Raw genomic sequence first — 72,089 nt, forward strand, 5'->3', positions numbered from 1 at the left:
ATTGTATGACTCAGAGCTGGAAAGGACCTTCAACTCACTCATTTTATAAATTAAGAAACTGAGGGGCAGAGGATTGAAAGACTAAAATTCCTATTAAGCTATATTGTAAGAACAACATAGTAGGAATCAATGAACAAGTATTTATCAACACCTACTATGTGCAAGGCATGGTGCTAGGTGCTGGGGTTACAGGGGCAAAAGCAAAACAGTCCCTGCCCCAGAGGAGATTATGTTCTATCCAGTGACACACACACAGTTATACAACATGTGAAAAATTGAGGGAGAGGTGATTGGACCTATCATTTCAGAGGGGTAGAGAATTGCTAGTGAGGAAATGGCCTGTAATAATGCTCCCCTCTGCAACTTACAGGTTGCTCATTATAAGTAATAATCATTTTTAATAATAACAGGCATTTAGATACATTTTAAAGTTTACAGAACATTTTCTATGAATTATCTCATTTGAGCCTCACAGCAACCTATGAGGCAGAGATGATAGGGCTTTTTATCTCTATCTTACAGCTGAGGACTAAGGCCAAGAGAGGTTGGATGACTGGAGAAGGTCACAAAGTTAGTAGGTGTCAGACTTCAGATCCAGGGCTTCATTATCCAAACTCTACCCACTACTACCTTTCCCATTCAGTTATATGGTGTTTTATAGTAATGAAATTCATTTAAAGGAAACAGCTAGTGGCTCCTTTGATCCTTGTAGCAACCCTGCAAGATAGGCAAAGGGATCAGGTATTATTATCCCTATTTTATATATGACAAAACTGAAGCTTGGTGGGGTTGGATTACTGGTTCGAAGCCACATAACTAGAAGGAACCTAGGTCCTCTGAGTCTGCCAGCTTAGGACATTGGTTAGCACTATACGTGTATGCCATCCCTACTGTACTTAATAAAACCTTTCCTTTCTATGGATTTTAAAGTTGACAAAGTCACTCCACAAATACTATTTCATAATTTACAATCTAGCCATCTCTTCTCCCACCACCTAATGAAAGGAAGTACTGAAGATAATTTTCAAGTAGCTTACCCTAGCAAGGGCATTCTACCTTATAAATTTCTGGATAGAAAACAGAATATGATTCATGGCTAAGTAGGCAAATCTGTCACTATTCAAGACTCCATTGTTCCTTAAAGATACAGTAACAGTATCTCTAATGTTGCTGCTACATGTGAAGGACAATTGGATAATAAGAACGCACCATGGTCTTTTGGTACTCAGGTGGATCTATAGTACGTGATCTCATTGAAGTAGGCATTCTCTCTTCCGGGTTAGCTCACAACCCCTCCATGCCTTCTCATTCTTTGTGATTCTTATCCACCAAATCTTCCCAAGAACCCTCCACAAAGGATCCATCCATAAAGGATCCACCCGATAAACTGGAGCTCTTTCTCTCTTTACCAGGGACACACTCAAGGCATCTACACGTTGCCTTTCTTTCTTGGTCCATGACTGTACCCCTTTCTTTTCCTGGCATTCATGTCCTTGATAACATATTTTATTCAATTTTCCATAATGAATCATAACTAACAGCCTGATACTACCTGCTTATATACCCCCTTAATCCCAATGCATCCATTCATTGCCGTTTTGGACGTTTCAAATTCAGATTTTTTTTAAAGATTGTGGCATTCTTTTATGCACAACCATAAGGCATTATTAGGAGAATGTTAGCATTTAAAAGATGAGCTTTTATAAAAATGAGCAGTTGGAGACTTTAGAAAGCATAGTTCAGTGCCTTAAAATTTGATCTAGCCCAGTCTCCACATAGGCAGAGAGCAAATAAAGTGCCAGAATTGATATTAGGAAGACCTGAGTTCAAATTCTGCCTCAGGCACTTACTAACTATGGCAAGTCATTTTACTTCTCTCGGCCTCGGTTTCCTCAACCATAAAAGGAAGGTAGTAATAGCGCTCACCCCCAAGGGTTGTTGCGAGGATCAAATGAAATAACACTTTTAAAGCACTTCCTATATACTGAAGCACTATAACTGCTAAGTATTATTGCTATTGTTTAGAAGGACCTAGGAGCTCCTCTTATCGGCCCCCCCATTTTGCAGCTGAAGAAACTGAGGGCCTGAGAAATACCACAGATGGCAGCATAGCCGCTGCTCACACTCTTCCTTCTCCTCTGAAGTGTTTTCCAAATGAACAGCGCCTCTCTGCTCAGCCAGGAGGTCATACGTTTCTCCATGGAGAGGTTTCGAGGCTTTTTCTACCTCCTTTTTGTGGTGACTGTTTTCTATCAATTAATGATCTCTTTAAAATGATGCTAGAGTCACATTCTTTACTTTTGTCCATTTTCCACATTTTGGAGTTGACAAAGTGTTTAGTCGATTTATGTCATAACTTCTGTCACAAAGGTATTTTCTTCTCACATAGTCTCTTAACCACTTTGGCATTTATTTTGACCTTTGTTCTAACCAACAGATTCTGGGACATCACCCAAACAGCTGACTGGTTAATGCTGCTTCTCCCCACCCTAGAAAATTGCAGTTACTCCAGGTGCCAACAGATGAATGCCTGAATGTTCTCTGGCATCATCCAATATGGAACGCCCCCAAATATTACAGAAAAATGATCTCCTTTCTCAGCCACCTCTGACCATAGAGAGAGAAGGATAGAGCCCAGTTCACCCATTTACTGGTCACCTTTCTCTAGCAGTTTGTAGGGATCAGGTACTATACAGCCTTGTAGAAGAGATTTGCAGACTCCAAAAGGTGAAGTTCTTTGACCATCTTCACTCTCAAGTTAATTACCCAGTACTTCTGCCTCCCATGTTTGAAGCTCCCCTTAAGGCTTATTATCAAACACAGCCCTGAAGTCATCGCTTCACGTATGGTTGGTTTGTTAGTCAGCCAGGCTGAACGTTATTCCAGCTTACATGTAAAATTTCCTCGGGAATTTAAGGAAGGCTGTCGTTTTGATTGCCCAAAGATGGAAATAAGTTAGCAAGAGTTTTGGCTCTGAAGTCCAACTCTCCTCACTAAAAAAAGACCACTGACCTCTGCCCCTTCTGAAATAGCTTACATGCCAAGTAAGTGACTCACCGGACTCCATTATAAAATCGAGTTCTTGACAGCTAGTTCCACATATCTCAGAAGGGCCAGAGTGTTCTCTAGCAGCTTTCCCCACAACTGTACCCTCCCAGCTGGCAAACTCTCCTCCTTAGAGCAAATGAAAGGAGGGAGCGTGGAAATCTGGTTAGATGAAGGAAGGTCCAGGCAGAATGCTAACAATTCAGCAGGTACTAGCCGGCCAAGAGTCCTCTTCAATTGTCCGGAGAAGCTGCCTGCATGTGTGTCTCCCTTAATTAGAAGGCGAGCTTCTCAAGTGCAGGGATTTGTCTTGCTTTCATATTCTTATCCCCAGACTTCACTTAGTACAGTGTTGTGCACAGAGTAGGCGCTTAATAAATGCTTTTTCATTCATTCATTCAGCTTTTTGATCCATCTGTATGAGCATTCTCTCCACCAAGGTAGCTAACAATCCTGCAGAGCCTTACTAAAACTCATTGGGATCCTGGATAGAAAGCTGAAAGGAACGGGAAAGGTGGCTAGTCCCAACTCCTCCTTTGCAGATGAGGACCCAGAGAGGGTAAATCACCTGCCTGAGGTCAGATGGACAGCAAGTGTCAGAGGCAGGATTTGAACCCAAGTCTTCTGGCTCCAGAGCCAGTGGTCTTCCACTGAACCATACCACCTCTATCAATGGCTATGGACCCCCCAAAAAATTACCTGGTTTAGCGTAGGGGGTAGAAGGGTGCGCCACTATTCAGTTAATGAGAGTCCTCTCCAAATTTAGCTAAGCTGGTCCTAAAACACACACACACACACACACACACACACACACACAGAGTCCATAACAGGGCCCTTGTGACATCACCAAGAGCCCAGAGGCATCTCTACACAACCATGGAGCTTCACTTTAGTGAGGAGCTGGCATTCTAGTTTAATTTTATTTTGCATCTAAATAGATGAACACCCTTCTCATAAGGAAAGAATTCAGAAAAATCCTAGTTGCTGTTCAGGCTCCCTTGAACTGGACTCATTTCACCTTCTTGAAACTCAGTTTCTTAATCTGTAAAATGGGTGCATACCTGCACAACTTACCTTACAGGCTTGTCATGAGAATCAATGAGAGAAGGTAGGTATGATCCTTCGGAACCTACGAAGTGCTATACAAATGTCAACTAGATTTATTTTGATTCTATTTCTTCCATAGCCCCATATTTGTCACTTATTGGCCAATATTCTTATACTAAGCCTCTGCGTTCAGTAAGGCTGGTCCTTAGATGGAGCACGCAGCTCACCATAGGGCTAATATTCTAGCCTAGAAAAGAATCTTCTAGAGCTTGTGGTCCACTGACACAGCCTTTGAGAACCCCGACAGACAATTATGATGATGACAAGACCAAGAACAATAACACCTGGTATCATGCTTATTTTTCTTATCGATCAGTAAACATTTAGTAAGTGCCTACCACGCCCCAGGCGCTGTGCTAAGTGCTGGGGGGACAAAAAGGGGCAAAAGACAATCCCTGTCCCCAAGGACCTCACACTCCAATGGGCTCACTTATAGCATTTTGGCTTTTATTCAGTAATTCCTAACCAATCCAGCATCACCTAACCCACTGGGAATGAGGCTGAAAGTCTGCTGGTGAAGGGACTTTTATGAAAGAGAAATTGAGGAGGAAAGGCAGGTGTCCACCGGAAACCTTGAGAGCCCACTCGTGCTGCCCCAGAGATCCTGAATGCTTCAAATAACATTGAATACATTTTGTGTTCTCCTCACCAGAATAGCAGCGAGCATCGCTGAGATGTAGAGCTCCCTTTGTCATTTTTCAATCAGCTGCAGGGTGCCCAGCAGAATCCAGCCTTTTGTCACTGGCTCTTCTCTTCAATCTAGCAATAAACAAGCATTTCTTGAATGCACACCGTGTTTGCTACGCTGAATGAATGCAATCAATCCCTCCTGACTTGAAGGCAACAGTGTTATGTAAATGATAGAGAGCCGGGGACTTGGAATCAGGAGTACCTGGGTTCCGATCTTGTGTCTCACATGTGCTAATCTGTGTGACCATGAGCAAGCCATCTACTCTCTTCCTCATCTGTAAAATCAGGTAAAAATTCCTGTGGCCTCTCTCTCGCAAAGGGGTTCTTGAACTCAAATGAGATAATGTATGTAAACTTGAAAGGGTATCTACACAGCAGTTATTATCATTAAGTCACACTGCAAAGGGAAGGGAATAAACTTTCGTTAAGCACCTACTGTATGCCAGGCACTGTGCTAAATACTTTACAAATATTACCTCACTTGACCCTCACAACAACCCTAGGAGGTAAGAATTGTCATTATACCCATTTTACAGGTGTGATTAAGTGACTTGGCCCTGGGTCACACAGCTACTAAGTGTATGAGGCAGGACTCGAATGCAGGTCTCCCTGACTCCAGCCCCTGGACTCCATCTACTGCCCTGCCCAGCTGCCTACTGCAGAGGTGTTACTGGGGAAATAGAGGTGGAGAAGAGTGATTCAAGCATGTTCTGCTTGGCCCCAGAACCTGAGTTCTTGGACCTCTTTTGAGCTGTAGACCCCTTTGGCTGTCTGGACTCCTCAAAAGAATACATAAAAAATGCAGATAGGATTACAAAGGAACCTAATTATACTGAAATGTAGCTACCAAAATGTTTTTCAAAAGAAAAAAAATAGTTCAGGGAGCCCAGTTTAAGAACCTCTGCCCCAGAGGACAGAAATAGGAGCAGTGAGTGCAAAGGTGGGGACTGAGGCTTGATGTGAGGAGAAACTCCTGTGCAGCTGAGTTCAAAGCCCAGTTTTGCTGCTTACTGGCTGTGTGACTTTGACAAGTCCACTGAAATGCTCAGACTTTCATTTCTTTCTTTCCAAATATTAGAGTTAAACTTAATGACTTCTGAGGTCCCTTCCAGCTCTTGATCAATGAATGACCTAAGAGGGCAGATCCTTCTGCAGTTCAGGTCTCTGTCTGTCTCTCTGTCTCTGTCTCTCTCTGTCTGTCTCTCTGTCTGTCTCTCTCTCTCTCTCTCTCTCTCTGTGTGTATGTATCTGTGTCTCTGTCTCTTTGTCTCTCTCTGTCTCTCTGTCTCTCTGTCTCTCTGTCTCTGTCTCTCTGTCTCTCTCTCTGTCTCTCTCTCTCTCTCTCTCTCTCTCTCTCTCTCTCTCTCTCACTCTCTCTCTCTCCTGGTGCTGTCCTTGTTCTGGGAGCAAATAACTTGCACCTCTGGTCTATTTGTTTTGCTGGCATGTTCTAATTAATCCCTGGGAACTCCGGAGGTTAACGTGTGACACTGGGACTGGAGGAGATAGGTGACTTCTCACAGTAGCCACAGCTGGGTGTTAGCAGAGGCTTTTTTCCAAAACCTTGAGAACTCAGAAGTGTTATCCTATATTCATCCAATCACCAAGGGGCTCAGGTTCCATTATCACCTCTGCAGGGGGTTCACCTTGTGACTCTGAATTACCCTTCTTTTTCCCAGCTCTCCCATGGAGAGGTATTTTAATTAGAAGTTTGCACAAGGGAAAGAAACTAAGGCAGATATGATCAGGGGATGTAATAAGGTCAGTAAGAGACTTTGAAGGCTACCCACCTTCCTGGACATTGGAGCCTCTTTTGCCTTAGTTCCCTTGGACTCCCTGTCTGGCCACAAGAACCAGCTCCCAAGCCCTTCTCCTACTCTGGGCTTCACCCCATTTTTAGTACTTGTCTTATGAAGCTGTCGACATATATAAGACACCTCAGCATATAAACGTCCAAACTTGAGAAGTGTAATCATGGCAGCTCATATTTATATGGTGCTTTTCTTAGGGTAACTATGAGGTCTTACACTTAAACCCAGTGTAAATAGGTAATTGGTTCCAGCCCAGTGGAAGTATGCAGTATGAATCTGAATAATGCACCCACTTGACCATTCATGCGAATAGGGCCCCAGCTGTATCTTTATTCCCAGGCAAATAGAAATGCTTTGTAGATAGTTGGACTCTGAGGGCCTGGGGATGTGAAGAAGCCTGGAGATGAACATTTTGGGGGGTGGGGTGATAATGCAGCTCCAGGAGTGAACGAGCTTGCCATGAGAGAGAACCAGATAAAGGACAGGTCCTTAATACCTACTCAGAAGGCATCAGAACCATCAATTATACAGAGAGGAAGCAGTTGGGAAAGCAGAAATAGTGTGGGGTTTCTAAGCCAAAATGGTAGATCTGATGCAGAAGGATGGGCTGGTTGCTTCTGTCCAGTTGGTCAGAGAAGTCAGAAGCCTGGACAAAGGCCATGGGTCTGAGCTATTAGGTCACCAGTGACTTTGGAGAGAAGAGTTGCCATAGGACGAAAGTCAAATTGTAAAAGGTTGAGAAGACAGTGGAGATAGAGTTGAGTCAAGCATTTATTAAGCATTTACTATGCACCAGGCACTGTGCTAAGCTCTGGGGGATACAAAGAAAAAGGCAAAAAATGTTCCTGCCCTCCAGGAGCTCCCGATCTAATGGGGCTACAATATTCATAGAACTACATACAAATAAAATGCATGCAGGATAAATTCGAGGTAACCCCAGGGGGAAGGCATTAAGCATCAAGGGGAATTGGAAGGACCTCTTGCAGAAGGTAGGATTAGCTGAGGACTGGAGGAAGCCTGGGAAGACTGAATGTGGAGATAAGGAGGAATAGAGTTTCAGGCAGCATGGGGGAGAGACAGTGAAGACTCCCAGAACTGGGAGATGGAGGGGATGCATGAGGTACAGCCAGAGACCAGTGTCACTGAGTCACAGAGTACCTGGAGGGGAGTAAGGTATGAGAAGACAGGAATGCCAGGAAGGGACCAGGTTGTGACAGGCTTTAAGAAGGAGACAGCATTTTCAAAAAAATCTAGTGGTGAAAGGGAGAAGGGAAGTTTGAGGTTAGCTAGATGGGAGAAGGGAGAGCAGGAGAAGGCTTTATTGGCATTCCAGGGGAGCTGGGAATGTTTGTAGCCAGATAAGGAGTTGGGAGAAAGGAAAAACTAAAAACATATTAAATCCCCTTCCTCACAGTTACTTCTGACATTAATTGAGATAACATCTACAGAGATGTCCAGGTCCAATGAATATAGACTCAGCCTTAAAGCCAGAGGGACTTGGATTCAAATTCTACCCCTTGTCACATTCCAGCTGTACAATCGGCTGTGTGACTATGGCAAGTCTCTAGCATTATAAACTGCAAGTGAATGAAATTCCGAGCACAAACACAATCACAGATGCAAACAAGCAAAGCATGAGGTCAAAGAGATTAGAAAAAGAAGAGATCTCAAAGGTTATTTCCTCCAATTCTATCATTTTACAGATGGGTAAACTGAGGCCCACAAGATTAGACTTACCTAAGGTCTCACAAGCATTTAGGTAGGTTTCTGTTTTCTACTAGGAGACTTAGACTTATGGCTCACTTAACAGAACAGAATTTAGTAGGTGGTAGGAAGCAAGAAGGAGTTGACTGGGCAGGGGGAGGGGTGTAACATGAGATGCCAATGTCTAAGCTTCAGGGCCAATGATTTACTTTTAAAGGCATTCTTTGGCCACTGTCCTAGGAGGGAAAGTGCTTGTAAGGAAAGGAATGTCAGTGGACAGAGAAGAGATGGCGAAGCACAGATTCACCCGTGCATTTCTTCCTTCCTTCAGCAAGTATTTGTGGGATGCCCTGAGATGAGCAGAACTGGGGTTGAGGCAGAGGGAGGATTCAGAAGTCGCCGTTTCCTTCCTAGGGCTCTGTACCTTCCCATATACAGGAGCAAGATGTGTAGGCTTGAAATGATTAAAGAAAAATATTAGAGAATAAGACCAGAGATTTTAACTGGAAGGGACCCTGGAGGAGAGACCCAAGGCACCAAGATGGGATCCATCCCCTCCTCCCAACCTCCCTATTGTAGGGCTTCTTGACCTGGGGTCTGGTGATCTTGTGGTTGTCAGTGTTTGTCATTTTCATCGTTATTTCATCACCTTTGTAACCTGACGTACTCTATTTTAGCATTAAAAACATTATTTTGAGAAGGGTTTGCTACACTGCCAGAGGGTTCTAAAACACCCAGAAAAGAATGAGAAGCCCCATTCTAAATAATACTATTTTTGTCTTTCTTTGTATACGGGAGTTGACGTGCTTGATAACCTCGTCTAACTCCTTTGATTTGCAGGCGAGGTCTTTGGGCCTCAGAGAAGTTGAGTGACTTGCCCAAGGTCACACAGCTAATTCCCTCCAGGTCTCTGGACTCCAGAGCCAAGGCTTTTTCTGCTGAACCACAATGTATGCAATAGAGGGAAGAGCTGAATAGAATTAAATACCAAAAGCTATTTAATAACTCACCAGGGCTATTAGGCAACCAAGAAGGGAGGAGTCAAGGCTGGAGGACTCAATATGAAGGGTTCCGGGGGACAGTGTTGTTCTCTGGAGAGAATGCTCAATTTAAAGCCAGGGGATCTAAGTGTGAATTCCAACTCTCAACTCTGTCATTTACTGCCTCAGCGACAACTTGGGCAAATCACCTGATTTCTCAAGGCGTTGCCTTCCTCACCTATAAAAACAAGTGGTTGGACTCATTGACCTCTAAGGTTCCTCTTAGCTCTAGCTCGATGAGATCTATCCAGAGAGTACAGCAAGGGGGTGGGTAAGGGGCGAGAGGGAGAGTCTGGCCAGGGATGTTGGTGCTGAACTCCCCGGTGACTTCATCAAAACCTCTTTACTTCTTAAAGGCTAACATAGAATTGCTTTTAATCTGCCCCCTTTCAGTAGGCCAGCCTTACACTGAAGGATCAGCAGAATTTTTGTTTAAACACATTCAGGCTTTAATCCCTGCCTATTTGAAGGTAAATGAAGCTGTCAAACTTTAACTGGGGTTGTCGGTGGAGTGGGAGGGAAGTGGGGAGGGGAGAGGGAGAGAGACAGAGACAGAGAGACAAAGAGAATAGGAGAGAGACAGAGAAAGAGAGAAACAGAGAGAGACAGAGAGACAGAGAGAGAGAGAAAGTATAGGATCCAAGAGTCTCAAACTGAAAGGGCCTGCTGCCTGCCTTAGTCACAAGATATGTCCCTATGACCCTAACCTCTGGACCAGCCAAAGGGAGCCCTTAATCTATACTTCTCCCACCATCGGATGCCAGACAGAACGTGTCTGAAGAGTCAGGGCCCTATACATCTCACTACTTTCCATGGGAAAGAACATTTTTACTTTCTTACCTGACCATTAAGAAGGAGGGGGACTGAGCTTCTGAATGGCTCATAGGACCATAGGTCTGGTGTTAGAAGGGACCTCAGAGGCCATCTAATCCAACCCTCTCCTTTTACAAATGGGGAAACTGAGGACCTGGGAAGTCAAATGATTTAATTAGCTTCCATTGGGGAAAATAAAATGTAAGTTGTTTGAAGGCCAGGAATGTCTCTTCATTGTGCCCTTGGTTCCTAACATAGTGGGTGCATAATAGAAAGCGCTTTGTAAATGCTTGAATGAATGCTATGCTATGAAAATTTTAAAAATGTAAATCTGAATATGCCAGAAGTTGAGAAAACAGCATGTGTGGGGAAAATGTATGGGACATCCAGATGGCACGATGGATAGAGTTCTGAGCTTGTAGTCAGGAAGGCTCATCCTCCTAAGTTCAAATCCAGCCTCAGACATTTACCAGCTGTGTGACCCTGGGCAAGTCATTTAACCCTGTCTGCCTCAGTTTCCTCACCTATAAAAGGAGCTGGAGAACGAAATGGTGAACCACTCCAGTATCTTTGCCAAGAAAAGCCCAAATGGGGTCACAACGAGTTTGAACTGACTGAACAACAACATGGGGAAAACTGAGACACTGGGGTTAGGTATCTTTTTTTGAAAAGACTGGCAGGAGAGTGATGGAGTAGTAGTTAGGTGGGAGGACCAAGAGGAGGACTTATAAGGAGTAGGAAAACCTGATAAGGCTGTTTTTTCCTAATTTCGGAGAAGGCTGCCATCCCCATGAAACAGTGTTATGCTGGGTAGAGCAACTCAGATGTAAAAATGGTCCCCATCCTTTGGAAGTGAAGCAGAAGACCTGAGTTCAAATCCCAGCTCTGGAAGTGGGTGACCAAGGACACACTTAACCCCTGTGGGTCTCAGTTTTCTCATCTGTAAAATGAGGCATTGATTCAGATAAGGTACCTTCCCAGATTTGAAGCCCAGGAGCCTTCATGAAGGCGAAAGAACAAAAATCACACCTTCTGCCAGAAGCCTTCCCCGTCCTTTCCCATCCCTCTGTTGATTATCCGGACTTTGTCCAACGCCTATCGTGTTAGTACGCAGCTGTTTGCATGTCGTCTCCCCCTCAAGATGAGCTCTTTGAGAGCGGGGAAGGTTTCTTGCCTTTCTTTGTATGCCCATGTCGTAGTATAGTGTCTGGCACATAGTAGGTGCTTAATAAATGCTTGCTGACTTGACTCTGGAATCAGAAGATTTGGTTTCAAATCCCTCCTCCTGAAGGTTACTACCCGTCTCATTTAACCGTCCTCTGCCTCAGTTTCCTCATCTGTAAAATGAGGGGGTGGGATCGGGTGCCACTGACGTGGGTTTCTTCCAGCCCTAAAGCTGTGTTCAATGATCTTATCTTTTTGACCTGGGGAAAGTCACTTTCCCTCGGCTTCTCTGCTTCGTTATCTACAGAGTTAGATGATGCCTTCCTTCTCGCCCATCTCCAAATTCTTTGTTAGCCCGTGGGCTCCAGAGTCCTCCCCTCTCAAATTGCTCCCCTCCCCATCCCCCAACAGGGATTCAAATCCTCCACATCCGATCTTACACTATTGTACTCCAAAGGAAGGTAGTGAGCCTCTGCAGCCTCGCAGGTTTCCTGGCAGCCCTGGAGAGGAGCAGCTTCTCTCCTTATATGGCGAAAAGGGCCCTGTCCCTTTAAGTCCGGGAGACTGGGCTGCAGACATCCCCTCGGAAGTTTTGCAGCAAGCTCAGCCTCCAATGTGCGATCTTGGCTGCTTTGCAGGTGAGCTCATGGACCTTCCCTTCGGAATGTGCCCTCCTGGAGGCTCCCGGCCCCACAGGCTTGGCAAGGCGTCGGGGGAGGGTACCGGGGCTTGAGTTGGCAGAAGTTTGAGTGGCAGGGCAGGAGCCTGGCTGCCCGTGGATGGCAAGGGCAGGCATGCAGCTGCAGCTGGCTGCCTCTAACTTCCAGGGTAGGACGGACCATCAAGGTTACAGAAGGCTCTGGGATTGGCACCAGGACGGGTATCTGGACTGGCATCGGGCATTGCCACCGTGCGGCTGGGGCCCCAGGAGGATGCATGTAAGGACTTGTGCCCAGAGGAGGCTGTTAATCTGAGCAAGGGCAGGGGGTAAGTGGAGCCGGCTAAGTTACAGACCCCCCTAGAACAGAGCTTTGGGTTTAGAGCCAGCCAGGCCTGGGCACTGAGGGAAGGAAGCTTCTGTAAGGGTTCAAAGCCCTGCAGGCATGCTCTGCCTGAGAGACGCAGGCATTGGGGTTGGTACTACTGGGTGTGGATGTGAAGTAAAGGCAGGGCAGGACTACAGCCTCCATTCTCTGGGCAGGGGGCAACTGATTTATGGCAAAGTGAAGGGCCTGAACTGAAGATCTCCAAGGCCCCTTCTGTCTCTAAACCCCGTGAGCCTCTGATTTCGGAATGGGTAGGTAAGAAAGCACTGTGGATGCAGGGAACCAGTGGGGGATCCAGAACACTGCAGCTTACACCCTGGACTCTGGAGTTCCAAGCTCAGGGCAGCAATCAGGCTCAGTGAAGGGTCTGGAAAGATGTAGTCTGGGAAGCTGCCAGGTCAGTCTCATCAAACTTTAAGGCTTCTCTGACCGGGAGTCGTCAGAAATGGAAATGTAGGGGCTAAAGGTCTGGCCTTGGAGGCTGGAAGACATGGGTTCCAGTTTTTCCTTTGGAGCCTACTAGCTGTGTGACCCCAGCAAAATGGAAATCGTCATAGCACCTACCTCTAGTGCTGTTGTGAGAGTCACAGGAGGTCATCTATATAAAGTGCTTTGTAAACCTCAAAATGCCTGATAAATAGCTATTTTTAAATAGCTATAATTAGTTATTGTTGTATTTGGTCTGGACCTGCCATTTCATTGGTGTAGGGATCTCCTGGTGTGGAAAGACCCTCCACCAGTTCAGGCCACTCCCTCATCTCTTACAGGGGAGGGGTTAAGTGACCTGTGTAGGGTCTCACAGCTAATAGGCTCCAAAGGAAAAACCTGATGCCACAGCTTCCAGATCCCAAGGCCAGACCTTTATCCGCTAGGTCAAGATGAAAGCATGATAACAGTAGAAAGAAGGTTGATTTTGTAGTGAGAAGATCTGAGTTCAAGTACTGGCTCTGAGACTTCAGTCATATGATCATAGAGCTGGAAAGGCTGCTAGAGGCCATTTAGTCCAGCAAGCTCTTTTCACAGATAAGGAAACAGACCTGAGGATGTTAGGTGACTTTCCCAAGGTCACACAGCCCTTGTCATAGGTAGAATTTGAACCCAGGTCCTCTTCCTCCTGAATCAATGCTCTTTCTACTTGGTGACCTCAAGAAAGTCATTTAGCTACTCTGGGCCTCAGTTTCCTCATCTGTAAAATGAGGCAGATGACCCTGGAGAGCCCTACTAGCGCTCTCTCTGTGATCCAGCATCTTCTCAATAATAATAGGCTTTGTTTCTACGATGCTTTACCGTTTACTAAGGGATTTCCTCACAATTTCCTTTTGGGCATCTGTTATTCCCATTTTACAGGCAAAGACATTGAGGCAGGGAGGGGGGTGGGAGTTGGGGAAGGGGAGGTTAAAGAAATTCCCTTAACATTATTCCCAGTTCTCACATAAAGAAATACAACTTAAAGAGCCATGATTTGTTCAAGGTCATTAGCGGCAGGAAGATGGAAACCTGAACAATCAGATTCAGGGTTGGCAGGGACCCTAGAGATGGTCTAATCCACTGCCCCCTCCTCTTCATTTTATTGAAATTAAGAAACTGCCATCTGTGGAAGGAAAGTCCAAAAGGTCCAAAAAGTGCCCAAAGGCACACAGCTGGTGAAAGGCAGATTCAGGATTTGAACGGAGGTCTTTGGTGGCCCAATCCAAGCTTCTTCCTACTGTGACACTTCCCAAATCCCAAAACTTTTGCTCAATTTCATGTACCTAGGATTGTGTGGCCTTGTGTGTGTAACCACAGACAAAAGTACCCTGGTAGCAAAGTGAATAGTGTGCTGAAGTTGGCAACAGGAAGCACTGGGTTCAAATCCTACTCTGACACCTACTACCTGTATTGTTCAGTTGTATCCGATTCTTTGTGACTCCATGTGGAGTTTTCTTGGCAGAGACACTGGAGCAGTTTGCCTTTCCTTCTCTAGCTCATTTTACAGATGAAGAAACTGAGGCAATAAGGTTAAGTGATTTGCCCAGGGTCACACAGCTAGTTGTATCTGAGACTGCATTTGAACTCAGGACTTCCTGCCTTTAGGCTCTATTGATCTCCCCACTGAGCCACCATGACCCTGAGCAAATCACCTAAGCTCTTTGAGCCTCAGTTACTTTATCTGTAAAGGTGCTGGCACCGACAGCCTCCCAGCTCCCTTCCATCTCTAAATCTGTCATATTAAACTATTTAAGCCTCAGTTTCCTCATCTCTAAAATGGAGACAGTAATGCACCCACCTCACAGGGTTATAGGAAGGAGCCAATGAGAGAATATGGGTAAAATATTTTGAAAACCTTAAAATGTGACATAAATGTTAGCCATTTTCATTACGCTTATCCTGCAATCCCAGGAGACCTTTGCTGAGCCCCGGGGCAATGGAGCAGGTGGGGGTGGGGAGGACCTGTGTCCCTCAGCATCCACCAGGGCCTCCATTCACATCGAGGAGAAGCCAAGCCCGGACATAGAAGAAGAGGGAGCCCATTTTTCAAGTCTGGGGTGGGACCGTTGCTGTCACTCTAGTTGCATTTGGGCCCATGAATCATTCAGAGGCCAGTGGTTTCTCAGCAGTTGTTGGTGAGGGGAGTGAACACCCAGGTTAGATTAAAATTCTTTACATACTCCATGCCTTTTTAAAATATTTATTCATCTGAGCAGTCACCGAAGAATTCTTTTTATTATTAACTAACAGGTTCTCCATCTCCCCTCAGTGCTTTCTACAGACTTCCCTTGGCCCCTCTTCCCTCTCTTGGTGAGTGGTCGCAAAACCATTATTCATGAACCCAACAGAAAGGTGTGCTCTTGACCCTATGAGTTGCATGGGCCTCCAATCAGGCCTCATAAATTCAGAATAACTGAAGTCCTAAGCAAAACATTCCCTTCTGCTTTCATAATATAGGAGAGAGGGAAGCTTCCAGGGCTGCCTTCTCTCCTACATTCAGCATCAGATATGATCCAGAAAGCTGGGAAGGAACTCAGAGGTCACCTGATCCAACCTCTTCTATGTATGATGTGCTAGGCCCAGAGAAGTTAAATAATCTATCTGAGCTCACTCAGGAAAGTTGTCTGAACTGGAATTAGAATCCAAAGCCAAAAGCCCATCCACAACCTTAGTACTGCTCAGAAAAGGATAAGCTGGGTTCTTTTGTAAGCAAAATCAAAGCATTTTCTTAAAAAGAAAAATGATCGTGCTTCCCTACTTTACACAGATTCAAGGAGAAATGCTCAGCTGAAGATTTAAACAAGTAATTCGCGTTGTGACTCAGTCTCTGTATCTTTGAAATGGGGGTTATAATCTATCCCTTAGTCCATCATAGGATGTTATGATAATATTGTCAGCTTAGCGAAATAATAACTCAATTAAGAGTACAGCAATAACATATTTACAGAACTATAGGGATCAGACACACAGAGGGTCAGCCATTGAGGTCTAACTTACTGTAGACCAAGAAAAACCCACCTGGTTTTAAGAAAGCATCTCTATGGCCTCCCCAGGTGCTATTTCTAGTGACTGACAGGGAGTTCTTAAATCTAGCCCACGTCCCGCATGACGCTACTCGTTCTGTGCTCGGTAGAAACAGAGAACAGTCAGCCAGTTTCACTTGACATAAAAATATTGCATAATATGCTTGTCATTTAAGGGAGAGCATTAAGGTCCAGCATAGGAGAAGATACAGAACCATACATCAGCACCAGGCATTTCATAAGCCTTTTAAGGATTTGCAAAGTACTTTACATACATTATTCTGTTTGAGCCTCCCAACAACCAGGTGAAGTTGGCTCTACAAGGCATCCTCATCCCCACTTTCAAAGGGGTTACATGGCCAGTGAGTGAGGGCTTGACTCTTCATTCTAGCAGCCTGTCTGCTCTGTCCCATGGTATTTGGAGGTGAAGATTCTAGTCCCCAGCTGTGACTTTGGGCAAGTCAGTCATTCTCTCATCTCTAAAATGGGAATAATCATGTCTTCCCTGTCCTAGTCCTAGCTTCCTCTCCAATCAATTCAATCAATCAACGAGCATTTATTAAGTGCCTACTGTGTGCCAGCCACTGTGTCAACCCCTGCAGATACAAGTACAAAGAATAAGTAATCCTGAATCTCAAGAAGCTTACATTCTAATGGGAGAGACCACAAATACATATATAAATACAGACAGACTAAATATAAAGAAAACAAATACAAATAAATAAATAGTACTTAAATGCAAGCTAGTTTGGAAGGAAGTACACTAACATGTGGGGGAGGGAGGATTGAGGAAGGCTTCCTGGAGAAGGAGGGGCTTGAGTTAGGTCATAAAGGAAAACAAGAATTCTTGTGGTAGTAGCAATATCCCAACCCCCACCTCCATGCTAGTTGGGCTAGTTTTTCCTTTAAAAGTATGGGGACCATCTTTGAGACTTGGTCATCTCAGGGAACTAAGGCTTAGTTTGGTGGCATTGCTTCTTCATTGTAAACACGAGAGCACCCTGTGCTCGGCTGGTGGACCACATAGGCAAGGAAGGTCTTCATGTTGAAGATCTTTCTCCTTCCATGGCAAAGCAAATCTCCTTTCATTAATTGTTGAATGATCTACATACAAATGTCTCCCTTTTTTTCCTATCATCAAGTGTAAACTACCCAGGCATTGGCCTGAGTCAGACCCAGCTCAGAAGAGCTCTATGTGGCAGGAGTAAAGAACAAGAGTGGGGATCAGCCAATGGATAGTCCTACAGATAGAGATGGAGTGTTGTCAGAGGAACAGAGAAGAGGCCAGTCTGGCTGGATCAGAGTAGGAATGCAAGAGTACAAGCCAACAAGGCTGGCAAGACCCTTTGAGGACAGGTTATGAGGGGCTTTAATAGCTAAAAAGGAATTTATATTTTATTCTAGAAGCCATAGGAAGCCACTAGGTATTACCAAGTAGGAGAGTCACACTGTCAGATCTCTTCTTAAGGAAATCACCTTGACAGAATTTTGTAGAATGGACCTGAGTAGTGAAAGACTTGAGGCAGAGCCCACTTAGGAGGCTTTGCAATCATCAAGGTAAGAGGTGATGATTTCGTGAACCAAGATAGTGGCTTTGGCATTTGAGAAAAGGGGTTGAATGTCAGAACTGTGGAGGCAGAAACGTGGAAATATGACAATTGGTTGGACATGCAGGGGGAAGGAGGAGGAGGAAGATGCCAAGGCTGTCTCTGCATGCTCTTTGAGAGAGCCTCAATTTTAATTTTTTAGAGGCTATAGCATAGCATGACTTGTATCCACAAGGCAGTAATACTTTATTTGTCCTAAGCTACAGTGACTTGATTGGGCATTTGGCTTCTCTCGCCTCTGTGGTCCTGCACTGAGAAATACCTGAGCATTGGATGAACCTTGACCCTCTCTCTACAGGAGATGCTAATGCATCCCCTTCCAGATTGCCTTCATACGCTCCATATAGATCATGTCTACTCATGGTAGTTTGGATGTGGCCTCCCTTGTTAGACTGTGAGCTCCCTGAGAACAGGGATTGTTCTTTGCCTTTCTTTGAATCCCCAGCACATAGCACAGTCCCTGGCGTGTCGTAAGAGCTTAATAAGTGCTTGCTGACTGACTGATTAGCCCCTAAGTTGTTCCTCAAATATGGATGCAAAGCTTTGAGTGGCTCTGAATGATCAAGTGGTGTGGGAGGTAATCAAGTTGGGTAGGGTCCCCAAATTTTGGAGAGGCCAATGAACCCTTATTGTCCTGGTCCCAGATGTCCTAATAAAACGTGATTAATACTGTGCATCGGCTAACCATCAATCATCTTATTCACTCCACGTTTCAAGAGCTTCTTACAGGAAAGAGCAGCTCTCCTTCCACCTGCCTAATGTGTCAGCATGGTGCCTCCTCAAATGATGCCACAGTCTTCTATTTATGTGGGTAGCCCTATCTGCCCAGAAAGCTGCTGGGGATACCCCAACATCCTACCCAAATTTCACTGATTGATCTGCCCAGACCTTTATGGTATTCTGGAAGGGAAGGCATTTAGCTAAAGCCTGATGTTGTTGAGGTGGGGTTCTATCAAAAAGTAGGACTTAACTGTACCCCCAAAATGGGCTAGTCATAGGAAATGAGGATTCATGGGAAGGGAGCACAAATCTATTCTACCAAACCCATCTCTTTATAAAATTTCGCTCTTTCCTTTTCTGGGAACCAGCTACAGAGGAAATTCAACTCTTTGTCTGGAAATATGCAGAACTGCCTGTTCTAGCCACCCCAGAAAGGAAGAAGGATAATCTCCCCCTCAGGCCTCTGATTGGTTCAGCCAGTTGTATAAAAGTAAGCCCTCTGACTCTCTCCAAGCCAATGGAGCCCTGAAGCTGACAAAGATTCGGTGTTGCCTCCTTTAGACTATGACCTCATCAGTCATTTTTCTAATGATTCATTAGCTTGGTGCTTAGACTTCTGGAGCAACCTTCTAAGTTCTTTGGTAGTAAAAATGCATCGACCTTCTGCTTCCCCTTTGGAGGAAGTCATTCCCTAAGAGGTCATATCCTAGAGGATAGTAATGGGATAGACGCAAGGCCTTCTTCCTACTGGAGCCAAGTCGCAGTCCTTATCTTCACCGTTGCTTCTGTCCTCTTCCCTTATATCCTTAACCTCCCAGGGTTTAACACATTCTCCAATTTTCACTGGTAGCCTGTCAGCCTTTGCTCCCATTGGCATTGCCCTTTATTCCTATGATCTCTATTAGATCTATAAACCATCTCTGCCTTTAAGGCATGATCCTTAAAATCAAAATCACACCCACCTCTGCCTCTGATTGCCTAATAAGCAGAATGATTTCTCCTCATTTTTCTTACAATGGTGATCCAGCCTTTCTAAAGCTATCACTAAGAGCTAAGGGTCCTTACATTTGCTATTTTTTTTTTAATTTTCAGTGTCAAGTCCCTAAGCGTTCATTACAGAGTGAATGTTTCCTTCCCATTCCACTGAGAGGGCTCCTGGTAAAAGTGCTGGGAGTCCAGGATACCAAGTCCTGTATACGCTCATTTCTTTTTGCACCATTCTTTCCCTTACTTCAACCATGAATTTAACCATAACAATCCTTGGCAAACAAATGCCAAATATTGTAGGGGAGGCCTAGCTCAGGCCAGTCTAGTGCTGGATTAAAATGCAATGAGAAACATCTGGGTCATAATATTCAATAAAAGCAATTTTACTTCTGAGAGTATCAAAAAAGGATGCAATCCCTGATTAAACTCAACTAGAATTCTGCTCTCCCACAGCAATCAGGAACACTCAGTCAGGGAGGCATCCCCACAGGGCAATAGGAATTCCACTAAAATCTCTGGTGGACCAGTTCTCCATCCCCTATACCTTCCGTTTGTAATTAGGGCTAGGAAATCACATCAACAACCAGAGCCTAATTCCTTGGGCCAACAACTCCCTTCAAAGGAAAATTAGCCAATTCAACCGAAAAACCAGGGCAAATTACTCTCCTGGAGGGCAGGAACTGGATCCTATCACCTTCTGCCTGGCATGTAACAAACAGTTATTGACTGATTGATTTTCATTACTGTATTCCCAGTATACAGAACAGAATATTTTATATACAGTAGGTACTTATCCTGTTTGTTGCTGGGTTGTTGTTGTTGTTGTTGTTTTTTTTATCTCAATCTGGCAATCTTAACTGCCAAAGGGAATGCCATTGAGGAAGGAAACACCCTCTAGCAATCCAGAATAGTGGCTGATCTGTAACTTAACAGTCTTAGAAAATTTCCTGGGACATTGAAAGGTTAAACAATTTGCCCATGTTCACAAAGCTAATATCTTCTGTATCAGCCAGTGTCAAAAGGAACACCTAACCAGGTCTTCCTAACTTCACCTGTCATGGGGAGTGTCATTGACTCTTGAATCAGAGGAACTGGGTCCTAATCCTGTTTCTGATGCTTGCTTACCTAAACTGTCTTCATGAGTCATTGAGCCTTTTTCTGTCTATACAGGGAGGATATTAAACTAGGTCTCTACAGACATTCCTATTCTCAGTCTAGGATCTTATGACTTCACAGCTAGTCCCCCTATGCACTACAGCAGGGGCATCAAACAGAGAAGGAGAACACTGATCCATACCTAAGGATCCCTGTCTGCCACACGTTGACTTAGTTTTAGAATGTTGTATCATCTGTGTCTTATTGTGGTTTTGTTTATTTTGATAAATATTTCCCAATTTCGTTTTAATCTGGGTTGGGTTGCACTCAGGAATGCTGTATAGGCTACATATTCGACTCCTGTGCACTATATCATACTAATGAATGAAGGCAAAGTTTGTGGCCATTTCACTTACTGGCCAATTGGATATCAAGGAAGGGATCTAAGCTGACTGATGGTGCCTATGATGGCTCTCTCTCCAAGGGATGGTGCTAGGTGCCTCCTCCAAGTGGAGGTAAGGTTTGGAACAAACAAGATCCCAAATTCTTTGTTTTGTTTTTCTATTTAAACTTCTGGCACCAAAGGAAATGAACTTGAGGACTAGCATTGGCAGGAAGTCAGGTGAGGGTAGAATATTTAAAGAGGAAGAAAGGGGGAAAGGAGAATGATACTTTTTTAAAGTCCATATAATTCGTAACAATGTAGCATAGAATCCACAGGCAGGAAAGATTTCTATTTGCCGAATGAAGTTGAGTTTCTTGACATCTCTTTGGCTTCTTTTCCCCTCTGGAATTTCTATCACCTTGGGCTTGTCAGATCAATTTCATTCATAGAATCATAAAATAAGAAAAGGATTTAAAGAGAGCATTGGGTAACATCTTCTGCCTTTAGGCAGAATTGTACTTAGAGCAACCCAAGCCAATGGTTGTCTATCTTATATTTAAAGATCTTCAGGGAATGAGCTTCTAAGACCTTCTTCTAACATCCATTTCTGTGCTTACCGACATTAACGGGATCACAGCATCTAAGAGCCAGAAGGGACCTTGGAGGTTATCCAATTCAGCTCATATCTGGCCAAGAATCCACTGAACAAGTGGTCACCCAACTTCTAGTTGAAGATCTCTGGGGATGGGAACACACCATTTCCTGAGGCAGTCAGTTCTTCTCTTGGATAGTGCTAATCTTGGAAATGATTTTTTTTCTTTTTGCTAATCTAAGTCTTTTAAATTTTTTCAATTAAAAAAACACTCTTCTTTTCTCCTGCTTTCTCCATTGAAAAAATATAAAAACAAACCCCTCATAACAAATGTATACAGTCAAGCAAAACAAATTCCTACATTGGTCAAGTACAAAAAAAACAATGCGTTCTGAATCCATCCCATTGCCTCTGTCAGGATGTGAGTTGGTTGTTTCAATCCAAAGCCTAAATGTAACTCTTTTCAATTTCAGCCTGCTCCAATTTATGTCCCCGGGGCTAAGCAAACCAAGTCTTATCCCTCTTTTACATGACTACTCTTCAAATACTTTAATCAATCAACAAGCATTCGTTTAGTACCTACAGTGTGCCAGGAATTGTGCTAGACACCAGAGATTTGCATCTCCATGCAAAGAATGAAGCAAGACCTCCCTCCTCTCCCTTCTCAGTTCTCTTCTGCTGGCTCAACCCCCTTCCCCTCCAATTCCCACCTTGCAAATCACAGGATTTTAGAGGTGGAAAGTCCACATTCCCATTTTTAGGTGAGGAAAGTGAGGACTGAGAAAGGATAGCAGTGTGCCCAAGGTCACGCATGTACTAAATGTCATAGTGAGGATTTGAACCCAAGACTCCTGACTCCAAGTCTTGGCCTCCCACCATTGTATGACACCATTAACATTGCAGGGCTGTGGTGCACTCCCAGCTTCACGAGGACAGGGCTAAGTAACATAAATAATAAGAACAACTTGTATTTTCATAGTACTTTAAAGTTTGCAGGGTTTTTATATGTTAATTCATTTATTCTGCACAAAAGCCCCGTGAGGGGAGGTAATATTATTATTCTCACTTTGCAGATGGGAAGAATTTGGCTCAGAAAGATTAAGTGATGTACCACTGGCCTCCTAGCCAGTAAGTGTCTGAGGCAGGATTTGAACTCAGGTCTTTCTCATTCTAAGTCCAGCACTCTGTTCACTGTAAACATAGAGTATTATTACTAACGTGGGCAAGGGCTCAGGTTAACATGGGGTCTGCATTTTTATTTCTTTTCTTCCTCAGCTGATCCTTGACTTCATCACTATATGTATTTATCAAATGGTGCAGATCCAATGCCAGGCCTTCCCATAATTCTTATATCTTTCACTTATATATCTTGTATGTATATAATATATATATATGTAATTCTTATATAAGTATCTAGTCAATGAGGCCAACACCTTCCTCTAGGTCAAGGGTGCTCATGTTGTAGTCCAGGGACCCCTAGTATCCCCAGGTCCCTTTCAAGCATCTTTGAGGTCAAAATTATTAGAACACCACAGATATTTTAATCTCTATTGAGGTAAATGTCTATGGATGAAACACACATAAACGAAAACTCTTGGGGGTCCTCGATCACTTTAAAGAGTATAAAGGGATCCCAACACCAAAATGTTTGAGTACTGCTGTGCTAGGCTTTGAATGATTCATGGGTACCAGTGGATTGTTTGGGCTGCCCATCTGTTATCTTTCACTTCTGATATGTAACTGGCCTGTCTCCTTTCCAAGCCTGTATTTTCTGGATAATAACTTCAACATCAATCACTTCTCATGTGCAAGTCATCATAGAGTAAGATGCTACTTCCCATGGATGTGAGTTTCCATTGCCTTTTGAGACACCTATAACTTTGACCTTTTGGAAATTGTGTTGGTCCAGGACTTGGTAATCATATAGCATCAATGGAAGAATCATGGCTCTCAAAAATGTGGAGCTTTGTGTCAGGGGACAGGTTGGAGGTCACTTAAAGCTCTATGTAGCTTTCCCAAATCCACTCTATCCAGCTCTCTCCCTCCCATTCAGTTCTGGGTCCAGCATACTGTCTACCTGCATTTCCTCCTCCAAATAGATAAACCTATGAACTAACTCAGTGGACTCCATTAAATTTAGTTGTTTTCTTTTTTTACTTGGAGCATTTTCTGTTTCAAAATCACTTGGCTTCCAGTTTCCATTATAGACCACTTTTCACTGCCCAAAATTACAATACAGCCATAGCTTCCGTTCATAAGCCCTCACATCCATGCTCCCTCACCTTCCAAATTCACATGTATTTCAAGTCATTCATTGCTGCAGAAGGAAATCTATATGATTTAGCTGTAAAATAACACTGTGGTTGGAATAACAAGGTGTGATTTCTTTCTGTACAAAGTCGATAAGAATTAGCCCACATGTATCATTTTTTTTAAAAGTGCCCACTGAACTGCACGGATGAATGAGAAAAATTCTTTATTCCTTTTAAGAGAATAACTCAAGGAGCCAATAGATGACAAGAAAGAGTTAGCTTTATTGAAGAGAATATGGGCATTTTGTTATTCATTTTAATCAGGCCTTTCAGCTGTGCAAATAAGTTACAAACTGCTTTAGACCCACAAAAACCCAGCTGGTATACTCTCCCTATTTTCATTGGTACCACTTATTTTTAACAATGCCATCCTTAGCAACTCTTGGATATTCCCAAAGTCATAACTAACAAATTTTGCACCAGGGTCAAAGCATAGGGGATAGGGGAAGGGGGGAGGGAGGGTTATTATCCAAAGTAAAGTCAATGTCAGGGACAAGCATATTCTTGCATAAGGCTTCACTGCTAAGAATAGGGCAAGGCAGGGAAGTTACCTGAGATGTGGCCATAAATGAATGAATGAAAAAGCATTTAAATGCTTACATTGTGCCAACCACCGCATCAGATCATGGTGAGGAAAAGGCTAGCCTCAGGATGGTGATGTCAATGCCCTTTAATTTTTGCATCCAGTGGAAAAGTCACAGTCATTCCAAGCGTAATTTAAACCTTGGACATCCTTATTTTCTTTAACTCCCCAACTTGGCAAGCCAATCATAAAATATACATAGGTTGTGTTGCCCCCCGCCCAATACAGACACACCTTTTTCCACTGTACCTGCCCTACTACTGAAGCAATCTACTCTACCATAAGAGAAAGGGAGGAAAAGGGCATTTCTACGGTGCCTACTCCATGCCAGGCACCATGCTAAGCCCTCTTACAAATATTATCTCAGTTGATAAGAAGAACAATTGACCATCGGCACTACCTGGGTGAGGATGGACATCACTCCTCCAAGGTATTCATGAAAACCCAATGATGAGAGACTTGCCAAGGGCAGACAGCATGACAGCAGAACTCTGCCTTATATGCTACAAAAGCCTACCTTCTAAGCCACTCAAAAAGGGAATAGGAAAAAGCCCAGCAAGTGAGTCATAGAAAACACAGATATAGGAAAAGAAGAGAATCAGGGGAGTCCAGTGATGTGATGAAGTCATGTCAACACATTTGGGATTTTTCCTGAGAAAGAGGTATTTCAAGGGGCTTTTCAATTTAATGGTCTTAGTTATTTGGGGGTACCAAGAAGCCAAGTAACTCAGCAGCTGGTGGCACAATGGGCTTGGAGTCAGGAAGACCTGAATTCAAATCTGATCTCAGACACTTACTAAATGAGCAACGCTGGGCAAAGTCACTTAACTTCTATCTGCCTCAGTCTTCCAATCTATAAAATGGGGGTAACAATAGCACCTACTTTCCAGGCCTAGCATGGTAGCTGGCACACAATAAGCATTCATTCGTTCATTCAATAAAGATTTATTAAGCACCTACTATGTGCCAGGAAGTGTGCTAAGTGCCGGGGTTACAAAAAGAAGCAAAAAAAAAATAGTCCCTGCCCTCAAGGAGCTTACACTCTAATGGGGGAGACAATACGTAGACAAATATATACAAAGCAAGTAACATGCAGGATGAACAGAGGGAAGGCACTTCTGGAGTTCAGAGGGGCTGGGGAAATCTTCCTGTAGAAGGGGGAATGTCGGGTGGAACTTAAAGAAAGACAGGGAAGTGAGTAATCGGAGCGGAAGAGAGAGAGCATTCCAGGCACAGAGGCTGGCCAGAGAAAAGAACACTACATAAATGTTAGTTATTATTCTTAGTATTAATATTAGCATCATCCTAGCTATGATTATAGCACCTAGTTCCCAGAGCTGTGATGAGGACAAAATGAGATAATCTTTGTAAAACACTTTACAAATTTTCCAGTACCAGATGAATGCAATTATCACTGGTTTTGTTATTCTTAGCATAGTAAGGACTTTAGAAATGTTTTTTTGAATTATTGTTTAGCTCCAAGGCCAGCTCTTAATCCCTGACAGCATTTCTCATCCCATCTAGGACAGGGGTAGGGAACCTCTGGTCCAGGACCTTTAGACTTACGATTTCTGTATATTCAACCAATGATTTTCAGAAAGCATCATTTCTATTCTCGTAACTAGACTCTCCGATTTGTCCACTGAGCTCTTCTAACACCTCAGGATTTTGGAAACACTTCAGCTAGCCTCAGCCTTTGTACAATCTTTTCTCATTGTGGAGGACTGCTAATAGTAAAGAAGATTGATTCTGAGAGCTCCCAGCTCCCTGAATGGAATCAGCCGTCCCTGGATGCTTGTCTCTGCGGGCTGGCATCACTGGCAGATCAAATTAAACGCTTCAAGATTGTCTTCACCCCCTCTCTACAGTCTTTGATCCTTCCTGATATTTAATTTATCAAGTACATTAAAAGTTTCCCCTACAGCTACCAGATAATTCCTGAAAGTTGTAGAAATGCCACACTGGACCAGCCCAACAGTCTCTTCATTCTAGCCACTGGTCTCCAATTTGGACACCAAGGCACACTTAGAGACAGCTCACAGGATCAGAGGGTTCAGCAGAGAAAAGAAGTTTAAAGGTCATCTAGTCCTAGCATTCTTCATTTAGGTTCCCTAGATTCCCAGGGGTCCATGGATAGGTTTCAAGTCATCCATGAACTTGAGGGGGGGGGGGGAAATCCATCTTTATTCTCACTAACCTCTAACTGACATTTAGCATTTCATTAAATTGTTTAAAAATATGATTCTGGGAAGGGTCCACGGGTCTCCTTCCACCCCTCTCATTTTATAGATGAGGGAAGTATGGCCCAAAGAGGAGGGAAGTATGCTGCCAAAGTGGTAGAAGAGGGAGTCAAATGTGGTTCTTTTTGATTGCTGTGTAACCCCCATGATGTCCTCAAAGGTTGAATCACTTGAACATCTCTAACTGCTCTTTCATAATTCGCCTTTGATCAATTATTTCATTGAAAACCTATTCATGTGTGATTCTTTTCTTCTTAATGCTAAGGTTTTACATCACTGTAATTTTCCAGTGACTCTCACCTTTAATTCAGTAGAGCCCTGTCCTGTAACAAGTAGTGGCAATGATGATGATGATGGTGATGATGAACATGTATATATTGCTTACTATGTACCAGGCATTCTGCTAAACACATTATAATTATTGTCTCATTTGACCTACACAACAACCCTGGGAGGTAGGCGCTATTATTATCCCCATTTTATGGAGGCAAATAGAGAGTAAGTGGTTTGCCCGAGATCACATAGCTAGTATGACTCTAAGGCCAGATTTGGACTTGGGTCTTCCTGAGTCCAGACCCGCTTTATCCACTGCACCACCAGCTGCCCCTAATCCAAATAAATACAGTTTAGCAAAAGAAATCAACACATTGGTCATATCTGAAAATGTCTGCCTCATTGTGTATCCATACTGCTCTCTCCTCCCCCAATGTCTGCTCCTTCCTTCCCCCTCTCCCATTCTTTCTGAGGTGGAGTAAGCATGCTTCACCATCAGTCTGAAGTCACGACTGATGCCTACATCTGAAGCCTTTCTGTGTTGTTGTAGTCTTTGTATATTGTTCTCTTGGTTTTTCTTACTTTGTTCTGCAGTCATTCATATAAATCTTCCTAAGTTTCTCCAAATTCTTCATATTCATCATTTCTTATAGTACAGTAATGTCCATTTATTCCTTTACATTTTGGGGGTCTATAGGTAAAATGTTCTTCTGGTTTTGCTTCATTTGATGTGCATCATCAGTTTATACAAATCTTCCCAAGTTTCTCTTAATTCTTCACATTCCTCACTTCTTAAGGGAGAAAAAATAATTCGTTTTCATCCATCTACCAGAATTTGTTCAGGCATTCCATGATCAAAAGATAGCTACTTTCATCCCAGTCATTTGCCATATTTTAAAAAGTTTTATTATTAATATTTTCACGTATATTTGGCCCTTCCTTGACCTTTGACTTCCTTGGACTACTTAGTTAAGATTGGTATCACTGGGTCAAAGGGTATGTACAGTTTAGGTATTTTTGGGACATAGTTCTGAATTGCTTTCCAGAATGGTTCAGCCAATTCATGGCTCTACCAACAGTTATTTGATTAAAGTACCTATTTTCCCAAAGTTCCTCCAACATTTACCATTTTCTTCTTTTGTCGTATTTGCCAATCTGATGGGTATGAGAAAAACTCAGAGTTATTTTGATTTATATTTTTCTTGTTAATGATTTGGAGCTTTCTTTCATATGACTGCTGATAGATTATATTTCTTCTTTTGAAAACTATCTATTAATATCCTTTGATGACACTAGTACACGGTACAATGAAACAATCATTGGCTTTGGAGCCAGTGGACCCAGGTTCCCACCAGTGTTACTAATAACCTGTGTGACCCTGGGCAAGTCACCTCTCTGACTTGAGAAAGTCAGCCTCTTTGGGCTTCAGTTTCTTCATCTGTAAAATGAAGGTCCCTTAGAGGTCTAAATCAATGTTCCTGTGATCCTAACATCAGTTGGGTAATGTTCTTATTCTTATGCATTTGTATCAGTTTCTAAGATATCCAGATATCTGGTGTCTCAGATATCAGACCATTATTAGAGATATTTGCTGCAAAGGTTTTTTTCCAATGAACTGTTTCTTGTCTTATTCTAGCAAGGCCAATTTGGTTCCTCTAAAATCTTTTTATTTTATTTTATGCAGTCAAAACTGCCTATATTGTCTTTATTGATCTCATCATATCCGTTATTTATGTTCCCTCCTGGAAAGACTTACGTGAACTGATGCTGAGTGAAGTGAGCAGAACCAGGAGAACATTGTACTCAGTAATAGCCACATCATGCAATGACTAACTTTGATAGACTTAGCTCTTCTCAGCAATGCAAGGTTCTAAGACAACTCCAAAAGATTCATCATGGAAAATGCTGTCCACATCTGGAAAAAGAACTATGGAGTCTGAATGCAGATTGAAGCATATTATTTGCTCTCTCTCTCTTTTTTGTTTCTTCTTCTTTCTCGTGGTTTCTCCCATTGGTTCTAATTCTTCTTTACAACATGACTAATGTGAAAATAGGTTTAATATGAATGTATATGTAGAGTCTATGCCAAATTGCATGCTATCTTGCGGTAGGTAAGGCAAGAGATGGGGAGAAAAATTTGGACATCAAAATCTTATGAAAGTGAATGTTGAAAACTAAAAATAGATAAATTAATTAATAAAAAATAAAAAAGAATTATATCCTCCCACCCCATCATAACTGAATAGCAATGCATTCTCTTCTACTTTTATGTTATTATAGTTAGGTCTAGTACCTCGCTGGTGCTTATTGTGGTAGGTGGTATAAGCAGCTGGTCCTGCCAAAATATCTTCTATTTCCTGGCAGTTCATGTTGAGCAGGGAGTAGCATATTTATAGCCTTTTAGTACAATAACCTCTATTTATTCAATTTTTTTTTTTTACTATTCCAATCCACTAGATCCTTTCTGCAATGGAGTTCTTGGGATTCTCAAAGTGGGTCCATGCTAGTGACTTCCTTTTGTTAATTATCTCTAATTTATCCTGTATTTATTTTATTTTTACGTAGTTATTTTCATATTTTCTCTCCATTAGACTATGAACTCCTTGAAGGCAGGGACAGTCATTGACCTTTTTTTGTAACCTCATCACTTAGCACAGTGCCTAATGCACTGACAGTGGATATGTGGTTTCATTGCCATGGACACTCCCTTCAATGATGCAAGTTAGAACCCAACTGTGCTTTCTAATGCTGTGTATTTCTTGTCTATATACTTGTATAAAACCACCACATGAGATCGATCCAATATGCTTAGGCCCTTTTAATCCTCATGATATGTCATGGAAACCAGTGGAACACAAGGGCTGTCAACTCCCAATCGACATTGTTTGGCCCTTGCTTTCTCCACAGAATTGACCCATCCTCTTTCCAACAATTTTATAACATTGTCCTTCTAATGTTTACTATGATAACTAACTTATTTCAATACAAGATGGATCCATATTATATAGCCCTACAGTGAGTTCCAAGAAAGAGGTCTCCAAAGTGAGGGTCATAAGACCAAGAGGGTCATGGCTTGAACCTAAGGGATCAATCAGAGAGTAACAAAGTGGGTAACATTCTGCCTCCATGCCCACCCCAATAATTGATGCTTGTCTCCAACATGTGTCCCACCTGCTCTAATATTAGCCTCCTCAGGGCTTGTCTTCCGTGGCTGTACTAAGGGCAGGCTGCTCAGGGTGGGAACGATATAACCTAACCCTACCCAGGCAGGTGGCTGTAGAATTCTGGGACTCAGCAAACATGTCCATGCCTACCTGGAGTGATTTGTCAATCATGTCCCCTCTCAGCCTTGCCCTTTTCCAGATGAAAAGTCCTAATTGTGTTAGTCTATGCATACACAGATACTGTTTCATTCCTTTGATCATTTTAATTACTTTTTCCAAGTCTGGTTTAGAAATGTGATATTAGGCACAGCCATACAAATTAGCTTTTGGACTGTCAGGTCTTGGGTCTGGAGGAGACAATTAGTTCAGGGCTTTCAAAAAAAATGCCAAATAAAGATTTAAATGAAAATTGAAAATGTGACCAGAAGGCCATTATTCCCTGTGCTCCTTGTATTTTGTGAGAGTTGTCATTATTGGTGAAGACTTTGCTGACTGGGTATTTAAAAAAATCTGGTGAGATTGGGGAATTCTTGACCTTACCTTTATGGTACATTAGAGAGAAAGTCTCAGCCTCTGAAGAGCTCAGCCAGCATGAGACTGATCCTACAGTGAATTCACTCTTCCCAATTCACTTTGAAATCTTCAAATATTGTCTGTTTCTTTGGAGGATTATCCAAGATTCTGATATAACGTGGTCCATTTTGGAGAAATCCTGTTTTAAACTATAATATGATGCTGGTTTCCAATGCCATCCTACACACCTAGCTTGCTGTCAGGGAGTTTTCAATGCCTGCTAGTGAGCCTCTCTTCCCTCTTGGCTCACTTCCACCCTATGACTTCTCATCTCTTATCTCGCCTCACCGTTTACATTCTTCAAATAGCTTGTTTCTTTTTGAATCTCGTCCAGCCAGCCTCTCTGAGTTTGGCTCCCTTTGATCTTCCTTCTCCAATCAACCCCTTCCTCTGATTATTTTTGTCTCCACTTATTTGAACTCCTTGCAGTCTGTCTCCACGACTTTGGCTGCCACGTGAGTAAGAACGTACCCTGCTAAGCGTTGGTCAGGCTCGGGTTAGCCATTGGCCTTTGTCATTGCCCATGCAGCAACTCTCTCTGCAACTGAGCTATTTTGCTGAAGCCACAGCACATTAATGGAGATGTTTGAAATGGGCCAGACCTCATTTCTGACTCACATTTAATTTGCTTTCTACCTTCTCCCTTTAGTCCCTTTTCAGCCTGCCTATTTTTCAAGTTTCCCCTTCCTATTCAGTCATCAACTCATAGCTGATTTCCCTGATGCATTCATTTGTGGGTTTTCCAAGTTAAATTTCCCTTTGTTTCCTGCTCAGAAATCTAACTTTGTTAGTTTCACTTTCAGACAACCTCATACTCATCTATCAATATATAGATTGGCATAGACCAATTAACAAGCATTTATTAGGTTCTTACTATGTACCAGTCACTGAAGAGCCAAAGAAAAAGGAAAAACAGCCTCCAGTCTCAAGGGGATTATCTTCTTTTTTTAATTAATTATTTTTCACCTAACTATTAGCATTTATTTTCTCTTCCTCTCACATCTCCCCAACTTAACAAAAAAGAAAAATAAAAAGAAAACTTCGTGACAAATATGCATAGTCAAGTAAAGCAGATTCTGTCAGTCACCACATCTAAAAGTATATGCCTTATTTTGCATTTTACATCCATCGCTTCTTGTTAGGAATTGGGTAGCATGGTTCTTCTAAGTCCTCTGGAATTGTGGTTTGTCAATGCACTGATCAGAGTTCAAAAGTCTTTTGAAATTGTTTTTTTGTCATAATTTTCTTGTTATTGTATAAGTTGTCTTCTGGTTCTGCTTAGTTAATTCAGTATCAGTTCATACAGATCTTCTGTTTTCTCTGAAATGGCACATTTCTTATTTCAAAATAATATTGCATTACATTCATGTACCATAATTTATTTAGCCACTCCCTAACAAGTGAATACAACTCATTTAAGCACCTTTTTTTTGCTGCTAGAAATATTTATCTACATATGGGTCTTTTCCCTTTTCCTTCAATCTCTTTGGGTAGATGTGCCTAGTAGTGGTATCACTGGGCTAATGAGTATACACAGAAAGTGGAAAAATTGGGGCACTAATGCACCATTGGTGGCACTGTAAACTTATCTAACCATTTTGGAGAGCAATCTAGAATTATGCCCAAAGTGTTACAAAACTGTGTGTCCCCTTTGATCCAGCAATGTCACTATTGGGGTCTGTTTCCCAAAGTGATCAGGGAAAAAGGAATGAGTTCTAAAGTATTTATAGTGGCTCTCTTTGTGGTGGCAAAGAACTGAAAATTGAAGGGCTGCCCATCAATTGAGGAATGGCTAAGCAAGTTGTGGTACATAATTGTGATGAAAGACCACTCTGCTGTAAGAAGTGATGAGTGGGTTGATTTTAGAAATACATGAAAGACTTGCATGAAATAATGAAGAGTACAATGAGTAGAACCAAGAGAATGTTGGATATAGTGACGGCAATATTGTTCGAAGAATAACTAAGTGACTAAGCTATTCTGAGTATTATAAATATTCAAATCAACTATGAAGGGCCTATGAAGGAAGTTGCTCTCTACCTCCAGAGAAAGAACTAATTAATAGAAGTAGCATAGTATGGTTTTACATATATGTACACAAATGCCTACATACATGTATGAATATATATGTGTGTGAGAGACAAATGGTGGTCTTCTCTAGTGTAGGGTGGGGAAGAAGGAAGGGAGATAGCTTGGAACTTAAAATTTAACAAAAATAAATGTGATTTAATTTTTAAAAAATAAAGAGTATACACATATTGGTAACTTCCTGAACATAGTTTCAAATTGCATTCCAGAATGGTTGAACTAATTCATGGCTCTAGAATGGAATAGTGTACCTGTTTTCCCAAAGCCCCTCCAACATTTCTCACATTCCTCATTTGTCATCTTTACCAGTGGAATGAATATAAGCTGGAAACTCAGTTGCTTTAATGTGAATTTCTCCAATTATTATTGGCTTAGAACATTTCAATATGGTTTTTATTTTTTAATATGGTTTTGGATTTGTTTCTTTGAAAACTTCTTTTTCATATCCTTTGACCATTTATCTATTGGAAAATGGCTCTTATTCTTACAAATATGAATCAGCTCCTTATATGTCTTGGGGATATCAGACTTTTATTAAAGAAACCCTCTACAAAGACTTTTACCTCAATTACCTGTTTCTCTTATAATATAAAATACATTGGTTTTGTTTGTGCAGAAATTAATTTTGTCATCAAAATTGTTCATTTTCTCTATGATTTACTTTATCCTTTGCCCATCAATTCATCCCCATCCATAGATCTGGGTGGTAATTTATTCCTTGCTCTTCTAATTTGCTCATGATTTCACCTTTTATGTCTAAGTTATGTGTCCATTTGGAGTTTAACTTGGTCTAGGATCTTCAATGTTAGTCTATACCTAATTTTGGTGTACATTCCAGTTTTCTCAGCAGTTTTTATTGAATACTAAGTCCTTACTCTACTAAGAGGTCTTTGGGTTTATTGGACACTGTATTAGTGTGTTCATTTGCTTCCATATGTTGTGGAGCTAAAAGGTCCCACTGACCAACTTCCCTATTTTTTGGTTAATACCAAACAATTTTGATGATTACTTCTTTTAGCATAATCTGAGACCTGGTATTACTGGGCCTCCTTTGCTGTTTCTTTTATTATTATAATAATCATTATTATTGTTATTATTAATTATCTCCCTTGAGATTTTTGACCTTTTCTTTCTCCAGATGAATTTTGCTATTATTTTTTTAAAGAATCTTATACTCTCATAGAGAAGAGAAAATGCACATAAATAGGCATATGCAGGATACTCAGAAATCAGAAAGATGGTAACTTTAGATGGCCTGTAAACATAGATAGTTGAGATGCAGCAAAGAGACAGCAAGTTAAGCCCAGAATTAAATAGAAAGAATAGAGTCAGGTGGCTCATCTCTAGAAAATTCCAAAGTGTTTTTTAATGATACATTTAGATCTTACACATACCCATTTAATTAACAGTAAGGCAAAAGAAACATTAATAATACCACAGGTGCTCAGATATTAAAGCACATGCACCACAATCCACATGTAAACTTGGATCACATATTCCCGGCAATTTGAGGGAGATGGCAAAAAACACAGAAACCTTTCAAGGAGGCACATGAATAATGAGACCCTATGTGTTCAGGGTAACATACAATCTCTAAAACTGAAAACTTCAATAACCTTCTTTCTGTCTCAGAAACTGACCATAAATTGCCTTGATGAATGTAGCTTCTGTATTGAATCTCAGCTCCCATGGCTAAGCTGAGATGAACATTTCACTCAGCCACTAATGATCTACTGAGTTGTTTCAGTGATTATTTCCAAACTATTTATCTGCCTCACCTAAACTTACTTCCTAGCAGCAGCTATATAATCCATCACTTCCATTTTTAAACTTGGCTGATGCAGTTCTGAAATCTATCCATTCACTTCTCTTATCCTTTGTGTTTTGGGGTTCAGACTCTGGATCTTCTCTGCAAGTGACCCCACCTTAGCTTATGACTGTTATCAAATTCTGATCTTCTGCCTATAACCAGATAAATTATATCTGATAACTTATAACCACTTCTGGTGTACATATCTGCCTGATTTACCACAGGTTGTCACATTCAGAAGTGCCACGGCAACAATTTCAGAGCTGAGTCAGGGAGAAACTTCAGTGACTGCGTCCCTTAGAATTCTGAGGAGACTTAACTCAGCAGTAGACTCACATTACAATGTACATTCAGTACATTACATCTCTTTAAGGAAACTCCCACTACTGATACAAGTCAGCATCTTCTCTCAAACTTGGGATTTGGGATGTTTGCCTAGCACACTGACAGTTTAAGTAATCTGTTCAGTATTTCAGATGTGGGACTTGAACTCAAGTCTTCCTGAAAAACAAATACATAATACTACAAAGAGATTTTGGAGTGAAGCTACTATCAAATGAAAGGATTGAGAAAGGACTTGTGTAGAAGGTGGTGCTTGAGCAGAATTTTGAAGGAGACTTCGGATTCTCAGAGATGGAGGTAATGAGGGAGGGCATCCAGGCATGGGGAACAGCCAGTGCAAAGGTGTGGACATGCAAACAAAGATAATTCTGCCAATAATACTCAGAGGCTAAAACACTTGGAATGTTTTTGTTTTTAATGTGATTAACTATGTTGAATGTTATTCTGTGGCTGGACCTTGGATGTCTCCTATCCCAACTGGATCTTAGTGAATAATAGTGGGATGCCTTGCTGTCCTCCCTCTGCTTGGATTTTATTTAAAATTTTGGAATAATATCCATTAGTAACCACAAAGCATTTTGCAAGCCTCAAGGGAGCTATAGAAATGTCATTGATTTGTCCTTTTCCTAGCTTGGGAAGTCCCACCCCAGCCTGGCTTCTATCAGCCTTCAGGAGCCCAGGAAACCTTTTATGACACAGCAAGGTATCAGGGGAGGCTTGGAAAGCAGGAACGATAGTTAAAACCACGATAGACCAAATTGTAAAGTTTCCCCTGTATCTCTGTAAGACAGGAGAGGTAGAAAGAAGGTGATCTTGGTCAGAGACAAGAAGCAGCATCGAGTCAAACATTCTACTATTTGCTATTTCTAATGCAAAAGCAAGATTTTTTTTGTCACCCTTAACATGTCTGGATGATTGCTTGTAGTGCCCTTTCTTTCCTTTTAAAAATTACTATCGATTATCTTTTACTCTTATAGAGTAGCAGCCTGTACCGGCTGCTACTGAGACAGGAAGACCTGAGTTCAAGTCCTCTCTGACTTCTAAAAGCTGTGTGGCTCTGGGCAAGTCAAGTAACCTCTCAGTGCTTTAGGCATCTCTGCAGGAGACAACCAGAATTGGTTAGAGGGAGTTCTCCATGCCAATGTAATCACAAGCTGAGTCCCTAGCCTCCCTTTGTTTTTATATTGCCAACATTACTCAATGCGTCTCTCCTTTCTCCCCCTCCTATAGAATAGTCCTTATAACAAAGGATATGAAATTTTTGAAAAAGTTCAGTAAAAACTAATCAGCATCATGGAGCCCATCCTGCATTACTAAAACAGAACTTCCAAGTCTAACTCTCTGTTCCAAGTTCCAGTTCTCAGCTATGTTAAATTCTTAGGCTGGCACATAGAACTATCCATTCAGTCTATGCCAACATCTGAAGGTTAGCATAATACATTACCCAGAATGCCATGGGGCAAGGTCACCAGTCATCCATGCTCTGTTGCTTACACATATGTCTGGCTTTTGAAAAGCTAATTGGGAAGATGTTAATGTGGGTGCCATTGAGAAGATTAATTGAACACATACATATGTCCTCCTATTAAAGGTATTCGTTAGAGTCAGCAAATTTGCATGTTATCTGAAGCATCAATGAGCCATAATATTGTGTAATAAAATGGGAAAGCAAGTTATTTATTTGTGATTAACAAAATTAAAAATCCAATCAATCAGCGGCACTTAAGGAAAATTGACCCTTGTAGAAACACAGCTCATTCACCCTAGTGTGTAGCTTGCGTCTGAATGGCAATTCCAGTCCTGACCTTGCCCCTTAAATGATGGGACTGTTATGCATTGTTAAGTACTTGGTTTATCCATTTGTTGGGTCTTTTCCCAACAATAAAGCTTGAAATCAATCAACCAATTAATAACCATTTATGAAGTGCCTACTATGTGCTAAAGATTGCTAGGTCCTTGGGATAGAAACATGAAAATGAAACACTCCCTGATCTCAAGGAGAAAACACACACACATACACACACATATATGTATGTATCTATATACACCCATACACATGTGTATACATACAAAATAAATAGAGCATAATTGTTTCAGGGGAAGATATTAGCAGCTGGGGGAGTCAGGAGAATCAGGAAAGATCTCATGAAGCAGATGGCCCTTCAGTTGAGTTGTGAAGGAAATTAGGTATTCTAAGAAGGGATATTGAGAGAATCCATTTGAGGTGTGGAGGGACCATGTGCTTCATAATTCAATAGGGCCAGCCTAGACCTTAGAGCTGATCAAATCCAAGCCCCTTCTTTTACAGATGAGACTCAGAGAGGCCATGTACTTGAAATCCCATGTTCTGTCATGTCACACTTCCTTCCTGTATCACAACCATGATTCAGACGTGGGTCACCTTTGGATCACTACACTGTCATCTGCTTATGTCACTGAAAAGGAAGGGTGGGGAAGAGATTGTCAAACTCAGTAGCTCCAAGCTTTTTGACTTCTTCACTTTTTCACTTTCACTTTCTTCACTTCTTCACTTTTCTTGTCTACATTGGTTCTTTCCAGCATCTCAAAGCAATCCAGCTGTTCTCGTGAACTCTAGCTTGGCCGGCACAGGGACGTATCCCTTTGATCCTGGTTCAGCCCAGACTGGGCTGGGACCAGGGCTCTGGTCCAATCTTGCTGATGCTTCCAGAGAATGGAGTTCTGCCTCACAGCCTCTAAATCCCAGTACAAGATTCATAGATGTCTTTAGGCAGGTCACTTCCTCTCGGTGTCTCTTTTACTCATCTATAAAATTCTGGGGCTGGATTGGGTCATCTCTAAGGTCTTTACCACTATAGAGGGCACTGGCTCACCTGCCTGGACCATTCTGCCAGCCTATGGGGATATCCCCCTATGAACTCCTTGGGACCTCTTTAATTCTACCCAGGTCACCATTACTACATGCTACTGCACTTAATGATCTTAGACTTTGTAGTCTAAAGGAGCCTTAGGAATCATGTATTGTTTTACAGATAAGGACCAGAGAGGGGGTATAACTTGCCCAAAGTCACACAGCCAGGAAATAGGTTAATAACAATTTTGGTCTAGTTGGTCATAGGTGTCACTTGACCTCTTCCTAATCCTCAGTTTCCTTATCTGTAAAATGGTGATAACAATAATGCCTTCACAAAGTGGTTGTGAGCATCAAACTAGAAAACATATTTAAAGCACTTTGTAAACCTGAGAGTACTCCAAGAATGTTAGCTATTAACATTCTCTTAATGCTAGAACTAACCAGAGGTTCTTGACCTCCTGGGTTTGGGAACTTTAGCATTGCCTCAACCAATGCCAATCACAATCCCCTTGTCAGGCCATCTAATTCTTTTCCATATTTTCCCATGAATTTTCCATAGAAGGTCTAATTTAAGAAGAAAAAGCTTTCCTTTTGTTTAGTGTTTAAATCTCTGGTGTATATATCAAACTCTTTTAAAATGTGTCTTCAATATAGTTTGATTGAATCAGCACACACACATATATGTATATATATTAATATATGTGTATTGTGTATGTATGTATATATATATATATAATATATATAATTGAAATCCCAATTAAAATCCCACCTTGTACTGGAAGCCTTCCCCAATCCCTCTTAATTCCAGTGCCTCTCTAATTATTTCCTATTTATCCTGCATATTGCTTGATTTTTATCAGTTTGTTTGCATGTTTTCTCCCCCATTAGATTGTAAGCTCCTTGAGGAGAGGACTTTTTTTTTTTTTTTGCCTTTTTGTATCTCCAGCACTTAGCACAGTGCCTGGTACATAGCAGGCACTTAATAAATGTTTATTGATTGGTTGAATTTTAATATAATTGATTTCCACTGTAATCTCATGCATTTCATTTTATGGATTTAAAAGCATTATTCTGAGAAGGGGTCTGTGGGCTTCAGCAGACTGGCAGGGGTCCATGACACCAAAAAGATTGAGAAGCTCCAATCCAACTCCTTTATTCTATAAAGAAGGAAAGTGAGACCCAGGGAGTAAAGCAAATTTCATAATGTCCCAGAGGTGACTGAGTCAGGAATTTGAATGAGTTCAGCTGCAGTGCAGAGATTGTGCTGCCCAAAGAAACTCACAAACTACCCTAGGCGGTGACTAGCTTAGTGTTCTTTCCAGCCTCTCACTTATTTCCAGTGAATCCAAATGGCCCAGGCTAGCATGTCACTAATAAGTACTAGTGCTAGGGGCTGCACCTGTGACTTCATTAGTATAAACATCCTAGTGAGGAAACCCAAGCTCTGCTCACCTGACTTAGAGGGTGGACCTGGGCACAGAGAGTTTGAGTGACTTCTCCAGGGTCACACAGGGTCACACACAGGATGTTTTTGAAGTGAACCTTGGACCCAGTTCTTCCTGGTCAGGGGCCAGCTCTCAGTCCAGGCTGCCACGATGCCCCTAGTCCTTAATGAGGCAGACTACGTGCAGTGCTTCTCTCCTGATGAACTGGTAAGCTTCCATTGCCCATGACATCATGCTAAGCCTTCCCACAGAACACGGTGCATGAGCAGTTTCTGAGTTCCATCTAGTATTTCCCAGAATTTTCATTAGGGTTTCAGCCCCTATTGCTTTTAACACTGCCTCAATCTCCTGAGAACTTCCAAAACCTTAGCCTGATTTCCATAACTGTCCTTTTATGTGATTTTTTAGCTTTTATTGAGTCTTAGAAAATGAATCTGGAATTATTCGTAAATCACCTTTTTCTAAAATTCCCTGAGATATGGAAAGACAGCTAGGTGGCGCAGTGAATAGAGTGTTCAGCCTGAGATCAGGAGGACTCATCTTCTCCCTGGAGTTCAAATCCCACCTTAGACACTTATTAGCTGTGTGACCCTGGGCAAGTCATTTAACCCTGTTTTCCTCAGTTTCCTCATCTGTAAAATGAGGCAGAGAAGGAATGTCAAACCACTCCAATATCTACCTAGAAAATCCCAGGTGGGATCATGAGGAGTCAGACAAGACTGAACTACTGCAGACCTATGGTGGGAAGGGTCAGGGAAAGAAAAGGAGACACCTTAGAAAATCTGGGCAAGTTTGGAAATAGGAGCTTTGTCTTCAAAGGTCTCTTCCACCTCTAACTCTTTGAGCCTGTGGAAGCCGGGGGATCTGCATTCAGATCCCACTCTGACACTGACTCCCTTAGGCAGGTCACAACCTCTCTGGGCCTCAGTTTTGTAAAAAGAGGGGATTGGGCTAGAAACCTTCAAAGTCCCTTTTTGACCCTAAGTCTATGATTCTACGACCTTACCAACCAGTTTGTTGTTCACTCGTGTCTGATTCCATGCAACCGCATTTTGAGGTTTTCTTGGCAAAGATACTGGAGTGCTTTGCCATTTCCTTCTCCAGCTCATTCAACAATGAGGCAAACAGCGTTCAGTGACTTGCCCAGGGTCACACAACTAGTAACTGTCTGATCCCAGCTTTGAACTCACAAAGACGAGTCTTCCTGACTACAGGCCAGGCATCCTATCCACTGCACCACCTAGCTGCCCATACCTTTATACAAACATATACATAAACATAAACACAAGTCAAAACAATCATTTGTAAGTGCTGCTATGGGTCAGGCACTGTGCTAATCACTGGAGATACAAAGAAAGGAAAAAGATAGGCCCCATTCTTAAAGAGCTCACAATTTAATGGAGGAGACAACACACAAATCACTATATAGAAACAAGGTATACACAGTTTTGGTGTTGAATTGTTTTAATCCGTGACCCCACTTGGGGTTTTCTTGGCAAAGACACTGGAGTGGTTTGCCATTTCCTTCTCTGGCTCATTTTACAGATGAGGAAACTGAGGCAAACAGGGTTAAGTGATTTGCCCAGGGTCACAAAGCTAGTAAGTGTCTGAGGCCAGATTTGGGCCTTCTTGGTTCCAAGCCCAGTGCTCTATCCACAGCACCTATTAATTGGAAATAATCAATAGAGGAAGGGCACTAGAATTAGGAGAAGTCAGGAAAGGCTTCCTGTAGAAGATAGGACTTTAGCTGGGACTCGAAGAAAGCCAGGGAAGCCAGGAGGCTGAGCTGAGAAGGGAGAGCATTCCAGACTCGTGGAATAGACAGCCAGAGAACATGCTCCAAGTCCAGAGATAGAGTGTCAAGGAGCCCGGTGTCCCTGGTTCCAGGAGAGTAAAGTAAACGGACTGGAAAGGTGGGAAGGGTCCTGGTTATGAAGGGCTTTAAAAGTCAAAGAGAGGATTGGATCATTGACCCTGGAATCAATATGGAGTCACTGGAGTTTATTGACTATGGGGGGAGGGGAGTAGAGATGCGGGTGGGGATGGTGAGAGATAGTCAGACTTGCAATTTGGGAGGATCAATTGAACATCCTAGAGGAAGATAGGCTGGACTGTAGCAAGACTTGAGGCAGAGAGCCCTACAGGAAGGCTATCAAAATAGTCCTGCTGAGAGGCGATGAGGGCCTGCACCAGGGTAGTTGGCATATCATGGGAGATAAGAGGGAATGTGCAACAGAAGTCACAAAGGAGGAGCCAAAAGGACTCAGCAGCTGATTGGATGTGGCGTTTGACCGTTGCTTATTGATGGACTGATTAATGAAGGATGCCTATAGCTCTTTAAATTAATTAGGAAGCTGACCCTCCCCCCAAAAGGCTTTGTTTCTCTTAAGACTGTTAACATGTGTGAGACAGATGAAAGTGTACTCCAAAGTGAGTCAAAAAGATTGGGCGCAAGTCTGAGCCGTACGGTCCGCTATTTGTGTGACATTGGGCAATTCACTTAATCTCTCTAGACTGAAGTCTCCTCATCTGTACAGTGAAGGGGGTGGACTAGCTGTTCCCTTGGGGCCCCATCCAACTCCTTTCAAAGACGACTTCTAAGGCATAGTCTTGATTAAGAGAGCACTAAGCAGCTACATCTAGGTGTAGAGAAATAGAAGGGTCATCTGTTTTAGGGCATATTATTTGTGTTCAATTGACATAATAAACATAAACTATGTGTTTCTTCTCTAGACATTTTATTGTTATCCTTAATGGGTTAACACCATCTTTCCCTTTTCTAATTATTTTGATGTTTCCTGCCCAGACCTATACAAGGAATGCTTCCCAAACCCGGAAAAAAACAAAATTAATGATAGCTATAGCATCTCATATTTATAAAGGTTTACTGCTCACAGTGAAAGCAATAAAAGGGGTTGCCAATTCTTGGCCAGGTGGTCAATTGAACATCACTCATCACTTGCAAGACGTTCATCGAGTACCTGAGAGAGCATTCGGCGCTGGTATAGTATTGATCACCTCTCAGAGTCACAATGAGTAAAGGAGCTTTGCAAACATTAACATTACAGTGAGCTATCATGATTTAGAACTGGCAGGACTTTTTTCCTATTTAAAAAAAAATTACTTAACCTTTAAATGGTTTTAATATTAGAGTAAATTCCTGATTTTCTGCTCTAATGGAAAGAATTAGGAGTTATAGAGCATTTAAAAATCGCACATGGTCAACCTCTATTGAGCAAGACATAATGGGATATGATGGTGAAGAGGGAGAGGGAAAAAAGAGGAAAGAAGAAAACAAATGGGAAAAAAGCAAGAGAATAATTGAATGGAAAAAAATGCTGTCTTTCTTGGCTTTGTCCAATCCTAGAATTTTGATAAGAAAAAAGACCTTATCAATTACTTAATCCAACACCATCATTTGTCACAAATGAGGAAACTGAGGTCCAGAGAAGCTGTGACCTGCCCAAGGTCACAGAGGTAAGACGTAGTAGAGGCAGGGATAGACACCTGGCCCATCTTATAATTCAAGGAATTGAATTAGAGAATACTTTAAGATTTAGAAAATGCTTTTTTGTTGTTGTTTTGGGACTAGTAATAGCTAGCATTTCTATAGAACTTTAAGCTTTGCAAAGCACGTTGTATGTGTTTTCTCAGTTGATTGAGCATTAGCTTAATTTTATTTCTTCAGTGAACAAAAATTCATTTTCTCTATCCCATTTCCCCTCCTTCCACATAAAAAGAAAGAAATAAGCTCATAATAAATATGTCAAGCAAAACGAATTCTTGCATTGGCCATGTTCAAAAATGTATGCCTCATTATGTATCTTGAATCCAAAATCTCTTTTGTGGATAGTATGCTCCATGATCCCTCCTTTGCTTGGTCATGCATTGATCAGGGTCCTTAAGTCTTTCAAAGATGTTTATTTTTACAATGTTGTTATTGTATACATAGCTCTGCTGGTTCTTCTCACTTCACTTTGTATCAGTTGATTGCAGTCACTGCAGGTTTCTCTGAAACTATACTTTTCATCATTTCTTTTGGCACAAGAGTATTCCATTATATTTGTATACCATAATTTGTTCAGCCATTCCCCAGTTGATACACACCCCCTTTAGTTTCTTGCCCTTTGTCACCACAAAAAGGTCTGATGTAAATATTTTCATTTACATAGGCTCTTTTCCTCTTTCTTTAATGAGCCTGATAATGGTATCACTACATCAAAAGATAAGCCCAGTTTAGTGCCTTTTGGTATATAATTACAAATTGCTTTCCAGAATGACTTACCCAATTCACAGCTTGACCAAAAAATGTGTTAAGGTGCCTTCCCCCACTCCCAGCCCACTCCCTGCAGCCCTTCCAATATGTCCATTTTCCTTCTTTTTGGTAGGTATGAGAGAGAACCTCAGAGTTGCCTTAATTTACATTTCTCTAATTAGTAAACTTTTATATGACTATTGATAGTTTGGATTTTTTTTTCCTTTGAGAGCTGCTTTTCCATCTCTTTTGCACAAAATGCTACATACTATACATATATAGTCTCACTTCATCCTCGACAATTCTATTATGTAGTTACTAGTATTATCCTCATTTTACATATATGGAAACCAAATCTGAGACAGGTTAAATTACTTGCCCAGGGTCACACAGCTATTAAATGCCTAACATAGTATTTGAACTGAAATCTTCCTGAGTCAAGGCCCAACTCTCTATCTATTGCCCCAGCTAGCTGCCTATCTATAACTTCATTTCATGATTTAGACCTGAAGTGGTCAGATAGGGCTGACTGAGTTTCCCCAATGAACACATACCTCTCTCACACACACAATATTATTATAGATCTATCTCTTCAAAATCCCCTAGTCAAAATTTATAGTCCAATATCCACCAGCACCTGGAATCTAGAAACACAGAGCCTTTGTTTAAAGAACTTTCACTCTTCCAAAGTAAAGAGTCTGATTCTTTCTAACATGTCTATATATGGCAGTCCCTAACTCCACTCCCATCCTTTTGCTTGTCCTATTTGGATGTTTTCCATTTCTTTTATAGCTTTCTATTTTAAAAAAAAAATTATAAAACACTTCATGTTGAATAGCAGTACAACCAACCAAACGTGCTTGATAACTATTTATGTATTAATGAATGCATTTCAACATGCAAAGTATAATTTTCTGTTTCCCTCTGGATTCTTTGGCCATATATTGTTCACTTTTCCTCTCTTATGGCTGTAGTTAGGGTATACGTCAATTTTCTGCTTCTACCTTTGCATTCTGCATTTTTTCATTAAGGTCTTTCTAGATTTTTTCCATATTTTTCATACTTGTTGGTCTTAATTGACCGATAGTATTCTACCACCTTACTGTACCACAATTTACCATTATCTTAATTGAATGTTTCCTTTGCTTCCATTTTTTTTATAATTACAATACTGCTATGAAAATCTTTGAAAATATAGCAGTTTTTTGTCCTTAATTACACTATGTGACTGTATTCCCAACTATGGAGATATTAGATTTAAAGGGTGTGATTGTTTTGGTAACTTTTGCTATAGAATGCCAGAATGCTCTCCAAAAGTATTCTATGTGTTTGAAGTTTTCCCAGCTTTGAATGAATGTACCTGTTTCTCCACAACCCTACCAGCATTGGTTGTCATTACTTTCAATTACTTTTGATGATTTGATGAGTATGCCATAGTATCTCTCTTGAGGAAAGTCACATCTACTACTGATTCCAGTGGAATCCTGATTTTTAACCCTGATCCATCTAGAGAAACGTTTGCTTAGTTTCCTGTCTCTAAGTCAGTTTCTGTTGTCACTCAGTTGTGTCAGTCATGTCTGACCCTTTATGACTTGTTTGGAGCATTCTTGGCAAAGATTCTGGAGTGGTTTGCCATTTCCTTCTCCAGCTCATTTTACAGATGAAGAAACTGAGGCAAACAGGGTTAAGTGACTTGCCCCGGGTCACCTAGCTAGGAAGTGTCTGAGGCTGAATTTGAATTCAGGTCTTCCTGACTCCAGGCCTGGCTCTTTATACACTGTGCCACCTAGCTGCCCTCTAAGTCAGTTCCCTATTAAAGCAAAAAAGTCCATCTCTCAATTCCATGATGACTCAATTTTTTAATGTTTCATTTATTCAAGGGTTACTTGATGTTAAGTACATACTGACTATGACCCCAGAAAGTCATTTAACCTCTAAGTGTCCCCCAGAGCAACTTTAAGATTGTGAGTCAGAATAGTTGCTCATAAGTTTTGGGTGAAGAAATTTCTTTAATCCAAATCGATTAAAACTGCTAAACCACTGGTCTAGACCAAAAAAAAAAATGGCCATGCTTTTTGCCTAGAGCAGTCCTTTCCAGACATGCCAACTCCAACTCATCCCAATCCAGTGGACTTTTTAACAAAGGAAAGTCCTTAAGCAAAACCAACCAGTGTCAGAATACGCACTATTCAGTACCCATAAGTCCCTTAGTCTTCCATCTCTTCAGGAAAAAGAGAAGCTCCATCTCTTTAACCCTCCTTAGGACCAAGAACAGTTATTACAATTATCTAGTTGAGGCTTTTGTCTCAGTGGCCTTTTTCTATATATTATTGTAGTCATTATATATGCTTTTTTCTTAGTTTCTGCTTTTATTCTCTTTGCATCAGTTCATATTGATTTTCCCAAGTTTCATAGAATCTCTCTTATTTTTTGTTTCCTTCAAAGGCCTATGATATTCATGATCTTTACATTCCACAATTTGTTTAGCTATCCCCCAGTCAAAGGGCGCCAATCCCCTCAATTTACAAATGAGGAAATGGAAGCCCATCATACCAGCTCCAACACCCTAGACAAGTCATTCAACCTTTCTTTGCCTCAGTCCCTTCATCTGTCAAATGAGGGGGTTGGAGTTGATAGTCTCTAAGGTCGCATCCAGGTATAATCTATGATTCTACAAGCCAACATTTATTAAGGGCTGACTGTGGGCCAGGGATACAAAGAAAGGCAAAAGCAGTCCCTGCCTTCAAGGAGGTTAGATTCTAATGGAGAAGACAACAAGTAAACAGCTACATACCTACAGGTATATGACTGGACATTATCTCGAGGTTAGGGCCCAAATGCACTAGCAATGCTTGGGAGGGACAGGACCCTGCTAATGATAGGATTTGAGCTGAGTCTTGAAAAGAAAATCTTGAAGCTACTTAGTAACAAAATCAGGGTTGGGATCTAAGTCCCCTGTTCATTCCAACACTGTCTTCCTTATACCAAGCCGTGGTTGGTTAGGAAGGGTGCTGAGGAACCCAGGACCCTTACTAGCTTTGCACAATTAAACTATTAGCTTGCGGAATGGTACTCCACTTAAATTGGTGAAGGAGGTGAAGTGTGTGTGTGTGTGTGTGTGTGTGTGTGTGTGTGTGTGTGTGTGAAAGAGAGGGGAGGAAGGGAGAGAGAGAGAGAGAGGGAGAGAGAGAGAGAGAGAGGGAGAGAGAGAGAGAGAGAGAAAGAGAGAGAGAGAGAGAGAGAGAGAGAGAGAGAGAGAGAGAGGTTGCTCTCTTCGGTTCTTTTCCCTGTACAAAAATAAAATATGCCCCAATGCATAGCCTGAGGCCTCAGAATTTCTTTGGATAGGAGTTGGGGTAAGGCAGCCCTTTCTGAAATGTTTGCCTGTCATCTTGAGGGTCTGCAGATTTTGGATTAGTTTACACTAGTTAATAGAAACAGGAATGTCCCCTGAAGAGGGCACCAGATTTGGTCAAAGGACTCCAGATCAAATGCAAGCTCTGCCACACACTGCTTGTGTGATGCCCAGCAAATCTTAACCTCACTAGACTAACATTCTTTGTATGCTTCCAAAAGCTGGATTTCTGGGACTCCATCCTTGTAAAATATTCTCTAAATTTAGCCTCTCTACCCTGATGTTTAGTCAGTCAACAAGCATTCGTAAACACCTACTATGTGCCGGGCACATTGTGCTACGTGCTGGGGATACAAAACCCCAAATAACTCCAAGTTAGATTCCAACATAAATATGTTAAATCATTCTTACTTAATTCCTCCCTCTTGAGGGGTCAGGCAGCAAATAAAGGTCCCAAAATCACTTACGTAAAAATCAGAAGCAAAAGAAACCCATCAGTGTAAACACATAAGCTCTACCTCCCCATTGGGCTCATATCTCTCTGTCGGTCTCTCTCTTCTCGGTCTCTCTCTCTTTCCCTTTCTCTCTCTCTCCCCCTGCCCTTCTCTCTCCTCCCCTCCCCCCTTCTCTCTCTCCTTCTCTCTCCAATCCCCTTCACATGTGGGAGGGGCCAGGGCTTCTAGTGCCAAGGTAAGTTGATTGCTGGCAAGAGACTGGATCTGGAAGGGAAAGTGGGCCAGCAGGCCCCCTGGGAGAAGAAGGTGAAATTGGGGACAAGTTTAGCCAATCTAGGATGTCTGAGCCCTCTGAAATAATTCAACAGTACAGATAATTCAAAGGTTGCCCCTATTTGATTTGGCAGCATCTTATATATCACCCTTCCCCCACCCCACCCCCAGCAGAATTACTTTCCCAAATATGTCATCCTTTGATTGGTTGCCTTGTTTTCCTGAATGTTTACCATATGGGTAAAGACATCAAGCAGCCAGGTATGTAAATGGCCTGACCAATATTTTATACCATTCAATTGAGCAAGCATTTGTGGTCTCTAGCAAGGGCCAGGTGCTGTCAAAGCAAGACAAAAACAAAACAATCCCTGCCCTCCAGGAGCTTATGTTCTATCCAGGAGGGAAATCATGTACACAGTAAAATAAATGGTAAACATCTACAAAGTATATTTTTAGGGAGAACACTAACATACTGGGAAATAAGGAAAGGTTGTAGGAGGTGGCCTTTTGATGATGCAAAGGCTGAGTGGTTGGTTTTTGTTCTGTTTCGTTTTGTTTTAAATTTGTATTTTGTTAACCCTACATATAGGGCGCAGGGGGAGGAAATACGATAACAGTAGTCCTCATATTTATATAACCTGGAATGGCTACTATCAACCACAGACATTTATTAAGCACCATGTACCAGGCGTTAGGTGGCTGCGAAGCTACAAAGACAGAAGCAAAAGGCCCTGCCCTCAAAGAGTTTGTATTCTATCCAAGGAGACACCCTGTTCATGGATATGTAAAACCCAAATGAAGAGTCAGACATGACTTAAAAATGCTGAGCAACAAATACCCAAAATAAATACAAGGTAATCTGGAGAGGGAGAGAGGACTGCAGCACTAGTTTCTGGGAGGATCCTCAGGCTTCATGCAGGAGGTGGTACTTGGGCTGCCTTGAAAGAAACTAAAGATTCTTCATGTTTTGCACAGGACTTTACACCCATTATCCTGGAAAGATAGGCGGTATTATCCCCATTTTACAGATGAGGAAACTGACCAGCAAATCTCAAGAGGCAGATAAGGATAGTCTCCTCGATTGGGTTCACCACACCTAGATGCCATCTACGTGAGGCAAATAGCCAGCTTAAGAGTGATTGGATTTCACTGGGGGTGGGTTAAAAAAGGGAAGGCCCTGGGGTGAAAAATGGGTCGAAAATACTTTCTCTGAACTTAATCAGGCTTTGTTTATCTACCCTAGTGAGTTGTGCCTGCGGGACTTTTTGAGCCCTAAGAGGTGCTGGGCTTGGCATCTGAAAGACAGTTATTTTATGTGAGGACTGACAAGTGACTCCACTAGCTCAGGGCTTTAATAGGGTGTTAAACTCAGTAGTTACTGTGGTAGGATCGGCCAGCAGCCAGTTGACATCAGGCTTGACAATTTGACAAAATCAAGCCCCATTAAGATCATGGGCCAAGCGGTTTTATGGAAACCACCGTAAAAGACCCATATTAAAGTAATAATGAGTTATTCTGTTTTTAAAGAGTGAGGCACAGACCACTTATGCAAGCTATTTTACAAGGCCAGGGCATTAGAAAAAGTTAATAGTCAACCCTATCTTCCCTAGCAGAGACTTTCCCAAGGAAGGAAAGACCTCTTACCTCCCAGAAATCTTTAAAAACAATGGCTCCTCAAGCAGAAATGTAAATGCAGCAACCCCTCCCCTTTGAAGAATTCCAAATATTTCCTCATTCCTACTCATCCAGAGACGACTTGAGCAGTCCAAAGGAGAGTTGGGTTAGCTGAGCCAGACTGGATCCAACACCTTGGGAAGAATCGATCTGCTCTCAATTTAGCACTAGTGCAAAACTCTTTCACCAGCAACTTTGCAAGTTAAGTGGTAGTTTTCACAATCACTTATCTGCCCATAGCAGACCCAGGGTACTTCCTAGCCAAAGATTATTGCATATTTCCAAAAGTTAGATTTTGGTGATTCCTTCCCTGAAAATAGCCTTAGCCTTAAACCTTTGGTCTGAACAAAATAACCGTGAAAACAAAACTGAAAAGGGCCTCATTTATTCATTCATTCAACAAGTATTCATTAAGAGGCTACTATTTCCAAGTAGTGTTTGTTCTAGTGACAAGGAATGCAAAGACAAAAAATCTGTCTTCTCCAAGAGCTTGCATTCCACTGAGGAATGCTGTATCAATAGTAATAACTGCTATCTATGTGGTGGTTGTTTTTTTAGCTTTGCAAAGTACTTTACAAACAAGAGCTCATTTAAGCCTCAAAGCAACCCTGTGAAGTGAGGGCTGGAGGTATTATTATCCTTTTTTCACAGATTAGAAAACTAGCTCAGAGAGGTTGACTGCAGGGATCTATCAATCAGCTGGCTTCTATTTAAGGCCTGCTAAGAGCTGGAGGGATCTCATAGGTCATCTCATCCAATTCCCGAATTTTACAGATGAAGAAGCTGAATCCTAGAGAAATTAAGTGATCTGCCCAAGTTACATGGCAGAGCTGGATTCCATCTCAGGTTCTATGATTCCAACTTCATGGGCAAAGCTCAGCATTACCATCCATCGTCACAGAATTGGCAGTGCCAAAGACAAGATTGGCACCCACATCTTCCCAATATCTGGTCAAACACTATCCAAGCTTCTCCAGGACTTTCTATTAAGTCCCGTCCCCACTCTTCATGACCCCATTTGGGCAAATTGTGGCAAAGATATGGAATGATACTCCAGCTCATTTTCCAGATAAGAAAACTGAGGCAAATAGGGTTAAGTGACTTGCCCAGGGTCCCACAGCTAGTAAGTGTCTGAGGCCGAATTTGGACTCAGGTCTTTCTGACTCCAGGCTCTATCTGCTGCCCACAGGGCACAGATACACAATTACAAAGTAATACCAAGTAGTTTCCAGAGACAGAGACCACTAACAGCTGGGAGAGGTTAAAGGAAAGGCCTTCCCATAGGAAGGAATCCCAGAGCTGGGTTTGAAGGCCAAAGAGGTTCTCAGAACCAATGGTGAGGAGGAGACAGTGCTTCTGAGACTAGGAGCTAGGCGGTGCGAATGTATGGAGACAGATGGAATGTTGTGTACCAGGACCAAGCCAGCATCCTTCTTTCCTCCCACAAGTCATGTATTCCCCATGGGAGACTGAGAAGGAAGGCTCATACAGCAACAGGTTCGGCACTTGAACTTTGAAAGGGAAGGGGGGTTTGGGGAGAGGACTGGAGGCAAGCAAAGCGGGGAGAGGAAGCTGCCAGGAGGTTGGTGGGTGGGAGGGGAAATGATGGTGAACACGGAGCTCACGTCATCCGGGTTCCCAAACGGGAGATTTCCAACATGGGGTCACTCGGGGACTTCAGGAGACTTCCGTTTGGGGAAATTCCTGGCACCAACCCAGGGCCAGTGGAAGGAGCATTTGGAGGGCCAGATGCTTTAAGGGCAAGTTGAAGTCCTCGGTTGGGACCAAAGACAGGGATCAAATGAGTCTCTGGCTACGGCGCCCGGGGATTGCCTTCTCTAAGCACGGGCCAAGAACCTCGAGGTTCGCGCGGGTCTCGAGCTATGGCCCCACTCTCCCTCCCACAGTGCGTGCGTGTACGCCTGTGTGCCGCTGTCTGCAGATGTCCCTAGAGTAGCTGACACTTGGAGAGCCAGGCAGGGAACCCTGGCCGCCGAGGGTGAAGTCCAGTGATGCTGTGGGCTCTTCCCCAGGGTGCCACCTCCCCCGGGCCCTATCCCCGCCCCCTTTCTCCCTCTCTCTCCCGCCCAGGGTTCAGGCTCAAGGCCCCATCCCAGCCCGGCCCCGGAATCTCTCTGCCTAGCTCCCCACCCCTATCCCAGCTGCAGAGAAAACCGGGAGGAGCGGATTGCGTGCCCGAAACGCCCAGGCCCCGATCTGGGCATGCTCTGTAGTCGGGACGGGTTCTTGGTCACCAGTAAGAAGCTTTCTCTCCGTGGCGGTGCGGGTACCTCGGCTGCTCAGACCGCCGCTGTTCCGCTGGGCATGAGCCGGCTCTGGGCTGGGCCACCCCAGGCTGGCGGGGCTGGAGGGAGGAGGAGGGAGAGCTGGGAGCCTAGGCTGGCCACGAGGCGGAGCCGAGCCCGGTGAGAGGCTAATCAGCCCTGGTCCCAGCCCGAGCGGGCAGGCGCGGAAGGGAACCCACGCAGGAGATGCCTCCTGCTCCCCGGCTAGCTAGGGAGCTGGGGGTGCAGGCACACAGGCTGGAGACCGGCCGGGGTCGGGACAGGAAAGAGGAAGACAGGACCAATAGCCCCACCCCGCTTGTCGCTTTCTCTCGCAGAAAGTCACGGTCATAGTTGTACGCACAGACAGACCCGCCCCCGCCCCCGTTTGGCTTGGGGAACCGGGGGGGGGGGGGAGATAAAAGAAAGGGGCTACGGCAGCAAGCTGTAAAATACAAAACTAGTGGCTGCCCCGCTGTTAGTGCCCCCTCTTCCTCCAAGACGATGTAAAAGTGTTGTATCCAGAAAGGTTGTGTGTGTGTGTGTGTGTATTTCTTAGAGGAGGGGGTCGCAAAGAAGCTCCAATCGCGAAACTGTAAGAAGCAGCTTCCCTCTCCCTCTCACCCCCTCCCCCTTCATTAAAAGTCTCCGAGCGTCCATTGCTGTGCATCACCCTCCTCAGTCTCTTTCTGGTCCTCAGGAAGGACTAGCAGGGGGCGGGGTGGGGTGGGGGGAGTACTGGGTGGGGTGAGAAAGGAAACCCCGACGCCTCTGCTCTCCGCCCAAGTGCCCCCTTTCCAAGTGGAGTCCTGGGCGGCGAGGGAGTGGACTCAGGTTTTCTCTGGTCTCCTGCTGGCCCCGCTGTCGGGGGCAGGGGGCGGGTGGGGGTGGAAGGGCGAGGGGAGGAGGAGGCTCGGTTTCCCCGGACCGGCAGCCAGAGCAGCCGCCTTGCAGCCAGCCCGCCGGCAGGAGGGAGTCTCGCTCCCGGTGGATGGCCGGCTTGGCGGCTTATTCTGACCAGTCTTTCTTTCTCCTTCTCACTGTGTCTCCCTCTCTGCTCCCGCCCAGGATTACCGAGAGGATGGGATGGATTTAGCCAGTGACGCTTGCAGCAGCAGCCGCTCCAGCTCACGGTCCAACTCCAGCAAAGTGACCCCGTGCTCCGAGTGCAAATCCTCCTCTTCGCCCTCCTCTTCCTCCTCCCCCGGTAGCCTGGACTTGGTGGCTGCCCTGGAGGACTATGAGGAGGAAGAGAGTTTCCAGGTCTATCAGAAGAAGGTGATTGATGAGTGGGAAGAAGAAGAGGACGAAGAGGAAGAGGAGGAGGAAGAAGAGGAGGACAACGAAGATCAAGGGTACAGGGACTACGGACACAGCGCCGGGCACGACCGCTATGAAAAGCCGGCCAACCGGAGGAGTTACGCGAAGGAGCTGGGGGGTGTGAAGCCCCCCACCTCCATCAGGAGCACCGTCAGCAACCCCCCCACCGGCGGCGGCGGCGGCGGCACCGGCACTGGCGCCCGGAGCACCGTCATGCCGCCCCCAGTCCCCAATGGCAACCTCCACCCCCCTCCGGACCTCAGGCACAACGGCAACGTGGTGGTGGCCGATCGGCCACTGACAGGACACCGGGGAGGCCACCCCAACCCCCTGCAGAAAGGCCGGCCTGCCGGGGGGAAGCTAGGCGGCCCGGGCCCCGGGTCCGCGGGGCTCCTCCCGCTTCACCCCTTGGATAGTGGGACTTGTCTCAAGGAGGAGCCCCAGCTCCCCACTATGGACTGGGAGGCTTTGGAAAGGCATCTCGCCGGCTTACAATTTCAGGAACAGGAGGGGCGCAACCAGAGCCAAGGGAAACCAAACTCCACCTCGGTAAGTTGCTTGGCTGTCCTTAATATACTGTGTGCGGAGAGAGAGAGCGAGGATCTTGGCCCATTCATTCTGTTGCCCTCCCCCATTCCCTCCCATCCTTTGCTCACACTCTCTGTAGACTAAGCTGTCTGGCTTTTCAGGATGGGGGGCGGGGTGGGGAGTAGGGAAAGGGAGAAACTGAGACGGAGGGAGGGCCGCGCAAAGTCTTGGATTCATGGAACCAGCGACTCATCCCCCTGGTATGGACTTTTGCAGACGACAGCGGTGCTACCCGGTGGGGTGAGTCACCGGGGCGATGCTTGGCACCCAGACCCGGCGGCTCAAGGGAAGACTTCAGGCGGTTGCAGTTGCCGCCGCCGGAGTCCCTGAGATGCAGCTGTTGGGTGGTGGTGGGGTTTTGCTCCCGGTTCTGGGGGCACACGGCCCTCCACCCCAGTGCCCCGAAGCGAGCAGGAAGGCACCTCGCCCTTCTCCTGTGTGCTCGGTAGTTGGACCGTTCTCTCGGATCCGCAGGGACTTGGGGCTTTCCTGAAATCGACGCTATTGTTTGACTGGGAGACCGGGAGAAATTGACTTGCCCTGGCTTCTGGGAGACGCAAGCGTTTGCCTTCTGGGAGCTTGCCCCCTTTCAGGGTGCCTACCTCCCCGTTTTGAAAACGGGGCCACCTCCAGTCCTTCTCACAGGCAACTGCCTTCAATTCAGGAAACCCAGACAAGGGGGAGGAGTATGGGGAGGAAGGAGGAGGAGGGAGAGAGGAGAGGGCTGCTATGTGAGCATCTGTAATAGGAATCCTGGACAGGTTAGCACATGTCCCAAATCCTTTTTGCCCATGAGAGAAGGACAGATATCTTCTTCTTTAAGGAGACTGGAGCTCCCCATTTATCACTGTTTTGAGATACAGCACCAGTTGCAATTTAAAATCATTAATGACGCCCTCCAATGCAACTGAGGGGCAGAGTTTAAATGAGCTTCTCTGTGTGACGGCTGTAAGGAAGCAGCAGAAAATGCTTGCCTTGCAGGTATAATTTTCAGACTCCAGGGCCCTGGGGCTAGTGGAAATTGGGTGCATGCACTTCTGACACCAGGGGTGAGGATCGTAACTGCATTTCCTAGAAAAAATTGGAACCATTGCGGGGTGGGGGGGGCACCTTTCAACAGGGCTGCTGCTTGCACAAGCTACTGCCTGGACTCCCCGGAGAAAGTGCATATTAAATTAACATAACATCAAAATGTTTTAATTATGGCTGTTGAGTTTACCACTGCCATTCTCCTCTTTGTGACTTGAAGACATGGAATCTTTCAATCAAAGCCAAATACTCCCACTTGTACTGGGGAAATAGCACAGCTCTCTCTCTCTCTCTCTCTCTCTCTCTCTCTCTCTCTCTCTCTCTCTCTCTCTCTCTCTCCCCCTCCTTATTCTATTTAGTCCTTTACAGATAAAATATCTCCTCCTAGCCTTTCCTGACAGTGAAGGGACAGCTTTTTATTCTTTTTATTTACTGTTGTATCCCTGGTGATGACATTTGTGCAATCCGGGGGCACATGAAATTTTGATATTTAGAAATCCAGGCATCCATCAGCACTGGGCCTATGCTTTGATGCTTGTTGACAGTGGGTTTATTGCATGTAGAATAAGGCTGTTCACAAGCTGAACTTATGACTAGGGCTGGAGTCCCACAGAGAAGTTGTTCAATATGGTTGTTGTTGTTGTTGAATGGTATATAGGAAGCAGCTGGGGAAAATGAGAGGAGATTATTGGTTTAGCTCTGGAAGGGATTTAGGAGGTCATGTAGTCCCAGGATCACAGAGCTAGAGCTGGAAAGAGATTTGGAGACCATCTAGTTTGCCCCCTTCATTTTACAGGTAAAGAAACTGAGGCCCAATGACTGGCCCAAAGTTATTCAGGGAGGCAGCATCAGAGACAGAATTGGAACCCAGATCTTCTGACTCAGGAAGCAGGGTTCTTGCCACTGTACTGTACTACCTCTTCCTTCATCTTCCAGGCTTTGCCTCTGGAATCTCAGTTGGTCATAGGAGCAATCCTCAGGCTGTTGGGCCATTTTTGAAGTGGTATCAATTTTACCAAAATTTTTTTCATTGGAGAGGCAGCATGGGATATCTCAAGAGAGTACTGGTCTGGGAGATGGGGCTTCAAACTCAGCCATTACTACTTAACTAGCAATAGTATTACTATGGTCCCATTCCTCAACTTTTCTAAGCTTTAGGCAAATTCTCTAAGACCAAAGAGACTGAGTCTCTCTCTTTTCCTGTCTCTCTCTGTCTTTCCTCCACCTTTATTCTCTATCTCTATTTCCCTCCTCCCCCTTCTCTGTCTCTCTGTCCCTCTATCTGTCTCTGTCACACAGACACACAGACACGCACACATACACACACACATACCCTCACCCCCCAATGCTTGTTGAAGGCCGTTGACATATCTAGGGACTGAACTTGTTATTTCAAAGGTCAAGAGAACTCCCAGGTGAGGAAATTCCCTCCATCACTGTAATTTGGCATTTTCCTGCAACTTCTAATCTTAAGAGTTGCCTAAAAGACTGAGCAGTTAAGTGACTTGCCCAGGGTCACACAGCCTGAGTGTTTGAGAGACTGCACATGAACCCAGGTCTCACTGGCTCAGAGGCCAGCTCCAAAAGCACTAGGCCATGTTGCCTTTCTCCATAATTGACCAGGTAGTAACTAATTAAAGCTTGAAGTGTTGGATAAATAATTTGTTACATTTTAGCATGTCAGAGCTCATCTTTTTTAAACCACCTAAAAATATAATTGGTGGGATGCTTTATGATAGTAGTAAGGAGTTCAACTTGGCAAGAACACCTTCTCAGACATTCGTTCTCCCTCTTGATAGGCTACCCAATAAAGATTTCTGAAAATTCAATGCATGTTCTATTGAACCCGTTACAAAGTGCAATGCTGCTGGAATCCAGGACTCTTCCATGACCTCCCAGAATGGGGATCACTTGGAATATCATCCTGGTGCCCTACTATGTGCTCTCCTAGGAACTGTCTTCATGGGCTTATCTACCATTCCGCCTCCCCTCCCCACCCCCAACACCACCACTATGGCTTCTATGGCTTTCTGCTCCTGGATCAAGACATCTCCTTCTTCTACCCGAAGCATTCAGAAAACTGGGGTGATAGTCTGAGATGCTGGGAAAGAGGAATGGCAAAAAAAATCTGAACCCAAGATGAGATTGCTAGACAGCCTAATCCTATAATCCCATGAATATTTGCATAGCTAGTGCAGTAGATAGAGCACTGGGCTTGGAGTCAGGAAGTCCTGAGTTCAAATCTGAGCTCAGACACTTACTAGCTGTGTGAACTTGTGCAAGTCACTTAACCTCTGTCTGCCTCAGTTTCTTCAACTATAAAATGGGGGTAATAATACCTCACAGGATTGTTATGAGGATCAAATGAAACAATATTTGTAAAGCACTTAGTACAGTACCTTGCACATAGTAGGCTCTTAATTGCTTGTTCCCTTCCTGTTTCCTACAGTGCTTTTGTCTATACATTATCTATATGGAACACAAGGATATGGTTCTTAGAAGTGCATAGTGTGATGAAAAGAGCATTAGTTTGGGAGACAGAGGACCCAGGTTCAAAACTTGTCTCATACTACCTGTGTGACCTTGGAGAAGTGATCTCACCTCTCTAGGACCCAGTTTCTTCTGTAAAATATGATTAAACTAAATGATCTCTTTCTGTCAGTTGGTGCCAGTGTTCATTTCCATGACTCTAGTACAAAAGTCTCCTTTGAAAGAGTATGCTTTCAAAAAAAAAGTGGAGTAGGGTAGGGCTGGGGTTTAGCTTGAGTGTATGTGTGTTTTTGTTTCTGTTTAAATAAAGGAATCTGGCTATGCTGCTTTGTATCTGTTATTACCTTCTACTGTTAGTCAGTCAAGAGTTAACTGTGAGGAGAGAAACTTGTGAGGGACAAAGGGGTTTTGTAGAAAAGAGAACCAATCATGGTGGAGATGATTGAGTTTGAAATGCCTCTGAAGAACAAGTGACTTTGTGCTATTTTTTTTTCTTTAAAAGGGAAGGTATTAATCTAAGCCAGGGGTTCTGAATTCTTTTGTGTTGTGAGCCCTTTTGACAAATGAGTGAAGCCCACAAGATGCTTTCTTAGAATAATGTTTTCAAATAATTGTAGGAAATGCTAAGTTTCACTTAGAGGAAAAAGTGGAAAAAAAAAAAGATGTTATTTTGTCCCCATCCCAAGTCCTTTGGGGAATCCGTGGACCCCAGGTTAATAGTCCCTGATTTAAGGAGATGAATGGAATGGATTCTTTTCTTGAACATTGTATTTAAAATTCCACTTACCCACTGGTACCTTGCCTAGATATCAGTACAAATATAAGAAATGAAATCCTCAAAATTCTCTATGTGTTCCTTCAGGCACAGAGATTTTATGAAAATTACTATTGGTTATCTTAGCATTTATATTAGCCACTTATTTTCATTAGTCTTATGTAACCTTAAAGTGTTATATAAATGGGAGTTGTTGTTAATATAATAATCATGTAATCACAGATCCATCAGAGCATTGGAGTATCATAAGAGTGATCATAAGTCTAAGCTGAGGGCACTGCTTTAGCATTTGCTTTCCAAGTCATCTGAAAATCACAGTTTTTAGAGTTGGGGTAGACATTAGAAGCTCACTTATCTAGTCCATCCTGTCCCTGAACAGAGGGATTCGTACTTGGGTCCCATGACTCCTAAGGTCAGGATCCTTTCCACCATACTTTGCAACCTAACTGAAATTTCTACTGAAATACAGGTGCAGCGGACAGCTCCTTGAGTTAGAGCTTTGAATATGGGCTGAGAGAACTTCCTAGGAGTGTGAGCTTCAGTGCTATTCAGAACTACTACTTTCTCGTTTATAAAGTTGGGATCTGAAGTACCAACTCTCTGGGGCTATTGTGATGATCAAAGGAGACAAAGGATAAAGCATTCACAAGCAAAAGATCGCTCTATTAGGGATGTCAGCTAGCATTGTTGAAATGATCATGATTTTGGGGCAGGATTATGTGATTTCCAATGTGGAATCTCCCTTCTCCAGTATAATGGGGCTGTGATCTCTCAAGTTCCTCCCAGTTCATTATACTATAGTTTCAATAGGTGGTGGAAAGAGCACATCTCAGGAGGAAGGAGCCACATGAGAAAGTGGAGGTGGGGGAGAGGATCTGAGGAAGTAAGGGGATATGAGGGCAGAGCTGAGAAAGTGGAGGTGGGGGAGAGGATCTGAGGAGGGAAGATCAGGGAATGGGAACAAAATTCACATTGATTCACATGAATTTCTTCTTCATGAGATCAGTGGATCTGTGATCTCATTGCCATGGGTACTCTCTTCCTCAGTGCACATCCCAACCCATGGCCTCTTTCTGTCATCCTTTATAGTTCTTGGTCATATTCTCCTGGTAATCTTCCACAGAAGGTCCACCCAGTGCTCTGGATCCTTTCTGGAAGTCATTGTGGATGTATGTGTAAGTGTGTGGGTATGTATGTACATACTAACGTATATAAGTATATAAACACATGTACCCCCACACATACATGTGTGTGTCCATATGAATGCATACATGTGGCTTTCCAAAGATCTTAGTGCAGCTTTAAAGTTAAAGCTCCAAAGTGTACTAGGACTGTTGGGACACCCTCTACACACACACACACACACAACAAACATTTTGTTGATACAAGTGTGATGCTCACATTGGTCATCAGCTATCCCTCAATCTGGGTACATGAACCATTCTGCCTTTTCTGTTCCCACTCCCTGGACAATACGCTTTACAGCAATTCTTGCCAGTAGCTCATAACTGGAAATGTGTGTGGCTAGTATTCCAAGACTGACAAACATACAGCATCCCCAGGAGTCAGTCAGTCAACATGCATTTATTAAGCACTTACTGTATGCCAGGTGAAACTCTTGGAATACAACGAAAGGCAAAAACTGGCCCATACTCTCAAGGAGCTCATATATCGAAAGGGAGAAAGAACACGAAAATAACAAGGTACATACCAGATGGAGACTAAATTGAAGGGGATCTCAGAGAGAAAGGCATGAGCAGCTGGGTGCACTCAGTGCAGAAAGTGGGATTTGTTCTGAATCTGAAGGGAGCCTGTGAAACTGAAAGTCAGAGCAGAAGAGGAAGAGTATTTCTGGCATAGGAGATAGCTGGGGCAAAATCATGGAGATGGGAAATGGAGCAAATAGGCCAGTGTGGCTGGGTCAGAGAATGGATGGAAGGGGCCGTGGTGTGAGAAGACTAGAAGGCAGGAAACACCTTAAATGCCAAATGGAGGACTTGATATTTGATCTTGGGTATAACAAGGAACCACTAGAGACACTCATCAAACAGGCTGTGATATGGGCAGACCTCTGCTTTAGAACAATCACCTTGGCATAGAGTGGTGGATGAATTTGAGTGGGGAGAAGCTAGAGGCAGGGAGACCAATAAGAAGGCTAATGCATTAGTCTGGAGACGATGGCCTGAACTGGGGTATGGTTGTTATGAGTAGAGAGAGGGGGATTATAATGATAGAAATGGCAAGACTTGGCAATGGACTGGATTTGTGCAGTAAAGAGAGTGAAAAGTTGAGGGTGATACCAAGACTGTGAACCTGGGGGACTGGGAGGATGGTCATGTCCTTGAGAGTTCTAGGGAACTTTGGAAAGGGGGAAGGAAGAGTCAGGGGAGAGGGGGAGACAGCAAGTTCTGTTTTGGACCTGTTGAACTTGAGGTGCCTTCAAGATATCCAGTTTGAGAAGTCCAAGAGGCAGTTAGTATAAGGTGACTTTAGCTCAGTAGAGAACCTGGAGCTGGATATACAATAGATCTAGGAATCATCTATATAGAGATGATAATTATGAAAGCTGGAGATATGTAAAATTAAAAAAGAAGGGGTCCCAAGACAGGCCCTTGGGGGTTACTCCCCAGTGGGCTGGAGCTAGTTTGTTGTTCATGTTGTTTGTCCTTCATTCCCAAAGAGGGCCAGTGACATCAGGAGGGTGATATCTTGACTTGCAGGTGAATTGGGCTCATGAGGCAGGACTGTGCAGAGTCATCAGCCTCCTTCTCTCCTTCAGAGTCACGATTGGTCAAGATGACTGGCATTGGCCCCCGAAACCAGCTCAAGACAGCTCAGGAAAGCCAATTGGCAGATTTTCAGGACTTGAGTTATTATTCTGTTCCTCTATTCTATTAAGAAAGTGATGGAGAAAAGGTTAGTAATATAGCTTAAACTTTTTTTTTGGAGGGGGGAAGGCAGGGCAATTGGGGTTAAGTGACTTGCCCAAGGTTACACAGCTAGTAAGTATGTCAGGTGTCAGAGGCTGGATTCGAACTCAGGTCCTCCTGATTCCAGGGTCGGTGCTGTACTCACTGTGCCATCTAGCTGCCCCCAATATAGCTTAAACTTAAGTGTGTCACGCATACCTTTTTTTCCTGACATTTACCAGCATACTCCTAGGAACACCCAGGGTTAGTAAGTATAACATGGATGAAAAGGCAGCAAAGCAGTCTAAAAAGGGAGAATCTGGAGAGAACTATGTCAGGAAAGATAAGAGAGCAAAGAATGTCCAGGAGGTAACTGTGATCAACAGTATCAAACATGGCAAAGAGGTCAAAAACGTTCAAGACTGGGGAAAAGGGCATTAGATTTGGCCACGAAGATACGGTGGGTCACTCTGGACAGAACAGCTTCAGTTGAATAATGAGGTCCTAAGCTAAGACAATGCGGTTTTCCAAAGGGGGTTTTGCACCAAGCAATGGCCTCTTTCAATGGTTGAAAGCACCATTCTGACTCAAAGATGCAACCCAGCCCCCTCCCTTCCTTCTATTCAATTCTGAGCCAAACTCATTGTCCATTTCCAGAGGCTGCCTGACATGTATGTGCTAACGAGCTGACTCAGGGCACTAACTGTCCAGCTGTACATCAAAGCCTGGACAGTGCAGTCCCCCCTGCTGGAAGGGCTTTGGGTACCAGCCTGGCAGCGGGCTGATGGCCTGAGGCAGCTGCTGCCCAGGCCCTCCCTGGAATTTACAAACTTTAAAATGCATTTTATTGAACTCATAATTAAATATATAAGTATAAAATTTAGTGCTAATTTAAAGAACCTCTTTAGAAATTAAAAAGAAGAAAATAAATGCCCTGAAGCCTTGTTACAATGCTGTTCTCAGCTCATTCAGCAGGATCTTTTTTTATTTTTAAAGCACAAAAGTGCTATTACTTTCCTTCTTTTGTTACATCTGACCATAAAATCCCTTGGACAAGGTCCAAGACAGAGCCATCATATATCAAATAATTCCATGTTAGAGCAAGTTGTGGGTACAGTGAAACTTGTGTGTGTGAGTTGTGGGTAAATTATGTGTCAACAACATATATATGTGTATATGAATTATAAATCAACAACAAGCCAAGTCAGCAAGCTTTTATAAAACACCTACTACGTGCAGGGCACTATGTCAAGCAGAAGAGATACCAAGAAAGTCCCTCAAGAAGCTTACAACTGTGCAAACAACTACATATACAAGATCGAGCCATCGTAAGTTGGATGTAACTTATATAATTCTTAAAGGTGTACATGTTAATTGCAAATTGTTCAGTTTTCAGTGTGAGCATTTACACAAATCAAGGCTTGAGTTATTGTTTCACTGCTTATCCAAACTTCAGAAAGTGCTGGAGAAAATATTAATGATGTAGCTTAAACTTAAAGTATGTCGTGCATATATTTTTTCTGAACATTTACCAGTGCACCCCTAAGCCCATCCCATTTCTTCCCTCTCAGAAGGTGACTTCACTCAGCTATTTCTTTACTGAGAATTGAGACCCTATGACACAAGCATTCTGAATTCTCCACCTTACATCAAAACTTCACTCTGTGTGTGTGTGTGTGTGTGTGTGTGTGTGTGTGTGTGTGTGTGTTTTACCCATCCTCTGAGTATGGGTGAGAGCTTGGGATAATTGACTTGTCCTGCCTTTGGTTTCATTAATTAATCAATAAACCACAGGCATTTATTAAATGCCCACTATGTATCAGGCACTCTGGTAGGTACTAGACATAAAGACAAAAGTGAAACAATCTCTGCCTTCACAGTACTTATATTCTAATGCATCGTTCTCGGAAGAGGTACCTAGAAGGCAGCCTTGAAGGGGTAGGCACTAGTTACTGGGGGGACCAAGAGAGGCCTCATGCAGGAGGAAACATTTGGGCTGAATCTTAAGGAAAGCAAAGATTGCTAAGGTGAGTAGGGGAGTGCATTCCAGGCATGGGGAATAGACAGTACAAAGTTATAGACAAGACACAGAGAGTCATGTGTGAGGAATGGCAAGAAGGCCAGCATGGCTGGACCATAGAGTGTGGGGAGGGAGGGAGTGGTGTGTAATCAGTTTGGAAAGGCTAATCTCCCAAATGCATAATTTTGATCAATCACATCCTTCCCTGCCAAAAATCTACAGTGGCTCTCTATTACTCACCTAATGAACCTCATATTCTTAGACTGGCATTCAATGGCACTTCCAGCCTTTCCAGCCAAATTGGTTCTGTCAACGTGCCCTTCCATTCTTGAACATATTTCCAAGAATGTGCCTCTGTTCACACCATTCCTTCGATATCTATTATCTAAATCATATAATTCATAGAGCTGGCAGGATCTTTAGGCATCACTTGATCAAACCCATTGATTTTTCAGACAAGAGTGCTAGTTTCTAGAAAGGTCAGAACTTTCTTAGGATCAAACATCTAGTTAGTGATATGATGAGGACTGGAGCCTAATTTCCTTGAGTTTTCCAAGGCCACTGGGCCAAATCCTATCCATCCTTCAAGGCCAAACAATACCTGGGCATTTCCTCCATGCTTAGAATACTCTTCCTTCTCACCTCTGCCTCCCAGAAGCCCAATCTGTTCAAGTACTACCTCATATTAGAGGCCTTTCCTGCTTTCTCCCAGTTGTTAATGTTCTTGGCACCCTGTGATTACTTTGTATTGATTTAGCTTGTAATTTGTATTGGGCAGGGTCTAAAAGAAACCAAGCTGCTGAGAAGTAAAAATGGAATTAAACTCTTCTTGAATAGTGCCCCATGGGTGCTGAGAGTTTTTAAACTGAGCCTCCCTACCAGTCACCCCACAATCCAGTGTGGTACTCTCCAGGGATATTTCCGGGGATGTTGAATGACTGAATGAATCAGCGGCCTCATCGTTGTGTGGGGAAGACGTGAAAAATCTCATGATTTTGTAAAGATAATTGTTGTTTGGAGGTAGGCTGTGGAGGTGGCCAGCTTTAATGGATAGAGTGTTGACATGGGGAAGGCCTGGGTTCAGATACCATGCCGACACTAGCTATGGGATACTGGGCATGGAATCACACATTTAGAGCCAACCTTAGGGCTTACCAAGTCCAACCCTTTTGTGTTACTTATGAGAAGTGAAGTGACTTGCTAGATAAGGATCATACAGCTAATATCTGTGCCAGGACTTGAACCAAGGTCTTTTTGACTCCAAGTCTAGTGCTCTGTCCACTAGACTATCATGCTTTGTATCTAATGTACTTCATTCAGGTAGAAAGAGTTTGGGGGTGAGGGGAACTACAGATCCTAAGCTGTCTGCGTGCAAATCTAGAATCCTAGACTTTAGAGCATGCCAAAGGCTTTTATAATCACATGATCCAACACTATCATTTTTCATATGAGGAAAGTAGGCCTAGAGAGCTAAGTGATATACCCAAAGTCACACAGCTAAAACCTAAGTGACTAAGAACTGGAAATCAAAGTCATCTCATGAATCCAAATGCATTGCTCTTTCCATAAACACAACATGCATTCTCTCAAGTCATAGCACTTTCAGGATTCCGTGCCCCTATCAAATGAATGGAACTGGTGGTTAGGATGCATTGACCTGTTTCATTTCACGGGTGTTTCATTGGACAGCTCTGTTATGACTTGACTGCCAGATTAAAGTGAATTTGAAACCTTTGTTCCAGTGAAATTGATTTAAGCCTAAAAGGTCCTTGATATTAAATACTATTGTACTTTCTTGGAATTATCTCCTTCTCCACATCTCTAGTACCTCGGGCCTATCTGGCATTTATGTCCTATTTTAAGGTTTGTAAGGTCCCCCACTGTGGGAAGTAGGTGCTGTTATTATATTCATTTTAGAGATGAGAAAACTGAGGTTGAATGACTTCCAGAATCACACAGCTAGTAAGTGTCTAAGACAGGATTTGAACTTAGCTTTTCCTGACTTCAGGTCTATCCACTGAGCCCCCTAGCAACTGGTGATATCTTTTATCCAAGACCAGCCTAGCTAAATTTGGACCAAGACAGTCACAGAGTGATGACTACAACTCTAGAAGACCATCTCCCCTGGCATCAGCATGCTGGGATCTTCCCAATAGTGGAGAGAATGTTCATGGGGCAACCATGAAGACAAAAGAAGATACCGATGTCCTCTATGCAGAGAGACCTCCTTCTATTGGGCTTTGCAGATCCTGGTTTGTTGTTTTTGTTTTTTAACAAACTGAAGGGTCGTGGCACCCTGTGTCAAGTAAGTCTATTGGGACCATTTTTCTAACAGCATGTGCTGATATTGCATCTCTTTGTCACATTTTGGTAACTCTTGGATTATTTAAACTTTTTCATTATCATTATAGTATCTATTATGGTGATCTGTGATCGGGCATCTTTGATGTTATTATTGTAATTGTTTCGGGGCACCACAAACCCTGCCCATATAAGACTGTCTGGCCATTCCTCTTTCTCTCCCTATCTTTGGGCCTCCATATTTCCTGAGACACAACAATATCAAAATGAGGCCAGTTAATAACCCTACGTTGGCCTCAAGTGAAAGGAAGAATCAGTTGATGTGGCAAACTTCATTGTTGTCTTATTGTAAGAAATTGCCGTGGCCATCCCAGCCTTCAGCAATCACCACCCTGATCAGTCAGCAGCAGTCAGTACCGAGGCAAGATCATCCACCAGCAAAAAGAGGATGACTCAGGGAAGGCTCAGGTGATGGTTAGTGTTATTTTTAGCAATAGAGAATTTTTTAATTAAGGTATGTACATTGCTTTTTTAGATATAATACTATTGCACACTTAATAGACTACAGTATAGTGAAAATATAACTTTTATATGCACTGGAAAACAAAAAAAAATTTATATGACTCACTTTATTACAATATTCTCTTTATTGGGTAGTCTGAAACCAAACCAGAAATATTTCCAAGGTATGCCTGTATATCAGTCAATCAGTAATCCTTTATTAAGTGCCTACTCTGTGTCAGGAAAAATTTAAATAGTCTTTGTTCTTAAGTTTATATTTTAAAGGGGCTAGGGACAGGAGAGACCAAGTACAAATACAAATAATAAACAAAGTGTAAATTCAAAGTGGGGGGGGGGCAGGGTTAACAAAAGAATAAATGGGATGAAAAAGCATTTCTAAAATGTTTGCTGGGGATACAAATGGAATTTATATCAGTCTTATTCTTATAAGCCTTCACTTGAATTAGTGGAGACAACCTATAAAAAGAAGTTTGGCTTCTAATCAAATGGAAAGACCTTGAAATCTCAAGAGAAAATTAATGGGAGAGACAGAAAGGCGCACTGATCCTTAAGCTTTTAGTAGGTCAGGTGACATGCTGAGTTCTGGGGGTCATGTGATAAGGCATGGGAATCCTCCATCTCATGAAGCCAGAGAGTTAGGACCAAGAAAGTCTCTGTAGGTCCAACACAGTCTTAGCCTTCTCCCTTGCACATAAATGCTTAGCCTATATTGGTTGGCTGACTGGTTGAATGATATCATTTGTAGCATCCTTTGGAAAAAGAGATGGGAATGATTTTTGTTTTAGTCTTACCTCTATAAGCAAAACAGCCTTTACCAAAAATCTGCCTTGAGTAGGTCATGCCCCATTGGAATCAATGTAATCAACCCCTAAGAATCTGGAAACCCAAGCAAACCAAACTCGTGACCAAGACTTGTCAAAATCAAATTTCCCGTAGCTGGAAGCCACCTTGGAGGTCTTCTCAGACAATTGTCCATACTTCACAGGAGAGGAAACTGAGTCACAGAGAAGTGGAGGCAGTTCACCAAGGTCACTCAGCAAAGCTTGAACTTGAACCCAGTTGTCTCAACTTTTAGACTCAGGATCTTTCCATGTTGAACCATCTGGTGTTGAAGTGTTTTTCTCTTTCTATTTTTCCACTCAGTTGAATATCAGATAAAACAGGAGCTCTTTCAAGCACTGTTTAAATGACAAATGAAGACTTAATGAGTTGCGAGTTATGGGGTTATCCTTTCAGAACTGAAACAGATTCCAACTATTTTGTCTCTTGGTTAAAAAAAGTAGTATTTTAAAATTTTATTTTTAAAAATGTCTTTTTAACTTTATATGAAGAATGTTTTTATCTTTACATAACAATCATCAAAAATTAAACAAAAATATCTAATGAAGAAATTATGTTTGCGTATCTAATAGTACCTGCTGCTGTTAACATATATGTATGTATGTGTGTGTACATATATACATATGTATGTGTGTATGTATTGTGTACACACACACAAACACACACACACACACACAATATACCAGGCATGGTGCTAAACACTGTATAATTATTATCTCATTTGTCCATCAGACCAACCCTGGAAGGTAGGTGCTATTATAATCCCCACTTTACAGATGAGGAAACTGAGACAAACAGAGATGGTGACTTATCCAGAGTCACATAGCTAGTATGTGTCTGAGGTCAAATTTGAACTCAAGTCTTCTAGACTCCAGACCCGGTTCTCTATCCACTGCGGCACCCTAACTGCAGTATCCTAGGAATCACTACCTCACTTCCATGAGAAAGGATCCTTTTTTTCCTTTTTTTTTTACCACATTAATAATGTTTTAAAAATTATTATGAACTTAAGCTCCAAAAATGAATAATTTATATATACATATTTATTCACATATATATACACGTACACAGAGCAGAATGCAAGAAGATCATACGTAAAACTTCAAAACTATTTCATATTGCTTGTTTCTTTTAAAAGTGCATAATTGATTCCATTAGTTACTTTTAGAATTGTCCTGCTGAGCTGTGCATCCTTCTGGACTTCCTTTTCTTCTCTTCTTTGAATTTAAGGAGAAAAAAAGATATTTCAATGATCTTTTTTTTTTTTTTTTTTTTTTGCTTTTTGGCATCACTATGGTTATCTCTAACTGTTCTCCTCAGTGAGTGGAAGATGTCAGGAGGTAGGCGCCATGTCTTCAACATGGGTGATGATGGGGTTGGCCACTAATGAACAATGCTTTGCAAAGCAGGAAGAAAGACTTTCCTTCTTAGCAGTTTGTTTGCAACTGATGATACTATGTTTCTACCATAAGCAACCATACCCTGAGATGGAGGAGGATTTGACTGGGGTGCCCTGTTTCCAAGATTTGCACCTGAAATCTCTTTTCCTGGAACCCCCAGCCCCAATTCATTTGTTGGGTCCATAGCTCCTTGGTACCTCGAAAATCCTCTTGAAGGTTTGCAAACATCTGCTTAAGTTCTAGGAGTGAGAGGAAGGGAGTCAGCCCCTTTGGCTGTCACTAATTCATCCAGTCACCAAGCCCCGTATCTCCTGAGTGTCTCAGAGAGTAGTGGGGAACTGAAAGAGAGGGGAGGGGGGATGGCTATGGGACTGCTGTTGTCAGTGTGGGAGAACACCCAAGCCATTATTAATAGGGAGAAGGAATAATCAGGAAGGGAGAGGATAGGGAAGGTAGTTATGGAGTAAAATATAGTAATAGATAGGATAGGTACGAAAAGGGAAGAAGGGAACTATGGACACAAAGAAAGCAGAGTCATGTTTTTGTAGATATGTGTGTTCCCTACCCACAATTGAACCTTGAGTAAGTCATTTCAATTTCTGATCCTCAGTTTCCTTCTCTGAAAATGGCCATGCTGGAGGCAGTGTGGTCCAGTGGAGAGAGCGAAAGACTTGGAAGCAGAGGACGTAAGTGTAGACTCCAATCCTTCCTAAGTCTTATTGCATCCATGGCCAAGTCCCTTGGCCTCCTCAGGCTTCAGTTTCCTCATTTGTAAGATGAGGGTGCTTGACTAAATGACCCTGTGTCTCAGGTCTTATCCAGTTCTAGATCTAGGGTACTAGATTTGTAGCCAGAGGACCTCAGTTGAAATCCTGTCTCTTTTAGTCACTTTTACTGGTATGACTATGGATAAGTTATGTAATCTCTCTGGACTGCAGTTTCCTCATTGGTAAAATGAACTAGATGGCCTGTGTTCTCTTATGCGACATATAAAAAGTTTGAGAGACAATTTCTGGGTAATTAATTATTTTATTAATAATGTTAGCATATTATTAATAAAAGGGGTCAGTGACACTGTGAAATGCCAAGACCCCTCATGGAATCCACTCAGTGATTTTATGCCCTCAAAAGAAGGCATGTTTCTGAGGATGGCAATCAACTCTGATTGGTTAACAAGTAATGAGAGAGAATGAATACTATAATGACAGGCAGACCTATTCTAATGAGGGGCTGGGGGATGACTTTGATGATGCCATTTACTTCCAAATCACCTCCAGCCTTGGGCAATCTAATCAAAGAATTCCCAACCCCCCACCCCCAACCTCAGTAGAACACAGTGGGCCTCCCCATCTGAATGGGGAACTGAACAATATCCTTCAGATGCTGGCTTGACCTAGTAAGGTTGCAGAAGGGGCTAAATCCTGTGTCTTCCCCCCGTATTAGCAATTAGTTATTTAATAATCATTTCTCTCACTTAGAGTTCTAGATCCATGATCACCTGCTTTACACGGTAAACAAAAGGGAAAGTTTTGGAGTTTTTTTAAAACCAGTTTGTCTTTTTTAGATTCTAGCTGAAGCTTCTCTTTCTTTTTACTGGTCTAGATTCTTTTTGTGTGCTTTAGTAAGAAACCACCATGGATGAGTCAGGCATCCTTCCCACAGTGGAGGCAGATTCTAAAAGAATCTATCTCATCTCCCAGGACATAGGCAATAAAATCCTCCTAAATGACTGAATGTGCAGAAATCAGGTGCTGACTAATGGGCTACTTCTTGTACTCCACAAAAAGGAAAGGGGTTTTGTCAGCTGTACCAGTGTCCAGAGGAATAGAGCTTTCCTTGCTTTTGATGAAAGCAAATATGAACCATAATCTCTAACACATGTGAAAAGAAAGCACAAAAGAGCAATCCAACAAAGAACACCCCTTCCAAATGTTTTCATTTCAGTTAAACAAATAAACAAAGGCTAGAAGGCACCTAGATAGAGTAAGAGTTCTCTGTTTGGGAGACTCCCTGCCCTCCCCTTCACCTTTCCCTTTCCCCTTGTCCCTTTCAATCCTTCTTTCCTTCCTTTCCTCCTTTTCCCCCAGAAAACCATAATCTCTGAAACCAAGAACTAGTTCATGGGAAGCAAGAGGTCCCAGATTAATTTATGAGGCACAAATAAGTGCTAATGGGGTTTGTCCCCAAAACCTTGTATTATTTTTATTAGTCCTTCCTTAAACCTGGCTTTGATGTGAGATAGCCCAGGATAGAAATGGAGAAAGGCATTGTCCTGAACCAGAGGATTAGACTTTTTGCTGGAGCATTGCCCTGCTATGGCTGTACTTGAGGACAATTAAGTCATGCGTGGCTAAGCATCCTAGTGCCTCCTAGAAGAGGATAGAACTTTGGACTTGGAGTCAAGAAGACCTGGGTTCAAATCCCTCCTCAGTCAGTTATTAGCTGTGTGACCCTGTACAAGTCATCTATTCTTTGGGTCTCAGTTTCCTTATCTATAAAATGGGAGAGTTGGACCTGACGACCTCTGAGGTTCCTCATTCTGTAATATAGCCCAGTCATATCTGCAGATTTTAAAAGGATAATAGGAGGGAAAGAATGAGAACCAATAGACCCACACATTTGAACTCGATTCCCAGAATGAGTTCCTAACAGAGGATCCTCTTCAGGGAACAAGTAGCCCCAGGAAGGGAGGAATCCCACTGCAGACATTGGGGAAGAAAGCATCAATGCGGGACCCTGGGCTTCTGTCCTCATCAGTGGGCAGCAACATTTCCAACTTCCCTCCCTACGTGGTGTTTGTACAGAGTTATTTTCCTGTTGTCTCCCTCATTAGATGGTAGACTCCGGCTCTGTGACAGCAGAGGCTGTCTTTTGCCTTTCTTTGTGTCCCCAGCATTTACATGGGGCCTGAAGTGTAGCAGGCACCTACAAATGTTTGTTGATTCTCTCTAGTCTCTAACTGATGATGACGACGATGATAATGATAATGATGATTATCTATGACAATAATTGGCATTTATACAATACTTTAAGGTTTGCAAAGTGCTTTATAAATACTATCTCACTTGGGCCTCCCAACAACCCCATGACCTCAATATTATTATTCTTATTCCCAGTTTATAGATGAGGAAACTGAAGACAACAGAGCTTATGTGACTTGTCCAGGGTCACACAGCTAGTAAGTGTCTGAGGTCACATTTGAACTCAGGGCTTTCTGACTCCAGGTCTAGCACTCTATTTACTCACTATCTAAGCTACCTCCTAAATTCAACTATAACTAAAATTTTCAATCCGTCCTACTCCTGGAGAAGTCTCCCAATGTACCATTTTGATCATATCTCTACCCTACTCAAAATGATCTTCAAACAAACTCTTGATCCTATGCCACCCCACCCCCATCGTCTGTGGAATAAACTATTAACTCCTGAAGCCAGTATTCTTTGCTCTCCAAAGTCTGTCTCAACTCTGCCTTTCCAGCCTTATCTCATACTACCCCCTTTCAGGGATCAATTAATCAACAAACATTTATTAAACACCTGGTACTGTGTACTGGGCAGTGCCCTAATCACTAGACAAAAAGGGAAAGGTGCCCTGCCTTCAAGGGGCTCACCTGTAATGGGAGAGACAAGTCATGAACATATGCAAGGACAGAGCAATATACGAAGAATGAATTCTGGAGGCCTTTCTTCCAATTAACCAATCAACCCTCGGGCATTAAAGGGCTCCTATATGTCTGTCACTGTTCTAACAGTAATAGAAGACAGTGATCTACTGGCTTGCACCAACCAGACACTCAATCCTTCTCCATTTCTTGACATTCTCTCTGGCTATCCCCCTGCCTGGAATGCTCTCCCTCCACTCCAACTACTAACCTCCCTGGCTTCCTTTAATTGCCAACTAAAATCCCACCTTCCACAGGAAGCCTTCCCCCTACCCCTTCTTAATTCTGGTGCCTTCCTTCTGTTAATAATCTCCTATTTATCCTGCACATGGCTTGTTTGTACATATTTATTTGTTGTCTCGCCCCATTAGATTGTAAGCTCCTTGAGGTCAGGGACTGTCTTTTGCCTCTCTTTGTGTCCTTAGCACTTAGCACAGTGCCTGGCACACAGTAGGTGCTTAATAAATGTTTATTGATTAATTCAAGTGTGAAACAGTCTTTGTTGCTCTTCCTCCTCCTCTTTCTCCTCCTCCTTCTCCTCCTCCTCTTCCTCCTGCTCCTCTTCCTCTTTTTCCTCCTTCCTTTCTCTTCCTCCCTTCTCTCCCTTTCTTGATGCTCACTTGTGTTAACAGTTACTTGGGTATCTGCCCCACCCCTCCCCGACCCACTCCCTGCTTACATAATATGCTCCTTGAAAACCTCAGGTCAAACTTTGTATCTCTCTCTCTCCCTCACATCTTGTGGCTAGGCGTCACTTAATAAATCTTTGTTGCATTGAATCACAATGGGTTCATTGTATTAAAATTTAACTTAGAGGCCTATGGTTGTAACAACAACTTTCTCTGAGGCCTTAAGGTTTACCAAACACTCTCCAGAAGTCCGACCTGGGAGGTAGATAGTACCTACATCATTTTCCCCATTTTACCTAGGAAGACCTTAGATTTAGAGGTATAAGGGATCTTAAGGGTCCATCTAGA

General features: G+C 42.9%; 1 protein-coding gene across 1 annotated transcript; it reads left to right on the top strand.

Annotated features, from left to right (window-relative positions):
- The first annotated feature begins 12,290 nt into the window (after window positions 1-12,290).
- LOC118847039 (schwannomin-interacting protein 1-like) lies at window positions 12,291-53,495 on the top strand. Its single transcript, XM_036755667.1, has 3 exons — window positions 12,291-12,361; window positions 52,326-53,126; window positions 53,382-53,495. The coding sequence occupies exons 2-3, from the start codon at window positions 52,344-52,346 to the stop codon at window positions 53,493-53,495; spliced, it is 897 nt and encodes a 298-aa protein (XP_036611562.1). The 5' UTR covers window positions 12,291-12,361; window positions 52,326-52,343.
- The last annotated feature ends 18,594 nt before the right edge of the window (window positions 53,496-72,089 follow it).

This window comes from Trichosurus vulpecula, chromosome 4 (genome assembly GCF_011100635.1).
Source record: "Trichosurus vulpecula isolate mTriVul1 chromosome 4, mTriVul1.pri, whole genome shotgun sequence".
In the NCBI taxonomy this organism is placed as follows: Eukaryota; Metazoa; Chordata; class Mammalia; order Diprotodontia; family Phalangeridae; genus Trichosurus; species Trichosurus vulpecula.

Coding starts and splice junctions, on each gene's coding strand:
- LOC118847039 (XM_036755667.1), top strand. CDS start 52,344: ATGGATTTAGCCAGTGACGCTTGCAGCAGCAGCCGCTCCAGCTCACGG. Junction 53,127..53,381: donor GGAAACCAAACTCCACCTCG/GTAAGTTGCTTG, acceptor GGACTTTTGCAG/ACGACAGCGGTGCTACCCGG.